At 34.2% G+C, this 72,089-nt stretch overlaps 3 protein-coding genes and 2 long non-coding RNA genes across 8 annotated transcripts; 3 read left to right on the forward strand and 2 right to left on the reverse strand.

Annotated features, from left to right (window-relative positions):
• Nucleotides 1-17,083: 17,083 nt before the first annotated feature.
• On the forward strand, nucleotides 17,084-19,036 carry LOC103496708 (uncharacterized). Its single transcript, XM_008458672.3, has 2 exons — nucleotides 17,084-17,959; nucleotides 18,124-19,036. The coding sequence occupies exons 1-2, from the start codon at nucleotides 17,106-17,108 to the stop codon at nucleotides 18,758-18,760; spliced, it is 1,491 nt and encodes a 496-aa protein (XP_008456894.2). The 5' UTR covers nucleotides 17,084-17,105; the 3' UTR covers nucleotides 18,761-19,036.
• A 697-nt stretch (nucleotides 19,037-19,733) lies between these two features.
• On the forward strand, nucleotides 19,734-22,180 carry LOC103496710 (uncharacterized). Its single transcript, XM_008458673.3, has 2 exons — nucleotides 19,734-20,923; nucleotides 21,269-22,180. The coding sequence occupies exons 1-2, from the start codon at nucleotides 20,067-20,069 to the stop codon at nucleotides 21,906-21,908; spliced, it is 1,497 nt and encodes a 498-aa protein (XP_008456895.2). The 5' UTR covers nucleotides 19,734-20,066; the 3' UTR covers nucleotides 21,909-22,180.
• On the reverse strand, nucleotides 21,162-21,632 carry LOC103496709 (uncharacterized). Its single transcript, XR_539207.2, has 2 exons — nucleotides 21,486-21,632; nucleotides 21,162-21,356 (listed from the first exon to the last, which is right to left on the reverse strand). It is a non-coding gene; the product is annotated as an uncharacterized LOC103496709 (long non-coding RNA).
• A 27,189-nt stretch (nucleotides 22,181-49,369) lies between the features above and the next one.
• On the reverse strand, nucleotides 49,370-53,590 carry LOC103496712 (cation/H(+) antiporter 15-like). Its single transcript, XM_008458676.3, has 3 exons — nucleotides 53,265-53,590; nucleotides 51,762-52,766; nucleotides 49,370-50,763 (listed from the first exon to the last, which is right to left on the reverse strand). Exons 1-3 carry the CDS (start codon nucleotides 53,469-53,471, stop codon nucleotides 49,579-49,581), a joined length of 2,397 nt encoding a protein of 798 aa, XP_008456898.2. The 5' UTR covers nucleotides 53,472-53,590; the 3' UTR covers nucleotides 49,370-49,578.
• Nucleotides 53,591-63,429: 9,839 nt separating this feature from the next.
• Nucleotides 63,430-66,617, forward strand: LOC127151249 (uncharacterized). Of its 4 annotated transcripts, none has more exons than XR_007824054.1 (4): nucleotides 63,430-63,654; nucleotides 63,761-64,031; nucleotides 64,278-64,327; nucleotides 65,132-66,617. It is a non-coding gene; the product is annotated as an uncharacterized LOC127151249 (long non-coding RNA). The 4 variants fall into 4 exon arrangements; XR_007824053.1 differs by having other exon boundaries at nucleotides 63,761-63,845; nucleotides 63,921-64,031; nucleotides 64,278-66,617; XR_007824052.1 differs by having other exon boundaries at nucleotides 64,278-66,617.
• Nucleotides 66,618-72,089: the final 5,472 nt, after the last annotated feature.

Genomic DNA, 72,089 nt, shown 5'->3' on the forward strand with positions numbered 1-72,089 from the left:
TTGATACCTAGGGATGGCAACCCGACAACTCAATCCAACCCAACCCATATTTTAAAGGTTGGGTTGGGTTGGAATACTATTCAAGTTATCCAGGTTGCCAACCCAACCAACTTGAAAATATGCTTGAGAAAGTCCCCCAACCCAATCCAACCTAACTTGTTTACACTTCTATGTTGGAGGAACGTTTGTTACCTTTTGACGAATGATTGTGGAGTTTCCGACATTGATCCTTGGTGTGTCATTATTTCTTGTACTGCTCACATACGAGGATTGGTTTCACACTAATTCTTCTCATTATCATGGGTTGAAAAATGGGTACTAAAGGCATCAAAGTGGGTTATATAATTTGAAGGCACATTAGGGAGCAAAGTTACAGGGTTCTTTAAATACATCAATAGATTGGTCAAGTAGATCGATGGTGAGGGTGAGCCTACTGTGTATATCGACGCCTTCTAAATCTGGTGTACTTTTTCCACAGCAACGACGATGGCAGTAGCGACGGTGGAGGCGACTTCTGGTTTGGTTTGGGTTTCTTCTAATCTATTTTCTAGGGTTTCTAAGGTTTCTAGGGTTTCATTGTTGCTTTGCTTTAACACCATATTTAAGTGCTAAAATTTACATGGAAACCTGAATACTGAGAGAAAAATTGCGATATTTTGTTATTATATTTACGATGAATTATACAACTGAATAAGGGAGAATAAATAGAATACACAAGGTAATAAAAAAAGGAAAAGAATTAGGAATTAGGGTAAATATTTCCATAATCTTTCCAAGTTTCCATAAATACCCTAAGGGCCAAACCCACTAATTATAACAGTTATAATAATGCTTGTGTACTCAAATTCATTGTTTTTTTTTTTTTTTGCTTCTAAAGAAATCGAACATCTCAGTTTTCATGTGTGGAATGTCTACGACAAAACTCAGTGGTTGAACGTAAACATCAACATTTTTTCAATGTGGCTAGAGCCCTATTTTTTCATCTAGTCTCACTGCTACAAATTTGAGTTTTAATGACGCAAATTTTGCGTCATAAAGACTTTCAACGACACAATTTTTACATCATTGAAACCACTATCAAGAAAGGTTATTTAACATTACTTTGGAAAACGTGTCATTAAATATGTTTAGATTGACACCAAAATTGTGTCATTAATACCTTTACCTTGACGAAATAAATAATATGTCACTGTTATTTATAACCCGACACCAATATATTGTCATCAATACCCTTACATTGACGTAAATCATGTGTCAACATTATCTATACCTTGACACTAATATAGTGTCATTAATACTCTTACATTGACGCTTTAAATGTATCATCATTATCTATTACTCGACATGAATTTATTGTCATTAATAACCTTATATTGACGCTTTAAATGTGTCACTGTTATCTATACTTTAACACGAATATATTGTCATTAATACCTTTACATTGACGCTTTAAATGTGTCACCATAATCTATCACTCAACACAAATATATGGTCATTAATACCGTTATATCACAATTTAAATGTGTCACCATTATCTATCACGCAACACGAATATATTATCATTAATACCCTTATAACGACGCTTTAAGTGTGTCATGTTTCAATATAACTCGATACTAATATATTGTCGTTGTAAATGCTTTATTACACAAGTTTGGTGTTGTTATTTTTCATTTTTGCAACACATATTTTTCTATCATATATTTCTTCTTTCAAAAAAATTAAATACTAAATGTCATCATTACCCACATATGTTTGGAAAGCTATTTATATTGATAATAAAAAATATAAATTACAATGTCGGTAAAGGTTTCAAAATAATCTAAAAGATAAATTAGCGTAATATTACATGTATGTGTGGCTAATCTAATCAAACTGACTCATAAATGAGAACTTGATCTATACCATAGTCCATGGGTTCTTCAATTACTTGCAAATTTGAAGAAAATGAACCTTGGCCAACATTCATTACGGAAAATGCATGAGCATAAACATTGAGTACATGTCAAATAGAGATCACCTTCTTAATAAGCAACCTAATAAAATTTTCAAAATAAGCGCCCAAAGTTCATACAACCAATGTTTTTAATAAAAGACTCGTAAGGAATGCACAAGATTAAAAAAAAAACACTAACTACAGAAGCATAAGCATAATATATAAATATTGCAAATGTAAGTTTCGATTCAATCTTTACAGACCAAGCAATGTTCTAGTTTGCATCAAGTTGAAATTTACCATAAACTTACTTACCCTTAGCCCTCATCCTCCAAAGCCATTACAAAACAATATGATTCCTATAGCATATGTCTAAGCGGATTAAAAAAATAGTTTTTCAATGACTACCATAATTGCAAGATAGTCAACGCAACAAAGTATCAAGTTCTTAAGTACATGCCAACATGATTCCTAAAACATATGTCTAAGCGGATCGCACAAAATAGCTTTTCAATGGCTACCACTGCAGGATAGTCAAAGCAACATTCCTAAGTACATGTTAACATGATTCCTAAAACTAAATAATTAAATTACGTTACAAAACATAGAGCACGCTTATCTCTTATCATTTAGTCAAATAATATGAATATAAAATAATAGGTGTCCAGTTCTAAAATGGTATTTTATATTAATACCCTTTAGTCAAATTGAGAAGTTGCTTACGAAATTGAGAAAAAAAAATCCTAAAGTTTCAAAGTTTGTCTTTTTATCTAGTTTTTGTTTTTTATCTATGAATATTTTATACTGAGAAACAATCTGAATTCCAATGGACGTTGGTCACTGTAGCAAACAAAATCAATTTACATGGTTGTAAATGTTATTTGGCTTATTTTATATTACTTTTATTGGCATTCATTTGTACCAATGTCTACTGACTAGAAAAGGGACTCCATTTGTTTGGAGCCCAGCAGGGAACAGTTTCTAGGATCTTAAACAAAAGCTTGTTACTACACCAGTCCTTATAGTGCCAGATGGATCTAGAAGCTTTGTGATTTACAGTGATGCCTCTAAGAAAGGACTGGGTTGTGTTTTAATGCAGCAGGGTAATGTGGTTGCTTATGCCTTTCACCAGTTGAAGAGTCATGAGCAGAACTACCCTACCCATGATTTTGAGTTGGCAGTAGTGATTTTCGCACTGAAGATATGGAGACACTTTGTATGGCGAGAAGATATAAATATTTACTAACCATAAGAGCCTGAAATACTTCTTCACTCAGAAGGAGCTAAACATGAGGCAGAGAAGATGGCTTGAGTTAGTGAAGAACTATGATTGTGAGATTTTGTACCACCTAGGTAAGGTGAATGTGGTAGCTGATACACTTAGTATGAAAGTATCACATTCAGCAGCACTTATTACTGAGCAAGTTCCGTTGCACAGAGACTTTGAGAGAGATAAGATTGAAGTTTCAGTAGGAGAAATCACCTCACAGTTGGCTCAATTGGCAATGCAACTGACTTTGAGACAGAGGATTAATGTTACTCAGTTAAATGATCTGTTTTTGGTTGAGAAGCATCGCCTAGCAAAAGCAAGGCAAGATGAAGAGTTCTCCATATCATCTGATGATGGGCTTATGTTTAAGAGACAGTTGTGCGTGCCCACAGATAGTGCAGTTAAGACATAGCTTTTGACTTAGGCTCATAGTTCTTCATTTTCTATGCATCCCGGTAATACAAAGATGTACTAGAACTTGAAGCGAGTTTACTTGTGGCAAAATATGAAGAGAGAAATGACAGATTTCGTTAGTAGATGCTTGGTGTGCCAGCATGTGAAGGTACCAAGACAGAAGCCAGCAGGTTTGTTACAACCCTTGAGTGTGCTAAAGTGGAGTGGAAAAATATGCATATGGACTTCATTATAGGATTGTCTAGGACTCTGAAGGGTTATACGGTGATTTAGGTTATTGACAGGCTCACGAAGTCATCCCATTTCATTCTAGGGAAATCCACTTATATTGTCAGTAAGTGGGGACAATTACATATGACTGAGATAGTGAAACTACATGGAGTGCCTGTATCGATTGTTTCTGACAGAGATGATCGTTTCACTCCAAAGTTCTGTAAAAGACTTCAGATTGCCTTGGGCACGAGATTATATTTTAACACAGCATTTCACCCTCAGACTGATGGTCAAACATAGTGTTTGAACCAAATCTTCGGAGATATGCTGCGAGCTTATATGTTGGAGTTTTCAGGGAGGGGACTCTCATTTGCATTTGATGGAGTTCGCCTATAATAACAATTATCATACTACCATTGGCATGACGCCGTTTGAAGCTAGTTCAGACCACGAATGCAGCCATATAAAAGATTAAAGCTTGTATGTTGACAACGCAGAGCAGACAGAAGAGTTAAGTTGGTGAACAGCGTAAGGATCTCAAGTTTGATGTGGGAGACAAGGTTTTTCTGAAGGTAGCACCTATGAAGGGTGTTTTGGGATTTGAGAAGAAAGGAAAGCTAAGTCCACGTTTTGTAGAGCCATTTGGATACTTGAACGGATTGTCCCCGTAGCTTATCTTTGGGATTGCCTCCATCATTTTTTTGCATTTCATGATGTAATCCATGTCTCTATGTTAAGAAAGTATGTAGACCCGACTCATATAGTTAACTTTGAGCCATTGCAAATTAATGAGAATTCGAGTTATGAGAAGCAACCCATTGAGATTTTGGCAAGAGAGGTCAAGATGCTTTGTAATAGAGGGATTGCACTGGTTAGAGTCCTTGGGCAAAACCACGAGGTTTAAGAGGCCACATGGGAGAGAGAGGATAACATGAGACCTCAATATCCCGAGCTGTTCGAGGATTAGAACTTTTGAGGACGAAAGTTTCTCAAATGAAGGAAGATTGTAACGCCCTAAAATAAGGTAATTTTTTATTTTAATTATCTTAAGTTTAATTTTAACCATATTAGAATTATTTTAGGTGTTATTTGAGTTAATTGTTGAAATTGTTTGATTTTGTAGGAAGTAGGATTAATCAAATATTTTGAGAGAATATTTAGTTTGTTTAGAGATTTGGAATTTTTTTTGGTGTTATGAAAGATTTGTTTTAAGTGAATTGTGATTGGTTGATTTATATTTGGTGAAGTTGAGGGAATTATGATTAATTATATATAAGATTATATAATTAATTAAATTATGAAGTTAAGATAATTACATTATAAAGACAATATAATTATTTAAGGATATATATGTTATTTTAGGAAGATAAAAGTGATGTAACTGTAGAGAGAAATTTTGTTATTATTTTGGGATTAAGAAAAAGAAGATTAGATTGGTATTAAATGAAGAGAGAGAAGGTGTAGGTTTTGTTTTGAAAAGAATACAGAAAAAGAAAATAATAACTATATTATTATTTTTTCCTTAAATAGAACTCGTAAAGTGTGAGACACTATTCATCTTCTTCATCCTCAAGAAACCATCACAAAACCCTAGCCACCGTTCAGTTGCCGCCACCTTTGATTCTCCAATCAACCTCCGTGGCTTAGTCTATCGTCTGTCGATCTTGTTGTCGAAGCCGATTGCGAGCCAGCCATTGATCACATCGCACACTCGAGCCGCATAAACAAGAGCCGTAGTTGGGGGTTGGGTTTTCGACGTGCTCTGTCGTGTTCCGATGCCTTGTTCTTAGTCGTCGTTTGAGCCATCGTCTTCTCTGTCATTCCACCGTCGTAGAACTCCTCAGATCTAGTCGAGTCCACCTGAGGCAATAACACCTTCGTGAGTTGCACGCTAGTCGATCATTTGTCTCAAGTCGAGCCATTCCTTGCGTCCAAGCTGCACGCGCGCCCTTCTCCTCCTTCAGCCAAGCCGCGTGCGCCATCCCCTCTTCCTAGTTGAGCCGCCAAGCCATTTTCAAGCCACCAAACTTAATTTTGGTCATTTTCCCACCTATTTTTTTAAATTTTTAATAGGTTTTGGTTAATACCCATAAGATATTAATTTTAGACGTTAAATAATCTAATTTTGGATTTAAGTTGGAATTTACTTTAAGTTGGATTATTTTTCTTAAAGGATTTTTAGTTTAATTTTAGAAGTAGTTACCTGAGAATTTCTGCCTAAGGTTGAGTTGGTTTCGACCCTATTTTTTGGTAAGTGGAAACCCTAATTAAATTTTGGTAGATATTGGTTAACAAAATTATTAAATTAATTTTGTCCGTGTTTAGGACTTGTGTGTTTAGGAAAGATTGGTTGTTGCTGTTAGGATTATTTTTTTTTATTAAACTAATCTCCAGGTAAGAGATTATTTTACTAAACCCCCATAATGAAGTTAAGAGTTGCATGTGATTTTCCTATCATGCATTAAGGTAGTTAAACTGCATAATGTATTAATGACGTATGAGGATGAGTGATAGTTTTAACTGAGTTATGTTGATGATGATAACTGATAATTATGACTAATAGTTATGACTGAGTTATGTTGATGATGATGACTGATGATGTTAATGTTAATGCATGAAATATTAATCTCATGGTTTAAAACGTTATGATTAATACTCATGTCATGCTTATGATGTTATGATGTGCTACATGCTACAGATAGGGTGCTCTGTTAATTTTGTCTATTAGAGTCGTACCCACATGGGTGTCCCTAGGGATCACCACCTTTTTATGACTATATGGTCCGACGGGATCACCAGTCTCATGAGTTAGTATGTATATGAGTGGTCCGAAGGGATCACTTATAACTCGATTGTCTTAAGTGTTCCTTCGGGTTCAGTGAAGACCATTTTGCCCTTGGTCTTCTTTCGAGTTCACCAAAGACTAGTTTTGACCTAGGTGTTCCTTTGGGTTCACCAAAGACCAAAGATGTTCCTACGAGAGCATTAGATTGCATGTGTTGAAGAACACGCCAGTTTAGGAATACTTCATTATAGGACTCTAATGGGAAGTTAACAAACACATAGCGGGACTAGTAATAGGTCTTTTACTAAGTATATGTTTATAGTCACTCTTTCTATCTTTAATCTTTCAAGCAGAGGTAGAGGTAAGGGTAGAGGGAAGCTAATGAATGATAAGAAGTGACCGTGACGTGCCATATGAAAACTTTTTGCTTTCGCTTTTACTTACAGTTATGATTTCAATATTTTTGCCTTTTTTTACTATTTTTCTTTAAAAGTAGATAGGACCCGAATTAGGAGTTTATTTTAAATTTATTTTTAATACACTTATTTATTTATAATTTTAAATGAGCATTTGAAGTTTTCAGTCAAAACTTGTGTTATTTTTCATTTTAGTTAAGAAGATTTTTATTTTCTTTTTATAGTAATGACATCAACTTAGTATAAAGAGTTAGGTCACTATAGGCCTATCCAGGCCTCTTTTGCTTGATGGTGATAGGGTCCTTTATATAGGCAACTTTTGACGAAAAACTTCTATTTTTCTGATCATGTCAGCGCCGGAAATCGCCATTGTCAAGTCATATCATCCCCAACTACCATTGTTGTCTTCTAGTGAACCGTTCTCGTGTACTGATGAAACTCTTCGCCTAGCATTTGTTCTCACCAAACAGGCTCTTCTCGCGTAGCTCATGCACAATATCCTCTATAATTCACTAATCTCTTCTTTTGCTTTTATTCCTACGTTAAGACATTGAAAGGTAATAGAACAAGCGTGGATGGCTATATAAAGTGTATTTCTAAATACTTATGCTTTTTCAACAGAATCATGTCGTTTTGATACACTTCTTCTATATTTTGGCATCGTTATTCTATATAAGGGGCCATAATAACTTCTATTTTTACAAGTTATCATTGTTATGTAAACTTGTACGGCAAGCAAGACGTGTCACTTATCTTGCATTTAAGGAGTCGGTAGGTAACATTAAAGGAGTCAGTAGGTAAGAACTTCGATCCTTAACGCTAAGGGCTGCTACTTAGTTTAGAAGAGGCGTCAAAGGCTGCACCCATGTTGTAAGGCCAAATTCAGTGGTTGGAAGAACTCAAGAAGAAGGATGAAACCCTAAAGGTTGTCCCTAAAATGGTCACTGGGCAATCAAGAAGAAGGATGAAAATGAGGTTTTTACACCTCTAAATACCAGACCACAAGGAATAGTGTTAGGCAGTGGAGGAAGAAAAGTGGGTTAGAACTTAGTTTAATCTGTACACCTTGCAAAAAAACGAATGTAATTATAAAGTGTGAACTCTGTAAAGTATTTAGTTAATAAAGAGAAGAACTTGTGTTATTCTGCTATATTATTATTCAAGCAAAAATTGATATGTATAATGTAAAGAGTACTAGGCGATGGAGTATCGTATAAAAGTTATAAAATTTTTGTTGTAACAAAAGTCCAAGTTTAAGGCAAAGGCTGAGATAAGTTAAGCAAGTTGCTTCGCTTACTAGGCGTTCAGCGCATCATCTCACGAGGGGTACGCAATAGAGGTCTAGGCGACACGCCCCCAACTGGTCACATGAAGTGGTCTTTGGGATGGGACATGACAGAGCAACCTAACTTTGAAAATGCAAAATCTAATGTTGTCTTAAGACGATCTACTTGAAGACATGAGCCACCAAATTTCTTAATGTTGGAATTTATGTCCTAAAGCTCGTAGTTTGTAATTAAAAATCATATTTTGTTCAATAAAGTAGTTATTGAAGTATCCTTAGAGAAAATAAATATTGTAATATTGAATTTAATAAACTAAGATCTCCAGGCTATCTTGTGTGGACTTGAACTTTATGTAGAGACATAAGCATAATTTAACCTAAATGGTGTGTACTATATGAATAAGGTTGGGCACTTTATTTTAGGGACATTATGGATGCAACCTCCTATGTAGTTAGTATGAACGATATGATCCTGAATTATTCATGTAGAAACATAAAAGTGTTACATAAGTCTAAAACCATGGAATAGTAACTTTTATGTTATAACATCATTTACTCCATAAAACTAATCATTTCTTTTATTGATGACCTATGTAACCTAATCTTAATCCTAAGATAACCATCAACTTATGTTCAAACGAGATTATCCTTAGATCTAAATAGATTGAGGCTCTTCATTAGCGTTGGCCCAATATATTGGCTTTTTGGTCCTTAATCTCAAATTAATTAATTTTAATTAATTAATGTTTTTATGATAAAAAATCTGAATTTTTTATTGACAATTTTATTATTTTGAATAGTCCATAATGTGGAGCTCGAAATAATGATTCTAACACCTAACAGCAAATACCCGAGATGGTGACATGATTGCGAAATAATTAATTTGAACCAATTAGAGGAGAATCACTTGGAACAATGGAGTAACACGCTTTTTTTTTTTTAATTTTTATTGGCTTTTCTTTTTTTAGGGATTCTTAAAGATATAGCAAAACTAGTTTGATAAATTAAGCCCTTAACATATAGCTTTCAGATTTGCAAAAATGGTGAAATTCAAGCTCAACCCACATTTAAAAAATATAAAATTACAAAATTACCCTCTAAAATTATAAAACATTTGATGCATCAATTGATACATATTACATAAACTACACTTGATATCATGTTGATGACACATTGATTTATATACATTGATCAACTTGACTGAATGAATCGTGCTCAATTTATTAAAACATGTTAATATTTAAGAGAACCTTTGAAAATTAAGTTCATTATTATATCTAAAGTTAACAATAATCGCTTTAATTATTAACCTGAGTTTCAGTATGTATCAAATTCAAAAAGAATCAAACGACATCACTCTATCAACCAAAACACAATTTGATTTATAATCCACATAGCATCGTCGCTCATCCCATTGACCATTACGAAAAACAATTACTTCAAACTTAACATAACTACAATAAACTGAAAATTTATTTTTAATAATGTATTTTTTAAAAATATTATCAAAAATAGGGTAGAAGGCAAACTATTGAAAAAATAGAGCAATTTGGATACACAACTTTGCCCGCGTGGACCCCATATTTTCTTTTTTCACATTATTTAATATATATATATATATATATATATATATATATATATTAATTATCTTAAAAATAAAGTGTGGGATCCACAATATATTGAATATTAAATTTATATATATATGTTAAATATTTTAAAAAGGCGTGGGATCCACGATATATCAAATATTAAATATAATATTAAATAATGTGGGGTCCACGCATTGAAGTTGTGGACTCCGTCAACGACTTCTAAGCAAAATCATGTACCGAGTACACGACTTTGTCCAAATTGCTCTATTTTTTGTTAATAGTTTATCTTTTACCCTATTTTGACAATATTTTTAAAAAATACGTTAGTAAAAAAAATTCCAATAAACTGCAAAAAATTTGGAAAAATGAAAAATAGGAAGTTAATATATCAGTCAACTAATACATATAGTATAAGTACATCACAATACTGACATACAAATTAAAACCAAAACAAAACCAACGTAAAAAATTAAACAAAATCATTTGAAATCAGATTGAACTTCAAGATACACATCAAAAAAAGTAGAGAACAATCACAGATGAAGTTAAATTACTCTAATAAAAGATCATTGTATTTCATATTGCAATTAATGTAACATTAAAATCTTAATACAATACAAAAAAGAAAAAATTTTGGATGCTTAATAGCAATACAACCGCTGAAAAACCAAGGGAAAAAAACCATAAATAAACCTTTCAAAAATCCTTATATAAGCTATTTGCAAAAGAAAAAGAAGAAAAATGATAGATGAAAACTCTTACCAATTTCTGACACTAATTGTAATCTACCGATGAAAAATAAAGAACAAATCATTTGCCTCATATAAAAAATGATGATTAGGGATTCAAAAAGAGAAGAAATATGTACATTATTGAATAAAAAATTTGTTTTTATCGCAAGAAAAACAATGATTACGACCTTAAAAAGTGGCAGAAAAAATATGAGATGATTATGACATTAAAAATGGGAGAAGAAATAAGTTATTGAAATGTAGTTTGAAAATAATAACAAATTTAAGGAGAGTATTTTAAAAAGTGAGAATTTTTTTATATTTGTTATATCATATTTTTAAAAAGCTATCCACTACAAGTTTACATTTTTTTATTGGCTTTAAAAAAGAAAATAAATTGAATATTATTATATATCTTTGTGTCTAACAACTAGGTTTAAAAAATTGTAAACTTATTTTTATTGGGCTTTAAAACAATTTTTTTTAACAAAGATACATTATTATATTATTATATTATTATTTGTGCTTGTGTTCAACAACTAATTGAGTTTAAATCTCAACCATTTAATTTTCTTGTACTTACATCTAATTACCTAAAATGATTTTGGATCATCTTTCCTCTCTTTTTAAATACTTCATTTTTCCTAAATTTTTAACAACTTCGTTTAACCTTACAATCCTCAAAAATTGCAAAAATCATCATTCTTATTCTCTCTAAAGCTTCTAATTTTCGTTCTTTCATCTTGTCCTTAAGAGAATTCTTATTCTATTGTGAGAATTAATTATTGGGAGCTCAAAAATGTACACTCTTTTTAGAGTTTTCTTTTGCGTGATTTAAAGCTTCAATATATTGTGATGGTTGGATCCTAACCCGTGGATCAGGTTTGCTTTTGAACCTTTAAAAGAAACAAGTAGAGGTTGAGCTCCAATCCATGAAAAGAGCCAAAAGAAACTTTTTAATCAAAATCCCAAAACGTGCTTAGAAAAGTGAATGTAGGTCCAGTTTGACTAAACCACAATAAAATTGCAATTTCTTCTCTAACTCTTTTCTAATTATTTTTTCATTTAATTTTAGTTGCATATTCTTGTTGGTTGAGATTGATTGTATACTCTATTGCATACATTTTTTTATCACCCTTGTTATAACAAGGGTGATAAAAATATTTATCCAATAGAGTATACAATCAATCTCAACCAACAAGAATATGCAACTAAAATTAAATGCAAAAATCGATAAGTCGTCTATATAAGGACAGTTGACATTAAAATAATAAGCATCATTTACCAAAAAAACAAAAAAAATTAAAGGGTCAATCCATGTAAATGATTCTTACGCCCTATATGATCGAACTACTTCAATGTTTTCTATTTTAGTAGAGGTTGGCTAGGTGTAACAAATGATTCAGTAGATAACAATCTGTCAATCGACCTTCCTCTCGAGATTTAAATGATCCCAGTCCAATGGGGTCCAACCCAGATAGAAACTCAGAACAAAATTCAACATTCTCACATATGTGTGCTTCTGCAATGGACCCTTCTAGATGATTTTTATTACAGACATAATTTTTCAACACTTTCATATATCTTTCAAATGGGTACATCCACCGTAGGTATATGGGTTCACATAGTTTTGCCTCCCGCACAAAATGGACGCATAGATGTACCATAATGGTAAAAAAGAACGATGGAAAGAACTTTTCAAGCAAACATAATATTTCAATGACATCTTGCTACAATATATCTAGATCTGATATTCGTAAAGTCTTCGAGCAAATAGCGTTGAAAAAAGAACACAATCTATTGATAGCCAATCTGACACGTTGAAAAAAGAACACAATCTATTGATAGTCAATCTGATATTATTAGGTAGAACTCCACATAATGCAATTGGGAGAAGTTGCATTAGAACATGACAATCATGTGATTTAAGACCGAAAAGCGTCAGATTTTATAAAGATACAAGACTTCTGAAATTGTATGAATGACCTTCTAGAACATTAAGGTCGGACAAAGTCCTATAAATAGAGATCTTCTCCTCTCTTGACAATGCATAACGTTGCAGGTATGTATGTTCTACTTCCATTGGAAACAGGGGCCAATTTGGGTCGAACCTTCATTTCAACTAAATCAAGTCAAGAACTTAGCCCATCCTTACTTTTCCCTGGTATGTCAAGCAATATACTAATTATATTCATCAATACATTCTTCTCAATATGCATAACATTAAGACAGTGTCTTACCTGCAATTTTTTCCAATAATTGTTTGAAATTTCGTCATTCAACCTCTTAATAGACCTTTTACCATATGGAAATGTATTATCCTTAAGTCTATTGTAGATTGTCTCACCTGATAAAAGGCGATGAGGTGTCCCATGCTCTTAATTACCATTAAATGCTTTTTTTCTCCTATAAGGGTGATGTCTTGGTATGTATTTTCTATGTCCCATGTATACATTTTTCTTCCCATATGGTAGTCTTATAAAAAAAGTGTCCTTCCCACCTATTGCACAAGCCTTATACCCCTTGAAATTGCATCCACATAGATTACCGTATACAGGAAAATCATTTATGGTCCACAGTAAAAAAGCTCGCAGGTTGACAAATTCTTCTTCATGCACATCAAAACCTGAACCCCTTCTTCCCACATATGTTTGAAATTAAATCATCAATCAAATGTGCTAAGCATACATTTATGTCGTATCCTAGTTGCTTTGGACCCAAGATTAACATCAAATATTTCCTCCTCATACATAGCCACAGTGGAAGGTTACATGTTGTAGCAATGACAGGCCAACAACTATATTTCGTTGATAAATTTCCATATGGATTGATTTTATCCGTGGACAACCCAAGCGAAGATTTCTTGGTTCTGAACCAAAACTTGGCTACAAATGGCCCATCAACCTCCAAGATGGAGCATCAACAGGATGCCTTAACACACCATCTACTTCCTATTAGTTGCATGCCAACACAAGTTCTTTGCATTGTTCAGAGTTCTTAAATATCCTTAAAAACCTTGGAACAATTGAAAAATACCATAGTTGTTTAGTTGCAACCCCCTTAAGTTCTTAATTGTCTTCCACCTTGAAATGTTACATTTAGGGCACCTATTAATGTTTGTCTTCTCTTTTCTATACAAGTAGCAATCGTTTAGGCATGCAACTATTTTTTGATAAATAAAGCCTAAGGCAATAAGGATTTCTTTTTTTTTCTTTTTTTTTTTACGCTTTATACATGGATACTTAGATTTCACTATTTTCAGACAAGAACTCCCTAATCATGGCCAATTGTTCGGAGAAGCTAACAACACTCCATCTAGATCTAATCTCCAGGTCATATAGCCTAACTGGCAACTTTGTGAATCTTTTACAACCAGGAAATAAAGGCTTCTTTGCATCATCGAACATATTGTCAAACGTATTAGGTACGTCAGAAAATTGATAATGGACAATTTTGAACCATATTCAGTACATTAAATATATCATTGTTATCGTTGTTGGTTTCTTCTTTCGTTTAATCTCGTCGTTTGTTTGAACTCTCTGCCGTAAAAGCTTCATCATGTCAGAACCACACCTTATAACTTTGATGAATCTCATTGGCTATATAAATGATATCTAACTATTGAAACCTCATTTGACCCAAGATTCCCACATTTCAAACATGGACACTTAATTGTACTGGAACCGTTGCCATTATGTAAACCAAATTGAATGAACACTTTCACTCCCAATTCATACTCCCTAAGCATACAATTCTCCACCATCCATGATTTATCCATTACACGATATCCGAAAAATAAATATCTTAGAAGTTAGCCCTTAGCCAGACCTATTTATAGCAAAAACAAGGTCGACTATATTGGTAATCAAGTACTTTTAACAAAATGCACAAGATACTTAGGTTGACTATTAAGCAGTATTCACAACTTATTTATTTTTGTATGCACCAACAAATAGCAACTTATTTACTATGCAAAGGGTTGACGAAGGTTGTTGGGAATAGTGATATACTTAAAGCAAAAATAGTCTGACGAGCAAATCAATTAACAACGATTTTTTTTTCATTTTTCAACTTTCTTAATAATTTTAAAATCACTATTCAAATTGTAAAAACATATAAAACAAAAGAAATTATGTTTTCTAAAAACTATAAACTAAAACTTAAAATAAAAAAATCAAGTGGACATCCAAACGACTTCTCAATAAACTAATTTAAATTATGATTTTTAAGTATGCATGGTATAGTTCTATTTCTAAGCACCAAACCTACCTTCAAAACAATTCACCCAAACCATATGGCTAGACCTTACCAGTCTTGTTGCCTTGAGTGAACCATCGAATAGATGCAGATTGAGGACGGTTAATTCCATTCCTTGACTGATAATAAAAGAATATGTTTGACAATCTACATGAATCGTCATCACATCTAATAGATTAAACCATTGATATATATATATAAAGGTTATGTTGACAGGTTCATTAAGACAGTCATGAACATATTTATAAGATAAGTTGGTATAAACTATAGGCATATTTATCAGCCTATGAAAAAATGTTGTCGTTAGGGGATATCTCTGAATTCTTTGTTTCTCTTCCAATTATTTTGTTGGTATATTCGCCTTCCATCTCACTATGAAAGGTTTTTTTTTTTTTTTTTTGGTAGAAATATTGATATTTCTTTATTGGGTTCTTAGGTTTTAATGCAAATTCCCATCCTAATGAAACAAAACAAAAAACAAAGCAAAATTCTAACCTACGTACTTAAGAAAAAAAAAAGGTATTTTCTATGTCAGATACTAGAAACAATTACTAATGGAAAGAACTTATAAAATGTAATTGTATATCGAGGTCAACAATACAAATTATCCAATAATTTCATATTAGATTCACATTAAGATAAAGCAGAAGAAGCAAAATGAAAAATACAAATGCAATTTAGAGAGAGAGACCCCTACTTGTTTGTTTGAAGACAAAGGAAGAACCTCACGGAAACAAGCAAACAAACTTCCCATTATCAAAAGAATAAATAAAAAAACAAAATTAAACTCAAAATCCAATATTAAAACATACAAAATCAATCATCTACAAAATGTTGAAAACACAAAAACAACTCCACAAATCCTAGTTGATGGAGATCAATAAATGGCTGATTTAAAAAAAAAATTGTTATCTAGAGCGCAATCGTGAGTGAGAGAGGGTGAGGACGAACTTCAAGCAAAAACTCAAACACTTCCAGTTGAAAATAGAGAAATCGACTTCAAAAATCTTTGGTTAACCGAGGGGGTGTTCTAGAATCAACCTAATCATTCCAATAGGTTGGACGACGTCTAAGGACGACTGCGACGAAGCAACGGACGACGGACAAAAACCACAAAGTCGTTCCAATAGGGGCACCATGACAGACGATAAAGTAAGGGATGGCAAGCAGATATAGATGACGACAGGACAGAGGACGCCGTGACGGAGAAGGGCATGACGGAGGAATGGGTGTGGCGATTTTCAGGCAAATGGTTTTGGGTGTCAAGGGTTTATGTCGAAGGGACAAAGGGTCTTCGTCGAGTGCATTCGCCATTGAAAGTCAGAAAATTGGGATTAAGACAAACCAGACCAAACATATAATGCTTTAGACAAACCAAAACAAACCAAACATACGTGCATAATAAACCCTAAGTTACCGTTTGAAAAGATGTCTTTAAAAAGAATCCAAAATCCATCTATGGCCCACTTAACTTTTTCTTTTCACATTGTTTCATGTACATTACACAAACTAGAATGTACGTCATTTGTTTGTTGATCTTATTGAAAAGATAGTAAAATATATGTGAAAATCTGCATACACAAAATTGTAAAAAAAATATGTAAAGTTTTGAAGTTAACATCTAAATTTGAAAATTGAGAAAATAAAGCAAACTTATTTAGGTTAACCCCTACCAAAGTAACTAAACTCAACTTAGCACTCCAACATTGACTTCCTAACTCAACTCCACTCAATTCTAACACGCGAAACACAAACTTTTAAGTCAATTGACAATTTAACTTCACAAATAATATCAACTCAACTCAATCATGCGTGTCAAACGCCCTCTAGAAATCTGGTAGTTTCCTCCCCTTCTTAGGATTCTTTAGAGGTATTGTAGACGGCAGCCAGAATTGGATGCTTAGTAATAGACTTTGGTAAAGAAAAATTATATTATAAGCTGAGTGAAGAGTTCTCCCAAATTAAAAGGTTCTATCTCATCCAATCTTATTCAAGTTTATCTTTTTTATTTTCTCTCTCTCTCTCTCTCTTCATTCTGGATGCCAATATGGTCTCAATAATCACCTTTTTAATTGAATTTGGCTCCAAGCATCTTTGCTTTACTTTACTTTACTTCTGTTCACCAAAGTGTCTACAAATATGAGAGAAAACACCATCATTTTTCCTTACAAAGAGTTCAATCTTGATAATAAACTTGCATGTTGCGATGGCCTCTTGTAGCTTTCCTGATGTTTATTCCTGGATACAGAACCTACCACCACTTTCTCAATGGAAAACTACATCCATTTCTACATCCATATGCTCTTCATCCACAACCAATTCCTCTCTCATAATCGTTGCTGCAAAGAACATTCATTCCCCAACCATTACTTTCTCGGTTACTGCAGATCTCAACTTTCCTATCTCCCTTTGGACATCAAAACCCTTGACAGTCGACACCCTATCCTCGAGTTTATTAAACAAAGAATGTATGTCAAGTCTCTTGCTTAATTGTGTTCATGATGTTCTTTATTATGGCTCAAACCAGAGACAAAATTCTAGCCATAACTTTCCTAAACTCGACATCACTTCTAACTCAAAAGAAATCTTCAATCTCGCATTTCTTACCCTCATATTCCTAATCTGCATCTACGAAGCTCCAATAGATCTCCGTTCAAATTGTCTTATGGCTCTCAAGTATCATTTGGCAAATTCCACGTCAAGGCAGATATCAAAGGTGCTTATGAAATTGTTGGGCTCTACTTTAGAACAACAATGGGTGAGATCCTTAAACCTTGCACTCACCAACTGGATATCGGAGCTCAAGGCCAGTGGTCGTACTTTAAAAACACCCTCACCTATGTTTTCTTATTCATTTTCAACATACGGACTGTGGAAAGTTCAACTATATTGTCCTATCATTGCAATGGATAATATTGAGAACTCCAGCAATCCTTCAAGTGATGAAAGATTGCAGTTCTCTTTAAATTATCACCAGCTAGAAGGGGTTTTACAGTTCAATTACAAGGCTGTGGTTAGAGAAAAGTGGATTGATATGAGGGTGCACGTTGATAACATCAGGTATATTGAAGTTTGAGGCTAAGAATATCTTTTAATAGCGGCCATTTCTCAAAAAGAAGATGGAAATCTGATCTTTCAAGCTATTAGAACCAATTGCAATTGGTGTTAAAGATTCTCACATATCTTTGACAATTGAGTTTAAAACGTATACTGGACTTTTGCAGGTGTGACATCGTCCGGCTTGTGAATGAGACTCTCTTATCTGAGCGAGGAGTTGGTGGATCAGAAAAACATTTTCCATCACGAATTTCACTACAACTCACTCCAACTTTCCACACGAACATAATGAGTGTGTCAGTAAGCAAGTCCTCAAGTAACCCCCATATCGAGATCGGAACTGAAAAAACCTTTGAGGCTGGTTTTGAATCTGCACCATACCCAGGCCTCAAATTAGCAGTAGGGGAGACTGTAACAGTGAGCTTGAAGCCATGGAAATTTGAGCAGTTAGTTCATGGTAATGCTGCAACCCTTAATTGGTACCTCCACGACAGTTCGGATGGAAAAGAGGTGGCCTCCACCAAGCCATCAAAACTTGCACTCATAAACCCTAAAGCTTGGTTTCGAGACCGTTACTCAAGCGCTACAAGACCTTTCAACAGACAGGGAGGGGTCATATTCGCAGGAGATGAGTATGGAGACAGTGTGTGGTGGAAGATTGACGGAACGGCAAGAGGGAAAACTATGGAGTGGGAAATTAGAGGTTGGATCTGGGTAACGTATTGGCCAAACAAACACAAGACATTTTACACCGAAACCAAGAGGCTGGAATTCAAAGAGATTCTCCAGCTTTCAATTCCTTAGCTCATAAGAAATCATTAGAGATGGATGGAGACCAATTTTCTGAGATCTCTTTCCGACTTATTCATGTTCTTCGTTTGTAACAAACAAGACATATCTCTACTTTTAAACGTGTTGCCAATTACACTTGTCTAAATATGGGAATTTCATCGTCAGTAAAAGTTTGCATAGGTTATTTGATAATTGTATTAAATCGTGTTTAAACTTTCAAGAGTGGGAACAAAAGGAAGACCCCTTTCCAAGTAGTTACAAAAATGTTCTCCAATTTGGTGGCCTTTCTTTTCGTTTGTCTTTCTATTCATCCTTTTTTTTTTCTTCAATGAAAAGTCCATTATTCTTAAATAATAATAATAATAATAATTATTATTATTATTATTATTATAAAAGGAGGAGGAAAAGAGAAGCTCCTTATCTTTAAACATTCTGATTCCTCCCTTGCCATGTGAACCAAGAAAATGCCTTGGTGAAGTGGAGCTATAAAAGTTTTCAACTTCATCCAATTGAATACCAAACTCCGATAAGTGATAAAATTACTACCAATAGAATACCAAACTCCGGTAAGTGATAAAATTACTATTTGTTTTAAAATAAAAATAACTATCTTTTTGTTTTAAAATAAAAATTACTATCTTTTTGTTTTAAAATAAAAATTACTATCTTTTTGTTTTAAAATAAAAATTACTATCTTTTTGTTTTAAAATAAAAATTACTATCTTTTCATCTAATTTCGAATACTTGTCACAACCAACCAAATACTTCGAATGAAGTCAAAATGATGCCCAAGTTCAATCCTGAAAATGTCCATCAGAACCTATTTATTTACTATGATATATCTAATACAAGTAGAATCTACACGTGTTCCAATCAAGAAGTCTTGGTGTATTTCAACTAGTTTGATAATCTTTTTATTATATGTTTAGGAATTTGTCAATGTTTTTATCCCCTTTTGAAGATTCTTTTTGGTGTTATAGGCTGCAGTCCACTAGGTACCCAATATTATATAAAAACTGGAAACTTTTAATCAAAGATTGCTGGGTCGTATGAAGAGTTCTCCCTAATTAAAAGGTCAGATGTCTATCATCTCTTTCCTATGCAGAACCATCAAAACTAATCGTGTTCTTTCCCTTTTCCTCTTCTTTCTTGATGCCAATGGTTTAGATAATTACTTTCTCAATTGACTTTTCTACACTGTAGAATCTTTGAACTTTAATTCCCTTCATCAAAGAGTCTATATATATAGAAGAAAATATCATCATTTGTCAGTACAGAGAGAGAAGAGTTCAATCTTGCTAACCTACTGCATGCTAACATGGCTCCTAGTAGCTTTCCTGATGTTTATTCTTGGATACAGAACCTGCCACCACTTTCTCAGTGGAAAACAACTTCCATCTCAACGCCCATATGCTCTTCAAGCTCGACAAACTCCTCTCTCAATGTTGTAGCAGCCAAGAGCCTTCATTCCCCAACCATCACTTTATCAGTTATTGCAGATTTCAGCCTTCCTATCTCTCTCTGGACTTCAGAACCTTTGAAGACCAACACCAAATCCTCAAATTTGTTAGATGACCAAGAAAGCATATCCAGTCTCTTACTTAATTGCGTTCGTGATGTTCTTCATTATGGCTCAAACCAACAAAATTATTTTAACTTGAGTTTCCCCAAACTCAACATTACTTTCACCTCAAAAGAAATTTTCAATCTCATATTTCTTACCCTCATATTCCTCATCTGCATTTATGAAGCTCCAACCAGTCTACGTTTGGATGGTCTTACAACTGTCAAATACCATTTAGCAAATTGCTGGTCAAGACAGACATCAAAGGTGTTTATGAAACTGTTGGGGTCTAACCTTGAAGAGCAATGGATGAGATCCATAAATCTTGCAATCACCAACTGGATATTGGAGCTCAAGGCCAACTGCTGCACCCTCAAAACACCCTCACCTTTGTTCTCTTATTCATATTCAACACATGGGTTATGGAAAGTTCAACTCTATTGCCCTGTCATTGCAATGGATCATATCGAGAACTCAAGCAGTCCTTCAACTGATGAAAGATTGCAATTTTCTCTAAATTATCACCAGCTAGAAGGGGTTCTGCAGTTCAATTACAAGGCTGAGGTTCATGAGAAGTGGATAAATCTGAGGGTTCACGTCGACAACATAAGGTATGCTGAACTTGGAAGCTAATTTTTGTGCCACTAAGAACGAATTTCTTTTCTTTCCCATACTAAAAGTACCAAAATATACGGTTGAATTTTCTAAAACCAAAATCAAACTGATCTCATCTCATCTATTCAAAGTAGCCGATGTTAAGGATTCTCACGTATCTTTGACAATTGAGTTTAAACTTCTTCTCTAGCACTAAAAGTAACGACTATGACAAAAGCACTTTCTAGAAAAGAATTGATTCCAAACCTGACATTTTATTATGCTAGAAGTAATTCACATTACAGATTCTCACATATCATTGACAATGGAGTTTAAAACGTACCTCCCTCAAATTCTTACAGGTGCAGTATCATCCAACTCGTGAACGACACACTCATGTCAAAACGAGGAGTCGGAAGATCCGAAAAGCATTTCCCATCGAGAATCTCACTACAAATAACTCCAAATATACAAACAAACATAATAAGTGTCTCAGTAAGTAAATCATCAGACAACCCAAGAATCGAAGTCGGAACTGAAAAATCCCTAGAAGCCGGATTCGAAGGCCAAAACCCTTACCCAGGCATAAAATTAGCAGTCGGAGAAACCGCAACAGCGAGCTTGAAGCCATGGAAGTTCGAGCAAATGGTGTACGGAAACACTGGAATCCTGAACTGGTACCTTCACGACAGTTCGGACGGGAAAGAGGTGGCGTTGAGGAAACCGTCAAGATTTGCACTGATAAACCCTAGAGCTTGGTTCCGAGACCGATACACGAGCGCTTTCCGGCCATTCAACAAACAGGGAGGAGTGATATTCGCCGGAGATGAGTATGGAGATGGGATTTGTTGGAAGATTGAGAGAGAAGCGAGAGAGAAAACCATGGAATGGGAGATTAGAGGTTGGATTTGGTTAACGTATTGGCCAAACAAACACAAGACGTTTTACACTGAAACAAGGAGGTTGGAGTTAAAGGAGGTTCTCCATTTTTCAATTCCGTGAGTTTTGAAAAATATTAATGGAAATGGAGGGAGAATTGGCAAAACCCTTCGCTGTTCAAAAATGAAATAAAATCTTATTTGTATTTTATTCCAGTTAGAATTAGTTAGCTCCCCCAGAAGGTGTTTACGGAAAGATTATAACGGGGAGGGTCGGGTATGTTTAGGAAAAAGGGTTGGATTATTTTTTCTTAATTTATAATTTCTGTACTTACGAGTTTTATTAATTTTAATTTTTTTTATTTAAAAAATATAAGTTGTTAATTTAGTACAATTACATAATTAAAATTTTAATTTCTTCCTTTATTCTTGAATTAGGTAATTTGTTATGATTACAAAATTAAAATTTTAATTTAGGAAAACTTTTATAAATATAATAAAACCTATAAAATTAGTCATTTTTTAAATATTTCAGGTTTGTTTTTCCATTTTTATTCTTTTCGTCGTGATTTCTTTCATCGTCTTCCTCCCGTGATTTCTTTCGTCTTTCTTCTTTTCCTTCTTTTTTTTCTGCACTTTCTTTCTATCGTCTTTCTTCTTTTTCTCTTCTTTTTCTTTTCATCGTCTTTCTTCTTTTCCTCTTTTTTCTTACGTCATTTAAATTTGAGTAAGCAAATCTAAACGACCGTATACAAAAAAATGGCAAAATCTAAAAGATCGTGTATAAAGAATTTTAAAAAAATCATTTAGATTAAAGTAGCCAAATGTAAACGATCGTGTAAAAAAGATGAAGGATTGTGTAAAAAAAGATCTTGTATAAAGAATCTTCAAAAAAAATCATTTAGATTGGAGTAGCCAATGTAAACGATTGTGTAAAAAAAAGTAAACGATCGTGTAGAAAAAATAAAAAAACGTGCATAAAGAATCTTAAAAAAATCATTTAGATTGGAGTAGTCAAATGTAAATGATCGTGGAAAAAAAAAAGTAAACGATTGTGTCAAAAAAATAAATTATCATTTAGAGAACTATAAACGATCGTGTAACCAAATTAAACGATCGTGTAACAAAATTAAATGATAGAATTAAAAAGATAAATTGTAGTCATATCTAAACGATTGCGTACCAAACAATAACCAAATCTAAACGATCGTAAATATATTACGCGTGCGTTGTTGACGGACCATTTTTGTTATTTTACACAGCGGGCCTCTGGGCTTTTTCCGTTTTCGAAATTGTTCTATACAGTGTAAATACTTTGCCACTTTGTTATATTTTTTAAAAGACCTTTTTAATTTAATTACCTTCAATCTGAGATTGATATCAAAATTTTAATTTCACAAATATATTGATATAAATTCGAACATAGAGTTGATTGAAGGTAATTAAATTTTGATATCAATTTCAACCTCATTGTTTCCGGTACTTCGTATTTCAAATTGTTATTTGCACTTATTCACATGTTTACATGTTGTCACATTCACAAAACTAATTTATTGAAACGTAATGTATACTTAAAAAAATGTAAAAAATGAATATAGTAGTTAAATAAATTAAGGAAAATTGTTTTACGAAAACTAGGATGATTCGATAAATCAAATATACAAAATTTGTGTATTGGATTTAAAATATGAATTAAAAAAATTATTTGCACGAAACTATTTAAAAAAAGTTGAAAATGAATCTCGTAGTTAAAGAAATTAAGGCAAATTGGTTTACGAAAACTAGGACGTTTTGGTAAATTTAATATACAAAATTTATGTATTTGATTTAGAATATGAATTTTTAAAAAAAAAATTATTCGCACGTAACTACTTAAAAAATGTTGAAAATGAACGTCGTATTTAAAAAAATTAAGGCAAATTGTCTTATGAAAACTAGGACGTTTTGGTAAATTAAATATACGGAATTTGTGTGTTGAATTCATAATATGAATTAAAAATATATGTATAAAAAAATAAATTCCATAATACTACTTACATAACTCTTCCCCTAAATACATTTTATCATAACCCTACCCACATAATCCTTTTCCCAAACACATCTTATCATAACACTTCCTTCATAACCCTTCTCCCAAACACATCTTATCATAACACTTCCTTCATAACCCTTCTCCCAAACACATCTTATCATAATCCTAGGTTTATCTTAACACTAGATTTATTTTAACACCATGTTTATCATAACCCTAACCCCCCATAACCCAATCCTTCTCCCAAACGGCCCTTAATTTTTTTCCCTTTTTTTTTCTCGTTTAGCATTCTATTTATTCTCCCTCATTGTAGCTATTGTATATTGATAAAAAAAATATCATGGTATTTTCTCTCGGTACTCAGGTTTTCACGTAAGTCGATGTATTTCTATTTTATTGTTAATATGGTATCAAAGAAAAGAAACAACGAAATCCTAGAAAGCAGTTTAGAAGAAACCTAGATTGAACCAAAAGTCGGTGACATGGAAAAGTTACTCCAACGGCTTTAATGAAACTACCTACGATCACAGTGGGCCCACCCTCCTCGTTACCAAGCAGCACTCTGGCCATAATCAACCTCACGTATTGTTGCCTATTCATCTCACTGCCAAGCCTAGCCTCTTCTACATGTCGCCATTTGTCTAACCATCTTACCCTTCTGGTCAACTACAACTCCACGCGCTACTTATGCCCTCCAGACAACAACCCTTTATAGCAAATGTGTGAAATATGTATATTCACGTGTCGTTGTTCGTTAACTCTTTACAACAACCTTTTCTCTGTGGTAACGGGACTAACCAACTTTATAGTAGATTGAAGGTTGAACCAGGCCAGTCTTTGGCACATTCCAAACCAATCGAGTTGTCGATGTATTTCAAGAACCCAGTAACTTCGTTCGCTAATTTTCCTTCGAATTATATAGCCTAGCTCTTTGTAGTCGCCTGCAGGGAATTTTCTAGGAGAGAAATTAAATGGGCAAAAAAAATTGTGGTCCCAATCAATAAAGATGTTCCTCGAAGGTTACCACTGGTTCGGTTCTTGATAGGAGAGATTGTTCGTTCTCCACCGAGTGAAGCCTTGGAATCACTCTAGAAAAGGGAGGACTAATTCATTCGGTCCATGCTGATTAATTATATGAAACTTCGGATCGGCAAGCCTCTATTGTACGTAGCCACTACAAAAGATTTGTGGGATACAACTCAGACTCTTTACTCGAACCATCAGAATGCCTCTTAATTATATACACTAAGAAAACAGGTCCATGATTGCAAGCAAGGGACCATGGACGACTTCTTATTTTAATAAGCTCTTCCTTCTCTAGCAAGAGATGGATTTGTGCAGAGAGACGATGTGGAACACTCCAAATGATGATATACAATGTACTAAACTTAAGAAGGTTGACCGTATTTATGATTTTCTTGCAGAGCTTAATCCTAAACTTGACATTGTTTATGGTTGTATTCTCGGACAAAGACCTCTTCCCTCCCTAATGGAACTGTGTTTTGAAGTCTTTTTTGAAGAAGATTGTACTAATGTCATGCGCAAACTGACTACCCCTGCCACCGACTCTACTGCTTTTAGTGTCCAGTCCTCGACCCATGATAATGAAAAAAATAATGGGAAACCAATCCCTGTTTGTGAGCACTACAAGAAACAATGGCACACTAAGGATCAGTGTTGGAAACTCCACAGTCATCCCTTAGGAGGTAAGAAACGATCCTTCAATAAGAAACAAAATTCTGGGTGTGCCCACGTTAGTGAGACTACCACTATCAGCACCTCTCAGCAAACTGAATCTACTGCAAGCCAAACTAAGACTCCTATTCTGGGTGCCATTACTCAGCCAGGTATGCCTTAGTCCCGTTGGCTTTTAGAGTTGATGGGAAGAATCCTTGAATTTTAGACTCAGAGGCTACATATGACTTGTCAGGTTCTTTGGAACACTTTCTTTTATGCCGCATGTATCGACAATAAAAAAATATGGATAGCCGATAGCTTTTTAGCCTCAATTGCTGGCAAATGAAAAATAGTTCTCTTTAACAATCTTGCTCTCTAGAATATTCTCCTTATGCCTAAACTTTCTTACAATTTTCTATTTATCAACAAAATCAGTTGTGAACTACATTGTAAAGCTATCTTCTTACCTAAATTTGTTTGTTTTTAGGATATGAGCTTGGGAGGATGATTGTCACTGCCTGGCATAGTGGGGGACTTTACATTCTTGATGAAGATAACTTCAGCAGTAGTATCTCTAGGGCTAGTTTACTGTCTTCCTATTTTGGCACTTTTGAACATGATTGTATGTTAGTGGCATTTTTTTGGTTGGGACATCTAAACTTTAATTATATGAAATATTTGTTTCTCCATCTGATTTCTAAAATTGATGTCTCCTCTCAATCTTGTGATGTGTGTATTCAGGCAAAACATCGAGTTTCCTTTTCTTTACAACCATATAAATTCACACAACCTTTCACCCTTATTCATAGTGACGTTTGGGGTCCATCCAAAGCCACTATCTCCTTTGAGAAACAATGGTTTGTAACCTTTATTGATGATCATACCCGTCTTACCTAGGTCTTTCTTATCATAGATAAATATGAGATTTTCTCTATTTTCTAAAATTTCTACCACACCATTGAAATGCAATTCAACACAAAAATTACAATTTTTCGAAGTGATAATGAGCGAAATTCTAAAACCATAACCTTAGTAAGTTTCTAGCTTTCAAAGGGATTGTTCACCAAAGTTCGTCATCTTGGAAGTAGCTCATTCTCTTTTGCTATCCACTTTCTTTCCTTCATACCTGAGGGGAGACGTCATTCTTACAACAACTTATTTAATTAATAGAATGTCTTCCCATGTCCTCTACCTTCATACTCCCTTAGATTGTTTTAAAGAGTCCTACCCTTCTACCCATTTTATTTATGAGGTTCCACTTCGTATCTTTGGGTGAATCATATGTGTCCATAATTTCGACCCTAATCACATATGTCCATAATTTCGACCCTAATCACATATGTCCATAATTTCGACCCTAATCAGACCAAATTAAATTTATCCCTAAGGCTCAGTCATGTTTATTTGTTGGGTATCCCCTTCGTCATTAGCGCGATTATAAATGTTTTCATCCATCTTACAGAAAATATTTTATCACTATGAATGTTACTTTATGTGAAGACCGACCCTTCTTTCTCGTTAGCCATCTTTAGAGGGAAAGTGTGAGTGAAGAGTTTAACTACTCCTTAAAATTTGTCGAACCTACTCCTAGTATCGTGTTTGACTCTGATCCTCACCCAGGAACCCATAAACCAAGTTCCCTGGAAAACGTACTACAGGAAGAATCTCATAAAGAAAATTAAGTCCTCTACTGGTCAACCGACTCTAGTCCAAGCCTTTAAACCTCCTCGAGATCAAGGTAGGAAAACCCTAATGAACCTTGTACTGATAATAAAATGAGAGAGAGTTGTTGGGTTTTATGTCCTAAAACTCATAGATAGTAAATATAATCCGTGGACCGTTATTTATAAAGTGTTATTATTATAATTTCAATCAATTGTTATTGATTATATTATTAATTTTGTCTTAATAACCTAAATCCAATAAACTAACATCCTAAGTTTTTTGATGAGTCTTGAATAGTATGTAGAGACATATAAGAATCAATGTTCGAGATATAACTGAAAGAGTCTATAGTATAGAGGTAAGGTTAGATACCTTATCCTGGTAACACTATGGATATGACTCATTTTGTATTTGATATAAACACAATGATCCAACGTGTTCGTGTAGGTGGCATGCGAGTGAAGGTATCTTCTATAATGAGTTTGCATAAGACCTAACCACGAAATAGTAACCACTATATGTAACTCCAATAACTAGTTAGGTTTCTATTTCATTAGGACGACCTAGGTAACTTAGTCTTAATTTTGAGTGTATTGGGAATTCCTGTTCACGGAGGATTGTCATTTGATTTGTACAGGTAAGAGTGGTCAATTTTTCAACTCAATATGCTTATCATTCTGAAGACAAGATCGAGTTGAGAACTGGCAACATAATCACAGAAGCTGAAATTCACTCGTTCCCGACTTTAGGGTAAGTAAATGAGTGTTCACTTAAATTGTGTCTCCAAGACTTGACTAAAAGGCCCTATCCTTTCTATTGCATGAGAATGATTTTATATTTATTAGTTGGATCATAAAAAAGTTGTTCATTAGAAGAACACCAATATTTAAGGACTAGAAGTAACACATAACTAAAATAGTAATTTGACCCAGCTGGTGTTACGAATACTTGTGAAGGACTAACTTATTGTTATAGGTTTATATTCGTGAATACATAAATATACCTATAGTGAGAAGAGTTCAGTTTTGAGTCTTTAATGGATTGTACACACAATTAACAAATATTAATTAATGTGGTCAATGAGTTTAGTCAATTAATCTCATATTGTTGTAACTTAGGTCCACTAGATCTCTTTCCTAGCTTGTAAAGGGTAATGAGGTTTATATATGTTGGTTGTAATTTGAAATGTTCAAATTTACTTTGGGAATTAATATAATGTGTGGTGATACATTATAATATAAAGTTTATATTTTAATTAAACTTTATTATATAACTTTAATTGGGGTCTTTTCAAAAATATAACAAAGCAATAAAATATTTACATTGTATAGAACAATTCTAAAAATGGAAAAAGCCTACAAGCCCATAATGGAAAATACAAAAAATGCCCTGTCAACAACGCACATAATATATTTGGTACATAATCGCTCATATTTGGCTATTATTTGGTACACGATCGTTTAGATTTGAATAGCTAAATCTAAACGAATTATTTTTTAAATTGTCTGTACACGATCGTTTAGATTTGAATAGCCAAATCTAAACGAATTATTTTTTAAATTGTCTGTACACGATCGTTTAGATTTGAATAGCCAAATCTAAACAATTTATTTTTTAAATTCTCTACACGATGTACACTATCGTTTAGATTGACTAAACGATTTTTTGTAAGATTTTTTTGGTACACAATCATTTAGATTTGTCTACATGATCATTTATTTTTTTTACACAATCATTTAGATTTGGCATACCCCAATTTAAACAATTTTCTTTTGTACACAATCGTTTAGATTTGACTATCCAAATCTAAACGATGTTTTTTTCCAGTCTTTTATATTCAGTACACGATTTCGAACAACCAAATAAAAGGTTTTAAAAAATATATCTTTTATATTTGATACACGATCTTGAACAAAAAAGAAAAGAAAAGAATAAAAGACGAAAATAATGAAAGATGATGGAACAGACGAAAATGGGAAGAAAGAAAAAAAAAAGAAAGATGATGGAACAGACAAATGGGAAGAAGGACGAAAGGGCAAACTTGGAATATTTAAAAAATGGCTAACTTTATTGGCTTTGTTACACAGGCCGTGAATAATTTAGTAGTTTGTTATATTTATGAAAATTTTCCAATATAATTTTGGATATAATTCAAAATTAATTTATGAGAGAATAAAATATTTGAATGAGTTCAAATATTAATTTAATATGATTTAAATCCATATTAAAATCGTAGATTAAAATTTAATGTATATATGATACACGTTAAAACTATAGGTTATGAGAGAAATTTATATGTAAATATGATTCAAATTTAGATTAAATATTTAGCAATTAATTAATTGGAGAGTTAATTAATAGTTTACTTTAATTTGATTTAATTAAATTAGTTAAATTAAAACTATAGGTTATGTGAGAGATATTCATTTGAGTATGCTTTAAATGAAATATTAATTAAATATGTTTTAATTAATATTAATTTAATTGAATTAATTAATTAACTAATTATTTTAATTAATTAAATTAAATTAAATTAAATTAAATTAATCGAATAGCTCCCTTACGTGGGGCTATTCCACATATCCCGTTTTTCTTAATAACTTCCCCCTTCTTAAGGATGAAGAAAGTGGAAGTAAGGAAGATTACAAAGACAGAGCTTTTTTCTAGAAAAATTCACTCTGCGTATTCTCTCAATTCCCTGCGAATTTCCCTTCCATTTTTTGTTTCCACAAACCAAGATCTTAAATTCAGAGAATAGAAAGATTTCCAAGTGGTGGTGCAAAAAATTGGTGATTGGCAGATATAGAGTCGACAACGTACGTAAGTTCTAATCTCTTTGTAATTTCTGTTTTTTTTTCCAATGTATTATTATTTTTAAGTTCCTAATTAAATTGAGTTAAGGTTTCTATTTAAATTATTTTGCTGAGGACTTTTATCCCTTCAAGCCCTCCAAGAATGACAGGTCTGATGTTGTTTTTTAAAAATGTGGAAGAAAAGAACAGTGATGATAAGACTGAGGACAAAAAAGAAACCAGTAATAATGAAGTTAAACAGGGTCGTGCAAGGAAACTTGATGAGTATGATCCCTTCCTTGACATCCACTTTGCATTAAGAAAAGGTACCATGTCTTGTACAAAACATCCCGTTTGTAACTATGTCTCCTCTGATAATCTCTCTCCCCAGTTCAGAGCTTTTACAACAAGAATTGATTCTACCATAATACCAAAAAATATTCACGCTGCTTTAGAGTGTCCTAAATGGAAGAATGCTATCATGGAAGAGATGAAGGCTTTTGAAAAGAAAAAACTTTGGAGATTTGTGCTCTACCCAAGGGACACAAAATTGTGGGATGTAAATGGGTGTTCACTATCAAATACAAAGCAAAGGGAACACTTGGCAGACACAAGACCCGGTTAGTTACAAAGGGATTTACTCAAACCTATGGTGTTGATTATACAAGAACTTTCTCTCCCGTTGCTAAGTTGAATACTGTTAAAGTCCTACTATATGTTGCTATTAATAAAGATTGGTCTCTATACTAGCTGGATGTTAAGAATGTCTTTCTAAATGGAGACCAAGTGGAGGAAGTCTACATGAGCCCCCCACTTAGATTTGAAGTCCAGTTTGGTTAGCAAGTTTGTAAACTCCAGAAATCCTTATCCTATCTGAAACAGACACCCAGAGCATGGTTTGACAGGTTCACTATCTTTGTCAAGACTTAAGTGTATCATCAAGGACACTATGATCATACATTATTTACAATGGTTTCGAAAACTGAAAATATTACAGTTCTGATAGTATGTGGATGACATTGTTTTGTCTAGAGATGACCATGCATAAATCAGTTAACTAAAGCAAAGAATAGGTGATGAATTTGAAATCAAGGATTTAGGAAATCTAAAATATTTTCATGGAATAGAGGTGACCAGATCTAAAGAAGGCATCTCTATATCTAAAAAAAAATACATCATTGATTCGTTAACAAAGATAGGTATGTTGGGATGTCGTCTTGCTAACACTCCTATTAAATTCAACTATAAACTAGAAAACTCTAATGATCCAGTTCCAGTTGATAAAGAACAATTTAGTGCCTTGTGGGTAAATTAATTTAGTTATTTCATACTCGTCTTGAAATTTCCTTTGCTGTAAGTGTTGTTGGCCAGTTTATGTAGACTCCTTATGAGAAACACATGGAAGCTGTCGACAGAATTTTGAGATACTTGAAAATGACACTTGGTAAAGGATTAATGTTTAGAAAGACAAACAGAAAGACTATTGAGGCATATACTGACTCAAACTGGGTAGGATCTGTTGTTGACAGAAAATCTACTCCGGTTATTGTACCTTTGTATGGGGCAACCTTATAACATGGAGGAGTAAGAAGCAAAGTGTTGTGGCTAGAAACAGTGCTGAGGCTAAATACCACGCCATGAGTTTGGGAATATGTGAGGAACTTTGGCTTCAGAAATTCCTGTCTGATCTTTATTAGGAGTGTGAGATACCATTGAATCTCTTTTGTGATAATAAAGTCGTTATTAATATTGTTAACAACCGCTACTACAAAATCTACTTTACTTGAAATTAGCAACTTTTACATACTTGATGTTTTTATTAAAAAAAACGTCAAGTATTGGCCATTTTAAAGAAAAACGTTAAGTATAGTTTTTAAAAAGTGGAGTTTTCACGGAAATTTTTGAACTATTTTACATTAGCTTTTACTTGACACTTTTTTCGTGTCAAGTATAAGCGTCAAGTATAAGGGAGATTTTACTTGACGTTTTATGTGCGTCAAATATAGTGAACATTTACTTGACGCGGAAAAAACATCAAGTATAGTTTTAAAAAAGCAAAATTTTCATGAAAATTTTTAAATTATTTTACATTAACTTTTACTTGACATTTTTTTTCCATCAAATATACGGAGATTTTACTTGATGAGTTTTTCGCATCAAGTATAATGGAGCTTTTACTTGACGTGTTTTTCACATCAAGTATAGTTAACGTTTACTTGACATGACAAAATCTCAAGTATAATTAACATTTTTATTCGACACTTTGAAAATATAAGTATAAAAATGTAAAGTAATATTTATTAAATCCATGAAGTTTTTAAAACGTCAACGATTTTTATAAAACGTCAACGATTTTTATAAAACGTCAAGTATAAGTTTACTTGACATTTTAATAACGTCAAGTAATCCAATTTTTTTAGTAGTGAACCCAATTCAACATGATAGTGAAGAAAATTGTCAAAAAAGAAAAATCCCATGGATCCATACATCTCGATCGAAAAAGAATCAATAGAAAAAGAAAGAATCGGAATTGATCGATATATTTCTCGAAACAAACGAAAACGAAACGAAAGATGAAACATAAATCATGGATCAACTAAGCCAAGCCCTCTCGGGGACTTGCTTAAGAATAAGAAAGAGGAATCTCATGTAAATACCATGGAATATGGTTTGATCTTATTCATGGGGATTCCCTAAATATTCCATTCCAAAAAGAGAAAGTTCGAAACAAGTGGGATTTTTTTGGAGATTGGATGATAAAAGCCCTTTCCAGCGAAATAATTTAACAGAATCTTAAACTCAATTTAATTAGGAAATTAAAAATACCATTACATTGAAAAAATATACATAAATTAAGTTCCTGTAAGACTAAGCGTGCTTTCTAAAAAAACAAAGATCTTACTCTCGTTGAAGTCTCTAACCACCAATATGGGGGCACCACCACTTAGAAACCTCCCTATCCTCTTAGAATGAGATTTTGGTTTGTGGGAACCAAAATTGGAATGGAAATATTATAGAGAGAAACAAAATTTCTTTAGAGAATACACAAAGTTCTAAAGAGAATTAAAACCTCTCACATTCTATGTTGTACCCTTACCTCCCTAATCTTCAAATTGGTGGGGGGGGGGGGGGTCAAAGAGAATTTGAGATACGTGCAAAAACCACCCACGTTCCCTAAATAACTCATTTACTTAAAAAAGTTATTAATTTAATTTAATCTAAATTAATTAATTAATTATATTATTTAATTAATATTTCATTTAAATCATATTTAAATGAATATCTCTCATATAATATATAGTTTAAATAAATTTAAACTAAATTATGAATTAATTCTCCATTTAATTAATTGTCAAATTAAATATCTTATATTTAATTTAATCCAAATTTGAATCATATTTAAATATAAATTGCTCTCATAACCTATAGTGTCACGCCTCGCCTCAAATGTTGCGCCCCACGACCAAATGGCCTAGACATTCATCACGTACTTCTTACGAAGTAACGCGTTGAATGTCTAGTAAGCGGAACAACTCTTTTCTTTTGTCTCTTAGTGAAGCTCTTCCACTTAAGCCTTTAGACTTTCACTTCTTTTACAGCGAAACAACTTAAGAAAACAACACACATGTAACACAACGAAAAACTTGAACTCCTTCCTTTATTAACTTAAAGGCTTACAAATTATAGATACAATTTACACTTTACTTGTACAAACTAAACCCTCTGGTCTTCTCGTGTCCTTCTTCCACCAAGGTGCAACCTTTCGTACCGTGGTGGAAGAGATTTGGTGGAACTCTCTTGGCACTGATACCCGACCTTCGCTATAATTATTGTCCATTTCTCTTCTTTGCCTCTTCAATTGCCTCCTCGAGGCAGGCACTTAGAGGTATGAAGCTTCTATTTCTCTTCCTTACCTTTTTCGCCCCACAACCTCGGGCAAGATGACAATCGTCAGGGCTTCCTTATCCTGCTCTAGCTATTCAGGATTCTCACGCTTCTCTTCCCTACATAACTGAGGTTTACTGATCATGGTTATATCAAATGGACATAAATATATCTATAGTAAGGGGAGTGCAACTACGAGACTTTAGTGGAATGACCCGTTAGTTAACGAATGTTGATTAGCTCGGTATAAAAGAGTTTAGCCTGTTAATCTCGGATCGTTGGAGTCCATGATCTATAGGTCCATTAGGTTCCCCTGCTAGCTCATATGGAATAAACTTAGAACAATATGATGGAATGAGTTGAATTTATATAATATAGCCATCGGTTTTTTAGATTATTGATAGAGCTTTATGTTTAAATGAGATTTAAATATTAAAGATATGAATGCGGATTCATACTCAGAAGCTCGGAAAAGATGGAAATAGTGAAAATTGTAAAAAGTCAAAATGATTGATTTTTTGTTTTGAAAAGTCAAACTTTGACCGGCTATATATTAAAAAATAATTAGAATCTTGAGAAAATAAATGCGAATTCATGTTCCGAAGGTCGGAATTAGTCAATGAGGTCAAAATGGTAAAAAGTTAAAATGTTGACTTTTTAACTTGAAAAGTCAAAGTTTGACTTTGACTAGAAAGATCAAATGACCGTTTTTCCCTTTGACCAAAGTTAGTGGAAAAATCCAACAATTTGTTGGATAATCCCACTAACTCTTAGTGGGCTATGTGGAAGCTCATGGTGATGACATCAAGCCCACTAAGAGAAAATGGAATGGTGACTAATTCCACTAAAGGTTAGTCGAAAATTAGGTGTTGAGATTTTATAAAAAAATTTACATGCAATTTTGCATGTAATTTTCTTATAAATAGCTTATTTTTTAAATTAAAAAAGACTTTTTTGTTTTTTGAATTTTAGAATCTATTTTTCTATCTCAACCCTCCAAATTCCATATTTTTCTTCATATTTCCTTTGTTGAACGGATCCCACAACCTGGCTCATTCGCGAAGAGGTTTTGAAGTATCGGGAAGCTACAAAGGTAAGGTTTTTCCTAAACCCTAATTAGTGTAATTAGGGCTTTTTGTCTTATTGCATGTTAATTTCTAAAATATGTTTAGATGCAATTAGAGTAATCTTTCGATCTTTTTCTATTGCGTTCGTATGTTATCCTTCAGTGGTAACATTTCATGACATGGTAAAACAAGAAAAGTAAAATAAATACAACATATGTCTAAAAAAAACTCTACGAAATTGGAGATTTATGTGTATGAAATTCCAACTTGAGTCATTAAGTTGAGTCATTAAGAAAATTTATGTGTATGAAATTCATCAACATATGAGTTGAGAAAGTGAAGTAGAATGTCAATGCACCAAATGGTGACGATCAAAATCTTAAAAACAAAGTGATTTTTTTGAGTTCTTCGATAAAACATCAATTTCGTCTTTAATTAAAAATTAGAATCCTAAACTTTTAAGAGTGGTTATTTTATTTGGCGACTTAGATACCGAATATAGAAGTCATCTCATAATTTTGTTAAAGATTTAAGGGAATCCTAACAACAAAGAACAAAATATGTTTTTTTTTAAAGTTCAGAGAATAAAATAAACCTTTTTAAAAGTTTAGGCACTAAAATAGAACAAGACACAATGTTTAGTGACCAAAATATAATTTAAACCTAAAAAAATTAAATTATTATTTTCTTCGAATTTTGTATCTTTGCTGCCTGATTTTTCTATCCCTTTTATGGGTTATTGAGATTTTCCCACCCTTTTTGTTTTTGTTCAAAATCGGGGTTACATTTTAAATTCATCATTTATCTTTGTCTGGATTTGGCATTTTGAAGGAATTCAGGGGAATTTCCAGCGAAGTTACGATTTCTTTTGGTTGGAAAAGAATTTGTGGCAAGGGACAAGAATGAGAAGAAACTCGAGCTTTTTCGATGAGTTGGACGACGATCTTTGAAAAGAATTATGGGAGAATCTAGAAGTACTTGACATGGGTTCTTTAAAAAAGTTATGATTTTATGGTTGAAGTTGTTTTTTGTACGAAGGCTTAAGACTTTTAATACTTGTTTAAGTCTTTATACATATATGAAAAAGAGAAACGAGAGAAAAAAACGAGAAAAATTGGTGGCAAACTGGTCTCGATTGGAATGAGATCAATTTGGTAAATTCAATTATGGCTAATACATCATAAGGCCATTCCATTTAAATTTGAAACTGGTACAAATTTTCTAAATTAACCCTTCATTCAAAGCATGCTTTGTGCATGCTTCATAGAGATAGGAAAACAATGTGGCTCTCATGGAGAAGTAGAATAAATGACTTAGATTAAAGAATCTTCAAAATTGTTGCATATGTTCAATGGAATAATGATATTCAACCCTACATTTCTATCTAATCTTAGCTCACTCAATCATATAATTTAATCTTTGATTCCTCTGTTTTTCTTGGTATTGTTTTCAACGTAACACGTGGTTAATATGTCATCGTCTTCTTGTATATAAATTACACTAATGTTTTGAGTAAACATCATTAATTGGTTTATTTTATACAAAAATCCCTACGTTCAACCTTGGTTCTTACCAAGAAATTACTTTTAGCGTAATTATAATCAAGGTCTATGAACAATAAATTTCGATCATTAGTAGACTCTTATAATCTATTATTGATAGACCTTAACCACAATTTTGTTATATTTACAAATTTTAAAAAATATTGTTATATATGTCAATATTTTGAATCCAATTTTTATATTTCCGATTGTTTCTTTACTTTTTATTAAGTTTATACTTTGAGCTTTTCAAGAGAAAAGCTTGTGTTTATCTTTCATTGCCTAAACCTTTCTTCTAACATTAATGCGGAAAATTAACAAGTTTTTTGCATGGTTACAAGATTTTATGTTCAGTCAACCCTCATTTTGGCGTTTTTCTTCACTACAAGAAGTAGGGTTTATCCCACCACATACAAGCATCGGTAAAATCCACAAAATGCGTCAGGAATGGCTACTCTAACACAGAGAGCCACGTTAGGGATATTGTCGGTAGTAATGCATCGCAATAGGCAAAGCTGAAGTTGGAACCAAACGACGTTGGCCATTAGTTTTGCCCGACACCATCTTCGTTGTTTGGCATAACACATTACAGAAGACATTAAACCAGACGTCTGGTCAACGTGTCAATTATAGCATATTGCTGACATACGAGATGATGTCGACAAAAGGGGATCTTCGTCGTAGCGTCGAGGGAACTTGGACCAACGTGGCATTGGTAGAGGCGTTCAAAACTGACGCTATTTGCGCGTCGGGAAACCTTTTTAAAATATTTATTTATTATTATTATTATTTAATTTTCTTTTTTTCTATTGGATTCTAATTCAATCAAATTCTGAAAATGATTGACGTAAAATTACTTTAAAATAATTAAAATATCAAATCAAATTTATATTAAAATTAATTCAAATGTTAAAAAGCTACAGTAGGTTCAGGGGTTACAAAATAAATAAAAACTAAAAACTAAATCTACTAACGGTTGCAAACGCCAATTTTCCCATGCCTCCTAATCTACAATGACAGAAAATTAAATTTAGATATATATCATCGATAAAAAAATTAAAGAATTTAAAATTTTGAAAAATACGGACCGCAATGGAATCAAGGTCCTCTCTGTGTCCGGGTCAGTTCTTTAATCATCTTCCTCAATTCTTCCATCTGTCAGACATTTTGTTCATGTTTACGATTACGTTCTTCTATTGCTCGCTCATGCAACTCAATCACTTTGTCAAGGTGAGCTTTTAGCTTGGTAACCTCTCTAGCCTACATCTCTTGCTCATATGATGAAGACGAAAAACTGTTAGCAGTTTTTCGGGACTTTGGCCTAGGGCTCCAACCAAGACCTTTTGAGTAGCCGGGTTGTCTACCCAAAGTTGTCTCGCATATCTCATCTCCAGAGAGTGGTTGAGAACCCTCTAAGGTGGGCTACGACTGAAGTTCCATCATTTGATTCTGAAAGAAATTTTTTTGTTCGGTCAAACTTATAAATTAAATGTACAAAATAAGACAAAAGATTTTCTTAAACTTCCATGCACATCTGCGGCTACCTGTGAAACAAACTGGCCATCCCGAGCGTGTGCTTCTCTGAACAACTCCACTCAATCGACTGGATGTCTAGTGAGCTCGTGTTGTTGTCGTTGTAGAGCCAACTTGGATCCGCTACTATGGTTGTAAAGTTGCTTCGCTCTAGCAGCCCTATTCATCATTGATTGCTCCTACATGCAAACAATCAAAATGTTACATACAAAGTGAGAAGGTTAACTAACATTTAAGAACATTAAAAATTGTAAATCACCTAAAACTATCGAGTAGCATAGTGATTGCAGAGGAAGTGTCAATCTTCCATATGATTCATCAATTTGGGGGGGTGGGTTGATACGTGTTTGTTTAAGATCACTAAACTTCTTATAATGATGATGGTTCTCTTTCTTAAACTCCTTTCAAGTGTTGAGAATTTGATGCTCAACAAATCGAGTAAGTGTTGTATCTACAAAATCTAGCATAAACCATCGCTATAAAAAAAGTACACACGGGTTAGGTTTCCATATACATACATAGGTAACATATAGGTACGATAATTTAAAAACTTACATGTAACTCGCCCTTCACAAGCTTGATGTACTCCGAAGTAACACCAGTCCACTTAAGGAAACGAAATGGAAATGTATCATGTGTCAACACACTGATCGTACAGCTAAAGTGAACAACATGTGGTGAGATCGGCTTATCTTATCCTAAAACGATGGATATGGAAATCTTCCCATTTTGCTGCGCATATCTCTCTAACTTAAAATTCCTGGAGTGATGTCATCTTCTAGGAGTGTTACTACTGGATTGAGAGGCATTAATGAAAACACAAAACTATTAGAAACGTAGAACTCCATGTTTATGAAATGAACTATTTATGTAACGCGACTAACCTCACGTGTTGCCCACCGAGGACGTTCCTCCCGCGTTATTGAACACGTTAACGTCGAAATCGAAAAGAGCATCTGTCTCATCGAAACCACTGGGGAATGACATATTATCTGTCGAAAAGGTAAACAAAATTTAATTAAATAAATGATAGTATTTGAAACTAAATATATATATATATATATATATATAAAATGAAATATATGTGAATATGTGATTCGTCATTATTATTCGCCATCACTTGATCTGCTTTGAACGGATAATTGTTCATCATCATCGTTTATGAAGTTGTCAACGACATGACGCACAATTGGTCTTTCCACCACTATGGGATCAACATCGAGTCTGCATAGAGTGTCATCCTCAATGTGTTCATCCACACAATGTCCGACAACGATTTCTAGTACATTTAGTTGTTGATCCTCAACATCATCCACTTTGGGCACATCTCATGTACTTTTATTTTGGACCACTTGAACAACCTTCCAATTGATACCATTTTTAGGTCGTCGATGTAAAAGACTTGATGTGCTTGGATTATGAGAATGACTAATTCCTCAAGGAACAAAAAATGGAACATGTTGATTAATTTGTACTTTAATTCCACGTGTGTCCTATGGTTTTTGTTCTTGTCCATGTCAAACCATCTACACTTGAACAGCCAAACATGTAGTCCCATTGGATATTGAACGGAAAGAACTTCATCTAATACACTGCATAAATTGTTGTCGACGCTTCCATTCCCACTATTTTTACCGACTACCATGACTCCACTGCTTTATGTTGTGTGCCGGAAATCATGCTCTATCATGTGAAATTGTACCCCACATGCGATGCATCCATTGTAGGATCGAACGTCAAGTGCAAGTCCCATCGTGAGTGAGAAGAAATCATGAGAAATATTTCCTCTCTTATGTATTTCAATGATCTCAAATTGTTGTGTTAATGAATCTTAATTATGAAATAAGCTCATACCAAGTCTCAAATTATATACTCTACATACCTGATCTCTGAACCGATCAAGAAATGCCCGTTGATGTCTTTTGAATAAGTTGGTAGCGCTTTGAGCTTGACGACGTATCAACCTTAAGTGTTTCCTAAAGTACATAGTTGTGAGTCTTTGCGACGATTATAAATTAAAGCGCTAGTGAAGTATATAATTGAGAGTACGTACTCTGCAATTTCATCTACATTATTCAAGATGTACCAATGTGCAAGACGTTTCTCTTCCTGTGATAAAGATCATGAACTTGCCACACCTAATGGTCGTACCTTCTTCATGAACACTAGTACTTTAAACTCAACAAGTACATCATCATAGGGAATTCTATCATCATTTCGATCATCTCGAGTAAATCGTGTTTCAATCCCACTTAGATATCTCGAACAAAAAGTACCTGTTTCATTCATCACATAGGCTTCAACAATGGACCCCTCGGGACGAATTTTGTTTCGTTAAACTGTTTCAACGGGCGTAAACTTCTCTCAATGTGGTACATTCAACTATAATTAACTGGACCAATGTATTTTACTTCATATGGTAGGTGAACAGAAGGGTGTACCATTACGCTGAAGAAGGCAGGTTGAAATATTCTTCCCAATTTGCAAAGTATGATTATGATATCTGCTTGCAATCGATCCAAGTCACTTACTCTTATTGTTCTTGCACACAAGTCACAAAAAAACTACACAGTTCAGTAACAACTGTATACACATTTTTTGGTAAGTATAGTCGAACACCAATTGGTAGAAGTCGATGAAGCAAAACCTGACAGTCGTGGGTCTTAAAACCTAATATTTTTTCATTTTTTTCATTTTCACATCATGAAGTATTAGAAATGAATCCATAGAAAAACTTAACTGATTTCAGGTACTTGCAAAACACAACTCACTCGCTGCTAGTCAACGTATAACTTGCATGGGGTTTCACCAATCTGTTATCGACTTCTATCAAGTGTAAATCCTTTCTTATTTTTAAATTTTGAAGGTTCAACCGAGCATTCGTAGTAGCTTTTGTTTTTCTTTCAATATTCAACAATGTACCAACCAAGTTATCACATACATTCTTTTTAATATGCATTACATTCAATTTGTGACGTATTAGTAAACTTGGCTAGTTAGAAAGTTCGAAAAAGATACTTTTCTTCGTCCAATTTAGAGTTCTTTTTCTTTTCTTATCTCTCAATAATGAATGTTTACTCATCATTGGAAACTCGAACGAATCTAGTTGTTCCAAGATATCATGCCCATTAAGTACAATTGGAGAAGGCATACGCTCTACACTTCGATCATGTAATTTACTTGTACGCCAAACATGGTTATCTAGAAGATGACGCTAGTGTCCCATGAAAGCTATTTTTTCTCTTATCTCGAATGACGAGTCATTTCCCATGCATATGGGACATGCCTGATACCCTTTCGTACTCCACCCGAATAAGTCACCATATGCCGAAAAGTCATTAGTCGTCTACAACAAAACTGCATACAACTGCAAGAACTAACTGGTAAGAGAATCATACGTACGCACACCAAAACTCCATAACTCTTCAATTCCGCAATCAATGGTTGGAGATACACATCAATTTTCTTCTCAGGAGATATTGGATCGGGTATTAGCAAGGATATGAAGAAGTGGACTCTTTCATGCATTTTCAAGATGGAAAATTGTAAGGAATTAACACTACAGACTACATACTGTATATGGTACTCATATGCCCAAATAGATTACACCCATCAGAAGCTAATCCCAAACGAACGTTCTATGAATCTGAAGAAAACTCAGGAAATTTAGAATCAAAATGCTTCCATCCCTCAACATCAACTGGATGTCCAAACACATCCTCCGTTTCGACTCATTTATTCTTATGTCATCTTATGTCAGACGAGCTCTCTTGCGTACAAACAATCACTGTAATCTCAACATGTTTTAATAGTTCTAGTAACATTTCGAAAAACTTGTTACTCCAACCATTGAGAACCTTTACATGCATCAACGTAACCAAAAAGTTCAGGGATGAAAATTCTAAACAGTCGAGATATAGCTCACTATGTGCTTAGTTTAATAACTCTTAAAAATGTTCATCGTTTCTTGTTCTACACAACTATTAAACGACATGTCATACTCTAAACCTCCCTCTGTTTCTTCTTTGTGCTCAATCGGAACTTGTAAATCATGAAGCATACCTAACATTTCATTGTCTTCAGGAAATGGGTTACTGCTAGTTCCTTCATGGAAGGGATCACTACTAGTTCCTTCATCAAATCATTCTATACTTCTAAGCAAGTTCATTAGTTCTCGATCATACACCCAATCTATATAAGGGAGGATATTCCAATCATTAATAGGTGCTGCTCCACACCCTTTAACGAGTCCTAATTTGAGTTCATACATCTCTTGCATGGATACCTAATCCATCGTTACTGATTGACTTGATACTAACCTCTAAAAATTAGGACACTCCCTCTCTATACTCAACCGAAAACTTCTTCCTAAGTTTCATCAAATCCTTGTCCCTGATTAAAGACATATAACATAAATATAGGTTTCATTAGTCTTATATTCCTCATCTCAAATGCTCAAACTTATTCCATGAATAAGCTACACCTCACAAGTATCTAATATCTCAACTTTCACTACATCTAAGTTTAAACTAAAAAAGCTACTGTAACTATAGGATAGCCAAAACAACCTAATCACATATAATTACTTCAATCTTTCAAACCTACCTAACACTTCCAACTAACAAGCTTTAAAAACTACTTAATACTTCCAACAAATTATAAACCACTAAAGGTTACCATAATTCTAAATAACACTTAATTCCAATAAACAAATCATAGTCGGAATAAAAATCTATAGACTACCATAACTGTAAGATAGCCGCAAGAAATCAATAAAAAATTTCAAGTATTTAAACTATTTCAACAATTTAAAAATCTTCATTTTCATCGATTCAACTTTTAATACATTTAAATATAATTTCAACTGGGCCTCCTCTATAACAATCACAATTTCAATAATTTAAATAATAACGGATTATAAATTTCAATATTTCATTTATACATACAGTTTAATTCATAAACAATTCATATACATTTCAATTCATAAACTTCCAACAATTTTATATACATTTAATTCATAAACTTCCAACAACCTATACATACAATTTAATATCTCGATCAAACAAATTCAGTATCAATCTATACATACAATAATCAATATACAATCTACATTCTATTTATGCAACAAATTAAAATAAATCATATATTTATTTAAAAAATAAAAATAATTAAAACAAAAACGTATGTTTATCGAAATGTAGCGACAACGGCATATAGGACGACGATGCAAGGAAGAGGTGGATAGCGAACAGCGACGGTGACAGTGGACAGCAAGACAACAATGTCTCTCTCCTTCTTTCTCGTTCTCTCTTTCTCTTTTCTTTTTCTCTTTGTGCGTTCCATGTTCTGTGAACACAAAACAAGAGATCTTGCGATGCACCCAAAAATGTCGTGAGAACTCTCTAATCTTGACGTAGTAAGTGAAGACGTTAGAATTACTTGAAATCAATCCCGACGTTTCACTTATGGTGTCAAGAAAAATTTTCAAAAAAATTCAAACATTATAGTTCTCTCGACGTGGTCAACTTTATGTTAGTCAAAGACAAACCAATCCAACGTCTCCTTGACAGCATTGCAGAAAAGTTGAAATAATTATTTAAATTTCTTGTTTTCTCCGACGTGGTCAACCCTAATGTCGACATAGGCCAGCACTATCTCGAGCCATGCACGTAGACGTTGAGAAAACCTTTAATTAAAATAATAATTTAAATTTTTTCCTGACGCCATGAAAGTACACGTCGAGGATGCCCCAACAATTGCCAACGTGTACTTTCAAGGAATCGGGAAAATTTGAAATTATTATTTTAATTAAAGGTTTCCTTGATGTCACGTGCATGGCATCGAGAAAACCTTAAGCTGTACCGACATCTTAAAAAACACATCGAAATAGAGGATCAATCCCAACACGTGCTTCACGCTGTCGGGGTATTTATTGTTTTCTGACTATAGCTATTCTGATGCGTAGCTTTGATTTGCGTGGAACTTGCAAACAGTGTATGAGATGACTATTACGATTCTGAGTTCGATGTTGAACAAGACAGAAAAAAATGATTGAGAAGAAAAATAGGATTGGTCCTTTTTGTAATGAAATAGAAATATATAGAAAAATGGTTAGAATGAAACTTTGATTTTTTTTTTAATTTCTACAAAGTCTAAAAAAAATCTAAGCTACAATTATAATTTGAAGGAAAACTTACATAAATGTAACAAAACACCAAACTATTTAAGATTCGTATAACAAAACCCATAAAGTTAGCCATTTTTTAAATATTTCAAGTTTGCCCTTCCATCTTTCTTTTGCGATTCATCTTCCTCCTGCTATCTCGTTTTCCTCCTGCGATTTCGTCTTTCTTCTTTCCTATTTTTTTCTGCAATTTCTTTCCATCATATTTCTTATTTTTCAATTCTTTTATTTACGTCTTTTAATCTTTTCATCGTTTTTCTTCTTTTCCTCTTCCTTTTTTTTCGCTTTTCCATCGTCTTTCTACTTTTCCTCTTCTTTTTTTCGCTGCGATTTCTTTCCATTGTCTTTCTTCTTTTCCTTTTTTTAAGTCGTGTACAAAAAATAGCAAAATCTAAAAGATCGTGTATAAAGAATCTTGAAAAAAAATATTTAGATTGGAGTAGCCAAATGTAAACGATCATGTAAAAAAAGTAAACGATAGTGTAAAAAAAAATAAAAGATCGTGTATAAAGAATCTTGAAAAAAAATCATTTAAATTGGAGTAGCCAAATGTAAACGATGGTGAAAAAAAATAAAATATTGTGTATAAAGAATCTTAAAAAAAATCATTTAGATTGAAGTAGCCAAATGTAAACGATCATGTAAAAAAAAATAAACGATCTCGTAAAAAAAAATTAAAGATCGTGTATAAAGAATCTTGAAAAAAAATCATTTGCATTGAAGTAGCCAAATGTAAACGATCGTGTAAAGAAATCTAAACAATCGTGTACCAAAAGAATTAAAAAAATCATGTACCAAATTGTGAAAAAAAAAATCATTTAGATTTGGGTCCCCAAATCTAAACGATCGTGTAACCAAATTTAAACGTAACCAAATTAAACGATCGTGTAACAAAATTAAACGATGAAACTAAAATGTATAAATTGTAGCCATGTCTAAACGATTGCAAATATATTATGCGTGCGTTATTGACGACGTGGTTGACGGGACATTTTTAGTATTTTACACGGTGGGCCTCTGGGCTTTTTCCGTTTTTAAAATTGTTCTATGGAGTGTAAATATTTTATCGTTTTTTTATATGTTTGAAAAGACTCCTTTCTTAATTGATTTTAATTACTCAACTGAAAAAAATTAATAAAGTAGACAAAATTTTAATCTAGACCATAGAAATTTAGATGTCATTTGTATTTATATTTTGTGAATTTAACGTATTCACCGACAAGATAATTAAATGCACGAATAATTCAACTCAATTACAAAAATGAGTTGATTTACGTTTTTAACTCCTACAAAACTAACTAACTTGCTCTATCTTCTAAATATTGATATTGATAAAAATATTGAAATTTTGATTTTACGAAAATATCAATAAAATTTTAAAAATATTTATGAAAATTGATAAAAATTGACGAAAATTGTTAGAATTAGTTAATGAAACGTGGATTGTAGCTAAAAATTGTAATAATTAAAAATGACAGTTTTTAATCATCATTTTTATAAAGTAAGACAACATTTCGATATATATTGTTATGTGTAAGAGTGTTCATACGAGAATATAAATATTGAAAAAAATGAAAAATAACTTCAAAATAATATCAAATACAGGAAATTAATTACAAAATTAAAGAATTCATGATTAGTATAAGGGGTCTTTTCAAAAATATAAAAAAGCGGCAAAATATTTACACTATATAGAATAATTCCAAAAACAGAAAAAACCTAGAGACCCGCCGTAAAATACCAAACATGCTCTGTTAACCACGCCGTCAATAATGCACGCGTAATATATTAGCAATCGTTTAGATTTTGTTATTATTTGATACGCGATCGTTTAGATATGGCTACAATTTATATGCGATTGTTTATATATGACTATAATTTATATTTATACGCGATCGTTTAAATATGGCTACAATTTATATGTGATCGTTTAGATATGACTACAATTTATCTTTTCAATTTCATCGTTTAATTTTGTTACACAATCGTTTAATTTGGTTACGTTTAAATTTGGTTACACAATCATTTAGATTTGGGGACCCAAATCTAAATGTTTTTTTTTTAAATTTGGTACACTATTTTTTAAATTCTTTTGGTACACGTTTATATTTAGCTACTCCAATCCAAATGATTTTTTTTAATATTCTTTATCGTTTAGTTTTTTTAAACGATTGTTTACATTTACATTTGGCTACTCCAATTTAAATGATTTTTTTCAAGATTCTTTATACACGATCTTTTATTTTTTTACACGATCGTTTACTTTTTTTAAACGATCGTTTACATTTACATTTGGCTACTCCAATTTTCAATTTAAATGATTTTTTTTCAAGATTCTTTATACACAATCTTTTATTTTTTTTGCATGACCGTTTACTTTTTTACATGATCGTTTAAATTTGGATACTCCAATCTAAATGATTTTGTTTTAAGATTCTTTATACACGATCTTTTGTTTTTTTTAAACGATAGTTTACATTTGACTACTCCAATCTAAATGATTTTTTTTCAAGATTCTTTACACATCATCTTTTAGATTTTGCTACTTTTTGTACACGTTGTAAAAGAAAAGAAGAAAGACGATGGAAAGAAATCCTAGTGAAAAAAAAAAGAAAAGGAAAAATAGAAAGATGATGAAAAAACGAAAAAAAGAAGAGGAAAAGAAGAAAAACGATGAAAAAAATTGCAGAAAAAAAATAGGAAAGAAGAAAGACGATGAAAGAAATAGCATGAACGAATCCCAAAAGAAAGATGGAAGGGTAAACCTGAAATATTTAAAAAATTGTTAACTTTATAGACTTTGTTATACGAACGTGAAATAGTTTGGTGTTTTGTTATATCTATGTAAGTTAACCTTATTATAAATTATTTACTTTAAAAAGAAGTGGATAAAAGGAAGTGGATACAAAAATAAAAAAATCATAGTGCCAACTAACATAACATAGTAACAACAAAAAATCATACCATAAAACATAATACAACTTAGTAGAAAGAAGGAAGAAAAGTAAAACTTTACAAGTAGATGGAGCTTGAGAGAAGATGAGGTGAAATGAAATAAAAATTCAATGAAAAATATTTGAATGGAAATAGGTGGTTTCTTGAAAATAAAGAGTTTGTATGGTTAAAAGAGAGAGGAAAAAAATTTCCATTGATTCTTTTGAGGTAGCCAGCTAATTGCCATTTAAGTAAGTAAGTAAATAATAAATAACCTAAAATTTGAATTTGGATGGAAATCTCGAAGTTTCGATTACATTTCGAGGTATTGGAGAAAATCGAAAAATTTTCCATTCTTGAAATTTCGAGTTTATCAAAATCTCGAAATTTGAATGAAATTTTAAAATATGTTATTGTAAATTACTAAAACTTTGAAAGTTCATTTTAATCTAATTATTTTAAGCAACAAAACTCTCGTAATTATTTATAAATATATCAATATTTTAGTATTTATTATTAATAAATAATAATCTATCAGCATCTATCACAAATGGATAGTGACATTTTTATAATATTTATAAATGTTTTGACATTTTGTTACAATTTTACTTTTTTATGCATCACAAATTAATACATCATTGTTTTTTTTAAATATAAAATAGCGACAAAATATTTATACTATAGAACAATTCAAAAAACGAAAAAACTCTGGAGGTTCACCGTGTAACATACCAAAAATACTCTGTCAACTATGCTGTCAATAACGCCCGTATAATATATTTACGATCAATTAGAAATGGTTCAATATATACGCGATCGTTTAGATATGACTACAATGCGATCGTGTATATAATTTATACGCGATCGATTATATATGGCTACAAGGCGATCGTTTATATATGGCTATAATTTATGCGCGATCGTTTAGATATGGTTACAATTTATACGCAATCGTTTAGATATGACTACAATTTATCTTTTCAATTCCATCGTTTAATTTTGTTACACGATCGTTAAATGATTTTTTTTTTAAAATTTGGTACACAATTTTTTTAATTCTTTTGGTACACAATCATTTAGATTTCTTTACATGATCGTTTAGATTTATTTATACGATTATTTACTTTTTTATACGATCGTTTACATTTGGCTACTCCAATCTAAATGATTTTTTTCAAGATTTTTTATACACATTTCTTTATTTTTTTACAAGATTGTTTACGTTTACATTTGACTACTCCAATCTAAATGATTTTTTTCAAGATTTTTTATACACATTTCTTTATTTTTTTACAGGATCGTTTACTTTTTTAAACAATCGTTTACATTTGGCTACTCCAATATAAATAATTTTTTTTTCAAGATCTTTATACACAATCTTTTATTTTTTTACACGATCGTTTACAATTGGCTACTTCAATCTAAATATTTTTTTTTCAAGATTCTTTATACACGATCTTTTAGATTTTGCTATTTTGTTGTACACAGTCTTATGCACAATCGTTTAGATTTGGTTACCCAAATGTAAACGCGTAAAAAAAAAAAAAGAAAGACGATAGAAATAAATCGCAGCGAAAAAAAAAGAGGAAAAAGAAGAAAATGATGGAAAGATTAAATGATATAAATAAAGAATTGAAAAATAAGAAAGATGATGGAAAGAAATCGCAGAAAAGAAAGAGAGAATAGAAGAAAGACGAATCACGAGGAAGAAAATAAATATGGAAGGGCTAACCTAGAATATTTAAAAAATGAAACTTTATGAGTTTCGTTACAAGAATTTACAGTTTTGTTCCATTTACGTAAGTTTTCCTTATTTTAAATTGATAAAAGACTATAATATTATTAATATAAAGATCAATTATAAATCAAGATGGTAGTTGAGGCACCAACTAGACTAAGACTATAATAACAAACTCTTGCTCGCCAATGAGCTACTATCAACACTATTTCGAAATCGCTCTGTTTGTTACATTATTTACAATTTACTACAATTTTTATTATTTTACATTAACCATTTATTTATTCTTTTGTTAATGTATTTACTATTTTCCTTTCTCAAACTCAACTAATTTACACTTGTTATAACTCAATATAAAATAATCAACATATCAACCACAATTAATTTCCCCTAATTATAACAATCAAATCTTGCCCTAAAAGAATTTAAAAAGGATCTAATTGGATTGTATAAAAACTCGAGGAAAAAACGTCAAAAGAAAAAAAAAAAAAATCTCCTCACCCAAATGCAAACCAAGTCATGATCATATACACAGTATTCATGGAAAACAAACTCTAATAAATTTCTCTAGAAATCTCCTCGAACAATCTTATAATTATAATTAGATTATTAAACAAATTAAATACAAAATTTCCTATATTTACCACCTTTCTAAATGCCTAGTGAATTATCTAATAAATTTACAAAAAAAAAAAAAAAAAAACTAATAGGAAAGAAAGAAGGATTTTGTAAAGCTATCCTCCTTTTCATCTCTCCATCATTATAGACCAAGATCCCGCCGGAGCATCGTGAACAAGGCCACTATTCATCATCTTTCTCCCTGAAAATCTCCCTCTTAACCGTTGTTGCTGCACCACCAACACCGTCGACGAGCTCCTGAAGTCCGGAGATGCAAGTATATCACCGACCACCCCGAGTTCCGGACACTCACTCCATTGGTGAAGGCCGTCGAGAATGGGGTTCTCCTCGTGTCGTCGTCCCGCGATTATTAAGTCGAAGCAATCCTCCATGCCTCTAATGGATGCAGCTAATCCAGAGCCATCTCTCACCATCTCTTCCACAACCACAAAATGCTCATTCCCCAAGTTGGCTTGTCTATATTCATGGATCAACTCAGTGTCATGCTTTCTATTCTTGCTGTTTTCAGCTCCAAACAGAAGGAACCGAATGACGGTTAAGTCGACCATGTGATGCTTGGCCATACGGGCTCCTAACGCTAATGACTCCGCATCATCAGGGCCACCAACGAACAACACTGCAATATGATATGGAGTTCGTGCAGTCAAGACAGATATTTGCTTGGTCAATACTCCCCTATCTACTAGAATTCCAATTGAACAAGGTGCCATTTCAAGGATTTGTAAATTCATATTCTGGATGGGTCGGTTCACCTTCTCAATCGTGCCATCGATCGCCCACTGCTTGTGGAAAGGAAGAATAGCAATGGTGGCCCTCTTATCAAATGCGAGTCTACAAACATCGTCGTGCATTAGTTCGTATGGCGATATCGCGGTGAAAGCATCGACGGTAGCATAGCCTGCGTTGTGATCTTCATATTGCCTCAAGGCATTGATAATGTGGGTTGCTTTAGACGAAGATCTATCGAGCGTGCAATCCGCTTGGTGTGCAATAAGAACCGGATTGCTTCTCCCAACGAGCTCGACCAAAATTAGAGCTATGGCAACAAGTGGACTGTCTCTTGAAGCATAAGACACTTCAAGGAGGTTAATGATGGTGGGGATGTTGTCTTGATGGTGAATGCAGACCAAGACTCGAAGCTCAGACTCGGCTTTCAGATGTTGAATTGTACATCTTGATGATGAAAAGTAGCGTTTTGATGGATCATAAAGAAGTCTGATTAATGGTGTTATAATGGCTGTCATAACCACCACTGCCATAACAGATAAAGAAAACTCTTCATCTGACATCAACTGCAGAAGAAACATTAGAAAAATAGATGAAGATGTTCTGTCAAGAGTATATTGTATATTGAATAACTTAATAAGTTATATTTCTTCTTCATCCTACCATCAATTTGGCTTTGTAGTCTCATAAGATGTTCAAATCATTACTAAATATCAAAAGTTTTCCTATGTTGTGTGTTTCTTTTGGACATAACACACAGAGGCAATGACCTGATGATATTCAAAATAACGTGTCGACCTTAACTTAATTGATTATAGGGTAAACTTCACTTCTAATTCTTAAACTTTCGTGAACTTTCAAATAGGTTACAATTTAGTCCGTGAATTTTAATAAGCACCAATATGTTTCATTGGATGCATAAATTGCTTCTATGTTCTTGGTTCAAACTCTAATAAAGCCTCAAACCATCTACTAAACGTTGGAATAAATTTTATGTCATTTGTATATGTCTTTTCATAAATAACCAAATTTATATGTCTTTGTTTCACGAATGTATATGTCTTTGCATAAATAACCAAATCAAAGAAGAGACAAGACTATTCGAATGGTTACAAATTAGTCTATAAATGTGTCTCTTCTTCCAAATGCATTGTAGAATTTTTTCATAAGCACTTATCCTCCATAAAACTATTCTGGCCTTTATAAAATTTGGTTCAAGTACAGTTTATTACCACATAGTGTAGTTCATTGAATCTTGTGCTTCCATAAAAAAGATAATATGTTCTATTTTAGGAGAAAATTACTCACTAGACTTGGGCACTGCAGTGAGTACAATTGTTTCAAGGAAACAATGTAAAGTTATTAAGCTCAGATTCTCTCCTGTATACAATATCATATATTTTCTCACATTTTTTACTAATATTATTCATAATGCTAAAACCATAACAGTTTAAAGTTTCAGTTTTAATAGATTTACTAATGATATTCATAATGATATTATTCGCTTTACTAGATGCATAAGCATGAATGAGTCAAAATAAATATGGTTTTTTTGGGTGATTACCTGACCATGCTTCCAGAAATTGAAAAGAATCAGCTGCAAGAACCCTCTAGCATTCAGAATAAAGCCAAGAACCAAGGCATCTGCGTTTAGTAGATTGAAGTATTTTGCCGGCAAAACCACTGCTCCAATCTTAACCATACAGGAAAACAGAATAACAACCACAACAGGCCAAGAATCACCAAGTCTGATAATGAAGATATTGGTTTGCAATCCACTAACAGCCAGAAAAGTTGGATAGAACAGTCTTAAAGCTAAAGTTTCCAATTTGGATACAATGGTAGCACCCAGTGGAGGACCATCTGGCACAACCAAGCCAAGAACCAATGGCCCCAAGAAATAATGTTGCCCTATGATTTCACTCAGAAACCCAGAGAACAATACAAGAAGGAATATCCAGATAATAAGGACTTCCTGGATCAACTTTCGTTGTTGAAAACGCTTGAGCATCCAAAGAAGTACAGGCTTGAAGACGTAGAAGATGCCAGCAATAAGTGCAAATGATGATATTAGTGAATATATTGGAGTTTGGCCGTTGTTGGCTTTCTTGTTCTCCGTGAATGATAACGTGGCGACTGTTGTGAACATGGCTAATACATCACAGAACATTGATGATGAAATTGCTAGGCGGCCGATGTCAGTATTCAAGATCTTGAGCTCGGTTAGTAGACAAGCGATAACAGGAGAGCCGATCAAGGTTTGACACAAAGCTATGAGATAAAGAGCGTCGGTGATGTGGTCGTGTGTTGGGATGGAATGCTTCAAAATGAAGACAAATGTGAGTGGTAGTATTAAGGTGAAGAAAAACACAGACAGACCTACAACCAATGCTTGTCGCCCTGGCCGTAGCATCACTGCTGCATCGATCTTCACTCCCATGACAAAGAGGAAGAACATGAGGCCAAAACTTCCAAAAGTTTCCAATGTGAGGTTCCCTCGTTGGGGGAACAACGTTCTTGCTATCTCATCTTTTTGCCCTAAGAACGAAGGACCCAAGATGATGCCACCCTACAAGCAACAATTTCCAGACAATCTATTAAGAATACATCTAATAGACCGGATATACATGCATTGACTTATAAGCTTAAACGTCCGTGTCTATCGATAACATTAACATACATTATCAAAGCAACAGATCATACATTTGAATTTTTGTAATATCATCTCATCCCAATTTAGTATTAATAGTTTGCATATGATATCCAAACTAACGTATTAGTAATTTAACAAGATATTAGAGAATGTTCAGCATTCTCTCTTCGACATACATTAGTTAACGATTCAGGCATTGGATTTTCTGCATCAAACTATCAACCAATCCTCACATATCCTCTAACTAATCACCATAAGTTTTTAGCTCGAGAACGGGGGTAGCCCATTGACAAATTCATTGAGAATATACATCAAACTTGAAGAGTGAATCCATACAAGACAATTAATGGTGGATTGTGATTGACACACATACAGCAAACACACAAAGCATTAGGGATTGAGGAAGAAACTTACAAAGATATGAGAGACGACTGTAGATTGTCCGAGGGGTTTGAAAAGGGATTCCATGAGTTGAGAAATTAAGGAAATTGCAGAGAGTTGTAATAAGAAGAGAGAAGAAGGGGATTTTACAGAGAATTGGAATAGATATTGCCATGCATCATCCCCACGGCGCTCAACAGTTTCGCATACGTAAGTTTGGTTAATAGAATTCATAGACATTTCTCATGGGTCAATCTTCAAGAAGAAGAAGAAGAAGAAGAAGAATGTAAGAGAGAGTAAGAAATTATTTGTAATTTTTTTTTTTTTGTTTGAGAGAGGAGGAAAGAGAGGAAACAAATAGAAGGATGGCTTTCCAAGTGTTGTGGATTTATTGTGGTCTTTAACCACAAATTTCGAATTTTGGTTGTTGGGAATTTATGGTTTAAAGTTAACTAACTTGGTTTTATTATAATATTCTAATTCAATTCCCTGATAGTTTTTTCCTAATTAAATAGTTTTGATAGTGATTTTCAAAATTTTAAAATGAAAATATATATTTAATCACTTCAAACTAATTCAATATTTTTAATATTGCTATAATTAGTTTTAAATATATAAAAATATTTTTACAAATTATTTAGAATCACTAGTAATTCACAAACATGATGTAGGTACATAATTTTGGTACCCATAATAGGTTTATAACGCTTGGGAGGATATTGAACAAACACCTTAATAACCTTGCAAAAGTACGATGCTTAACCACCAATACTCATACAATAAATTAAAGTTAGTAATTGTTTGAAAATAGAGCTAAAAAAAAATAGAGTTTAAGATTTTTTTAGTGTTCCTTAAATGTCACGAACTCTCGTGATTATATAGATGTAGGTTTTATAATGATCATTCGCTAATTAACTTCTTAGTTCATCAAACCATTACTAATCCATATGAATAGTTGGATTTATTCACTGGTAACTAAGAAAGCACTTAGGTATATATTTGCCTTCACTGGTTGACCTCCTCGAGTTCTTTTCTCACTCCTATAGTTGTCGTGCAAACTTAGGCATTAATTTCCTCTCCTTGCCAATCGTATGAGTCAGCCTTCTTAAAATGATCTACAAATTTGGTCTCCATCGTAACACTCCCAAAGTTGAGATAATTTTGAAGTTAATTATTTTAGTTTTGTTTAATTAGATTTAATTTATTGAGTGTTATTTTGAATTTATTTAATGATAATTATTTGATTTTTTGAGAATTGAAATTAATTAAATATTTGTTGGATGAATATTTAATTAACTACAGGTTTGGTGATGTTTGTTGAGATTTGATTAAATTGTATGTTATGAGGTTACAGTAAAGTGGAGATTTTTGGTGTTGTTGAAATTGAATTAAATTAAATAATTATGGATGTTATTTAATTAAATTACAGAGGAAAATTTTTGTTGGAGATTTGATAATTATATGTATATGTGAATATATATATATATATATATATATATATATATATATATATATATATATAATTATTATTGGAAGATAATTATATTTGTTGAAATATAATTATTTTAGAAAAAGATAATATGTATTTTGGAGAAATGATATTTATTTAGGGAGAAAAATGAAAATATTTATATTTTGGAAAAATATAATTATTTGTAGAAGAATAATTATTTTGGAGAAAGATAAATAATAATTAATTATTGTGGAAGATAATTAGTTATTTTGGAGAAATATAAATAATAATTAATTATTGTGAAACATAATTAATTATTTTGAAGAAAAATAAATAATAATTAATTATTGTGGAAGATAAATATTATTTTAGAAAAAGATAAATATTGATTCTGGAAAGAAGTTGATATGATTGGATAAATAAGGAAAGAGAAGGAATTTGATTTATTTAAAAGGAAAATTGACGATTATACATTGAAATATAATTATTTGGAAAAGGAATTTAACATCCCAAATCTAAGGAGTTTTTATTAATTACGTTAAATTATTTGGGTGTTATATTAAGGATTGAAACTAAAATTTAATTGTTGGGTTAAGATAATTCATGTTGGAATTTATGAGTGATTTATTGGAGAAGATTTGGTTGATTAAAAAATTGAGGGTTTAAGTTAATTTGAGATCTTGGAGGGAAAAAGTTGGTTTTGGTGGTTGGATTTAATTGAGTATATATATATATATATATATATATATATATATTTAATTAATAATTTGGATTTTAGGTGAAATATGATATTAATTATTTATTTTTGTATAAATAATTAATATGGAAAGGTAAAGTTAATTATATGACGGAATATAATTATAATTGTTTTGAAAATAAGATAATCTATGAAGAGAGATGGTTGATTTGATTGGATGAGAAAAAGTGATATATTTATTTAGAAGAGAAAATGATCGTTTATTTTCCCTTCTAAATAAATATATATGTTTATATTTTGGTGAGAGAATAATAATAATAATAAAGAAGTATATTATTATTATTATTATTATTATTATTATTATTATTATTGTTGTTGTTGTTGTTGTTGTTATTATTATTAATGGTTATAAATGTCCAAGATTTTGTGCATTTAAGGAATTTATTAAGGAAAGATAATGAGAATAAAAATATATGTATATTTTGGTATATATATATATATATCCTAAAAGGAAAAGAAAATAATAATAATAAATATTATTGTTATTATTTGGGTTTATAAATAACATTTGAATGCTTAAGTTGGAAAAGAAAAGTAAAAAGAAAAAGGTTTTTAATCTTCTTCACTATGATAACCCTTTCCCACCACCGTCTTATCAGTTTTAGTTATGATTGGTCCCTTTGAGAAAACTTGAAGATTTAAAACCATGAATTTTCCCATCAAAGATAAGAGAATTTTTCAACCTCCGTTTGAGTAATCTTGGTAAGCTAAGCTAATTAAATTAATAATTTGTTAATTTAATTTTGGATTTAATCAGTGTTTCTTTAAAAGTTCAATTGGCTAATTTTTGAAAATTTAATTTTGGAAGTTAATTAATTTGAGAAAATTTTTAGATGATAGTCAATTGCTAATTTTATTAATTAAGATAATGAAATTTTCTTTTATGATTATGATCAAATTAATTGGAGAACTTTTACTGTCAACTAAGGAGTACTTTTTTTGGCTAAAATCTCTAGGTAAGAGAGACCTTCGAATTGAAGTTAAGAGCTTGCATGTAATTTTCTATTATACATTGATGTAGCTAAGATGCATAATATGTTGATGTTGATGACTGATGATGATGACTGATATTATGTTGATGATTTGTTTACGTTGATGATGATGCATGGTATATTAATCACATGATTAAGGACATTAAGATTTATATCAATGTCATGTTTACGATGTTTATGATATGTTACATGCTATGGATGAACGTTCTGTTAACTTTGTCTATTAGAGTCATACTCATATGGGTGTCCCTCGGGATCACCACCTTTTTATGACTGTGTGGTCCGACGAGATCACCAGTCTCATGAGATGTTATGTATATGAGTGGTCTTACGGAGTCTTTTACAACTTGATTGTCTTAAGTGTTCCTTCGGGTTCACTGAAGACCAGTTTGTTCTAGGTATTCTTTCGAGTTCACCGAAGATCAGTTTTATATTAGGTGTTCCTTTGGGTTCACCGAAGACCAGATGTGTTCCTATGGGATCATTATAGATTACGTGTGTTTAGGAACACGCTAGTTTAGGGAGGTACTTCCTTATGGAACTCTAATGGAAAGTTAGCAGACACCTAGCTGGGCTAGTAACCTTACTGAGTATATGTTTATACTCACTCTTTCGATGTTTAATATTTCAGGCAAAGGTAAAGGTAGAGAAAAGCTGATGAGCGACAAAAAAGGCTCGTGGCATGCCATATGTGGATTCAGTACTTTTGCTTCCGTATATATGTATTAGTGTTTCAATATTCTGTTTTTAATGAAAATTTAGTCTTTCTCTTTTCAAGAAATTGTCTCTTGTTATTGTTTCTTTTTAGTAATTACCTCAACTTTGTATAAAGAGTTGAGTCGTTAGATCCATGACCTTCTTTACTTGTATGCCCGACCTTAAGAGTCGGCGTTCTTAATTCTTCTCTCATCCATTGGATCATCCCCTTTATGCTAAATACTTTAACCATAATTTTACCAACAAACGCCACTAGCTTATTTTCACAAAGTAATTGACTTACTATTGCAAACATGAACTATTATTGAGAGAATTAACCCTCAAGTTTGCACATTTTGTGAGCTATATCCATGACTTATTTATTGTTATTTTTTAGGATTAATTTACCATTTTTACATATGCATGAATAACAATAACCAATAGATCCATGAATAATATTCGAGACATTAGCTAAAAAAAATTATTCATTCCTTTAATTGAAAAGTTGAATAAGAAATTTTTTAATCAATCACAAATTGTCACGTCGTTTACTAGATTAATGAAAAAAAAGTACAAATAATTGAATTTGGAACTAATTAAAAATTATATGTGTCTCAAATTTGTTTTCATTCATGCCTGTTGGATCAAGTTAATTATTTTGGGTCTAATTAAGTATCAGAGGTTTCAATTAGAATAGTCTAAATTGGTATAACATTTTACATAATGGGCCTTTTTCACTAAGAAATTTCAGAAAAGTCCTAAATGGGCTATGAAATTTCACAAATGTATGGTCTAGTTTACCTTATTACCCATTTCGATTAACAATATGAAATAAATAAAAATTTAAAAATAAAATAAAAAAGGAATGTGCAGAGGCATTAGGCATGAAGTACGGGCGGTCATGGTATCGTTTATGGTATTTGCAAATTCCAGTATAATATTCATCTTTGTATTTAAAAAACACTCCACGCTTCCATCTTGGTCATTAAGCAAAACATTAGGGTTTGTCTTCGTCATCTCGAGCATAACATTAGCTCTACATCGGCTGAATGAACAACACAACGTTTCGACGACATTTTACATCCGGTTAATATTATTTTTCAGCATGTATATCAAATATAATAAGGTATATTTCATATATTTGATATGTTTATACAAATTGATGTCAAAATACAGAGAGATATTTATATAGAAAATGAGATTGACGAAAAATTTAGGGTTTATTCAGTTGTGTTGTACAAGATTTTGGTTGTCTTTTCTCAATATAATATGATAACACATTGAGTGTTCTATTGTGATTTTAGAAGAAAAATGAAGTAATGCATGCTACTTTTTTTTAGAACTTCTAAATCTTGGTATGCTACTTTGAAAACCAAAAGGAAGTTTTGATATGATTATGACTCTGGTTTTTCTAGTTCAGCTCTATTTCGACTTAAGATGGTTGTTTTTTTAACCACCATTATATGGTCAATAGTAGTATGTATTGTATAATTATCTCTATATGCAGTTAAGAAAAAATGGTGTGTAGAAGTGAAAGATGTCTTGGATAAGGAGTAGACTTATGAAATCAAACAAGGATGATCAAATCATGATAGACCATACAGAGGTATGTGGTACAGTTTATGCTGTAAATTTATAAAGGTATATGGTATATGGTATAATGGGTGTAACAAGATATAATATGTATATTTCTCATAGGATGAAGAGAAATATGAAGAAGAACCAATTAACTACGTGTTGGGTTTTATGTCCTAAAACTCGTAGATAGTAAATATAATCAATTGACCGTCATTAATAAAGTATTTTATTATTTAATTTCAATAAGTGTTATTGATTATTTTATTAGTTTTGTCTTAATAACCCAAATCCAATAAACTAACATCCTAAGCTGTTTGATGAGTCTTGAACAGTATGTAGAGACATACAGGGATTAATGTTCAAGATCAGCTTAAAGAGTCTATAGTATAGGGTTAAGGTTGGGTACCTTATCCTGTTAACACTATGGATACGGCTCACTTTGTATTTGATACAGACACATTGATCAAATGCGTTCATGTATGTGACATGCGAGTGAGGGTATCCTATGCAATGAGTTTGCATAAGACTGGACCACGAAATAGTAATCACTAGATGTAACTCCGTTAACTAGTTGGATTGCTATTTCATTAGGATGACCTAGGTAACTTAGTCTTAATCCTGAGTGTATTATGAACTCCTGTTTGCGAGGGATTGTCCTTTGATTTATACGAGTGAGAGTGGCCAGATTGCCGACTCAATATTCTTATCATTTTGGGGACAATACCGAGTGGAGAGCTGGGAACATAATCACACAAGATGGAATTCACTCCTTCCCACCTTTAGGGTAAGTAGATAAGTGTTCCCTTAAATGGTGTCTCCGAGACTTGAACAAAGGGCCCTACCCTCTCAATGGCACGAGAGAGGTTTCTGTTTAGTGGTTGGACCATAAACAGGTTGTTCATTAGAGGAGCACTGGTATTTAAGGACCAGAGGTAACCCAGGGGTAAAACGGTAATTTGACCCAGCTGGAGTTACGAACACTTGTGAAGGACTAACTTACTGGTATTGGTCTATATCCGTGGACACAGAAATATATCTACAGTGAGAAGAGTTCAGCTGTGAGTCTTTAGTGGAGTGTACACACAGTTAACGAATATTGATTAATGTGGTTAATGAGTTTAGCCAATTAATCTCATATCGTTGTAGCTTCTGATCTGTAGGTCCATTAGGTCCCCTTCCTAGCTCATAAAGAGTAATGAGATTTATTTATATTGGTTGTAATTTGAAATGTTCAAATTTACTTTGGGAATTAATATAATGTATATTGATACATTATAATATAAAGTTTATATTTTAATTAGACTTTATTATATAAATTTAATTTTGGATATGATTCAAAATTAAATTATGAGAGAATAAAATATTTGAATAAGTTCAAATATCAGTTTAATGTGAATTAGATTCATATTAAAACTATAAGTTAAAATTTAATGTGTATATGATACATATTAAAACTATAAGTTATGAGAGAAATTTATATTTGAATATGATTCAAATTATGGATTAAATTAAATATAAGATATTTAATTTAGAAATTAATTAATTGGAGAATTAATTAATAGTTTTGTTTAATTTGATTTAATTAAATTTGATTTAATTAAATTAATTAAATTAAAACTATAGGTTATGTGAGAGATATTCATTTAAATATGATTTAAATGAAATATTAATTAAATATGATTTAATTATTTAATTATTTATTTAATTAATATAATTAATATAATTAATTAATTAATTAATATTAATTTAATATTAATTTATTAAATTAATAAGGAACGTGGGTGGTTTTCCCACGTTCCCAATTATTCTCTCTAACTTCCCTCTTCTTCCGACTGAAGAAGAGGGAATTTTTTGCGTAACAAAATTTTTTTCTCAAAAACGGGAGAGAGTTCTGCGAAGAAGTCTATCCATTCTCTCTAAAAAAAAAAAAATCTCTCCATTCCCTTATTCCAATTTTGGTTCCCACAAACCATCTCAATCAGAGAATAGGAAGGTTTTCAAGTGGTGGTGCCCAAAAAATTTGGTGATTGGCAGATTCAGAGTCGTCAACGAGCGTAAGTTTTATTCTCTGTAATTTTTTTTAAAGCATGTTTAATCAATATTTTTTGCCAATGTATTGGTATTTTTAAGGTTCTAATTAAAATTGAGTTTCTGTATATTTTCCGCTGTAAAGGGTTTTCATCCTTTCACTACGAACCACTACAAGTAGTATATCTAGGAGATGATGAATACAAATTAAGAGGACCAACAAGAACATAGATTGTGGTGTACATGGAAAAACAAGATGTAAAACCAGATGTAGTCTTTAAAACATTGGAGCCCAAAATACTTATGCATGACCAAGGGGAAGATGCATCTGTGAGTATATTATAAATTTAATGTAGTATATGTATTATTAGATATGCGATGATGGTTATATTATATTTTTTTGAAGAAGAATGAAGGAGATAGAATATCTGACGTACCCCCTAACGTTCTGTCAGAATCTGATGAGGTATACTTATGTTTAGGATGGTTTAAAAATGGTTTAATATACTATTAATTTTGTTTCTAAACTTATAGGTTTATGGTATTCTGTATTGTACAAGACAATCTACGATTTCAAAATAGAAATTGTTCAAAGATATATCGAGGGAAAATAGAATACAATTGAATCTAAAAATATACGTGTGTTATTGAATTGAGTTGTATTTTTTTTTTTAACAAATGATACATTAATATAAAGTTTAATTGATTATATGAAATGTAGGTATCAAAGAAGAGAAAGGGAGTTGGAGATGTGAAAAGAATAGAAGAGAAGAAGGAACCTAATAAGAAGGGAAAAAACTGAAAAGAAACATCCTTAGGAATATTAGAAGGAAACTCAATAGTGAATAATTAGAATCATTTAGAAAATCAACCTTTGGTAGTTTCCTAGACTTGAAATTTCAAAATTTCAAAGTCAACTATTGTACCAAATTATAAGATGTCAATGTACATCGACTAAGAAGGATGAATTGTGGTTCAACTTCGAAGGAACTTTAGCCAAATTTGGTATTAGGGAATTCGAAGCAATAACGGGATTAAATTACAGTCCATTGCCTCAAGTGGATATTTCTACAGTAAAGAGAAAAATTTTGACAACATACTTCAAGAATGAAGACCCTATTCCAAGGTCAAATGTCTCATTTTTGTTTAATGAATAAAAAAAATTGAATGATGAGGACAAAGTTAAGATGGCCAAAATAAACTTCCTTGAGAATTTCTTATTGGGTAAACAGTTAACCACATGGTAGATTTGGACCACATCTTGGTCGATGATGAAAACCAATTTGATGCTTATCAATGGGGCAGAATAGGATATAATGTTCTATTAGATTCTATAAAGAAGTGGATCAAAAACCTGCTGCCCTATCGGTCGACATATCTAGATTTGCCTTCTCTCTTCTGGTATGGGTGTATGAGTGTATACCATTGTTGGTTGGACCTTTCATATTCTGCGCGAAAAGAGTAGATGAGAGGAATATATACATGCTTAACTTGTAACAACCCAACTCCTTATACTGAGTCGCAGTCATTACTGAATGTAAAACACGTGGTTTAAGTCATAAAATTTAATAAAAACAAATAAAATTTGGGAAATTGTTTATGAAAATCAAATCAAAGTAATATGCGAAATAAAATCAAATACTAAAGTCCTACTCGGGCCCTATCTACTTTTAAAGAAAAGAAATAGTAAATGGTGAAGAAAATAAAACTCAGGCACTAATCGTCAAAAACAAGTGTAGACGGAAGCAGGAATCCCTATGGCTCGCCACGGTCACTTCTGGTCGCTCGCCAGCTTGCCTTTGCCCTTGCCTCGGCCTCTACCTGAAAAACATGACATGAAGAGAGAATATAAAATACTCAGTAAATGACCCACTACTAGTCCCACTAGGTGCCTGTTAGCTTCCTATTAGAGTCCTGTAAATGGTACCCAATCTCTGGCACGTTTCCGAACACGTGCATCATGCGCTCCCGTAGGAACGAAAATCTGGTCTTCGGTGTCCCAGGGGACACCTAGGACAATCGGAATGCGAGGACCCCGTCGAGTCACTCGAGTCATATCTATATCCATGCTAGACTGGCGTCCCGTCGGACCTCACAGTCCTAAATAGGTGGTGATCCCGAAGGACACCCATGCAGGTACGACTCTAATAGGCTAAGCTAACAAGTACCCTAACCATAACATACATGCACGTAGCATTATCATGTAATCATAACAAACTAATCATCATCTCACTTTTCACCTCAATAACCGGCGTACAGTCATAACAATTCACGTCATCACAATATCATGCCATAATGTAACCATGTCATCAATCGCATCATGCTCTCATTAATTACACGTATCATACAATCTAGTCCTTAACATGCACAACTGAAGGTGTATGTGATCTCGTAGTTCTAAACATAGAGCTAGTAGTAGAAATCTCTTACCTGGAGATTTACTCGACGAGTCCTAACCGCAAGACAAGTGTAAACCCGATATTTTCTTGGTTTAATTTCTTTAAATGTGGAAAGAAAAAAAAAAGAAAAAGAGAATGGAAATTAAGTGTAAATATATATATATATATATATATATATATATATATTAAATAGTTTTATTAAATAAAGTAAAGAAAAGAAAGGATAAAAAGAAGAAAAGGAGAAGAAAATTTCATTTTTTCTTTTCTTCTTCTTCTTCTCTTCCCTTCACCGCCAAGATTTTTGAAGACATCCAACTTCCATTTTTTTTTCTTTTTCCTTCTTCAATTTGTAGAGAACTTCTAAGAGAGAGTTTGGAAGAAGAAGAGAAATTTTACTAGAATTTTGAGGTTGAAGAAGAGGAGGAGAACTCAAGCAAAGTGTATCCATGGCTGAATTTTAGTTCATTCTGCACATCACTGGTTTTTAATTCGGTTTGAACTCTTCAAAAGGAATTAAGAGGTGAGATTTACATTTACTGAAATTTAACTCATTTTCAAACAAACTTTATGAAGAACGTTGGAGCAAATTTGGATATTCATTTGGTGCTTTTTGATGAAGAAAACAGGGCAGTTGGTTTTCACTCGAAATCAGGAGGTCTCTGGTTTTTCTTGTATTTCAGAGTGTATCAGTGGAGTTAGAATCTCTATTTGGTATGGTTGGAAAGCTTATTCAATTTATTACAACGTTCATGAAGAAATTGTAAACTAAAAACGACTACAAATCAGTTAAATTGTAGGGACAAGTTAAAGAGGTCGTGTGCGCGCGATTTTGGAAGTGGTTCTGTTTTAAGGGTTATATGTGTTTATGCACAGGGAATCAGATTTATATGTCTTCAGGTAAGTTTTAGAGGATCTCAAAATGAAGATTTTGATATAAAGAACACTCATTTGGGTTAATTATTGAGAAAGTTATAGTCCTTTGAAGTTTATGTTAGAAATCTGGAAATTTTAGAGAATTGTTGAAATAGGATTTTATTTCTTAAGCTTTGTTTTCGTGAGCGTCATCTTTGGTGCGACATGTTATGTATATCTTTAGGAAACTAGAATGTTTAGAGTTTTAATACTCGGTTGGGTTGTTGGCAGGCCGAGAAGAATTAAACCGAGCTTATAGACCAAGGATCTAGCCCAAGACTGTGAGTGACAAAACCAACTTTGAAATATTTTCCATAATTGTTATTATGATTGAATGCGATAAATGTTTGTTTACGAAGCCATGAAAGGTATTTGAATTTCATGACTATTTTCAAGTATACATTTGGAGACTAGATTTTTTAAAGAAATTTATGCTAGCTCGTAGATATTAAATGTTTGGAAAGTATTTAAACCACAATATTTTAAGCAAAGCATGAATTAGTATGAAGTTTTGTTTTAAGAACTACAATTTTCCACGAAAGAGCTGAGTAAAGTTCGAGCTTTGTGTAAAATTTATAAGCAGGCATGTTTTTATATTTTAAGATGATTTATGAAATTTTCATTAACTACATGACTGAGATCTTGAGCCTGAGGCTAGAGACTACCGTGTGCACACTGGTTAGATTCCGTTGTTGACGTTGAGTATACTCCGTAACAACGAGACTGTCGTGAGTGCTGGGCGGGCCCCACTACGACAAAGACGATGGGAGTGCTGGACGGGCCCCACTACATCGTAGTGCTTGTAAACGTTGTTGTACTAGGTGTACCCTACACAACGTAGATTCGTCATGTTAGTTAAAATGCTTCGATATACTTGATATGCCTTGCTAGATTTAAATGATGAACATGCTGAGTATTTAAGGAAGCTATTCTTACTACTACACATTTACATTTACGACTTGTATAAACAGATTTATATGTATAAAGTTTTCACGTGCTCTTATCTTTAAATTCATAGTTTTAAACTGAGTCACTCACTGAGCTTCATAGCTCACCCTTTCCAAAATGTTTTACCCATTTTCCAGGTAGAGATTGAGTTCCCGGTGCCTGATAGACTGCCTTAGTCTGCGGAAGCTTCATTATCGATTGCCAGTACGTGTTTTGAGTTGGGCATAGAGTCTGTTGTGTTGTGATGTATAAACACCCTTGGATGTTATAGATACTCCACAGTTTGTATAAGCTTTAGGAGCTGTCGTTGTGTAAATTTTGTTGGTTATATTTTGATTAAGGTGTCTTTAGGTTTACTCGTGAAATCGGTAAATTTTGAGGTACACTTCATGTATGTGTTTGACTAGCTGTGTTTGACTAGCCTAGGATCCGCTGTGTTTTGTGGCATGTACAATAGTTTATATACTAGATTGGCAAGTTCATCACATGAAAGTTTTAAGCAGAGTCGACAGATACAGGTACAGAAAAGCGTTGTTCGTCGGCTTCACGCCATCTTTGGGTCTAAGGTAGCAGGTAGTCCTGGAGGGGGTGTGACAACAAGTGTGCTTTCCAAGCAACGAGGTCCTAACTGTTTAATACGCCAAAATTCATAATTAAGTCACCAACGACCAACGGCTCAAAACTCAGTTGAAATGACGTACCCTAGAAAGAGGTTGCAATGCTTGAGCCCCTACCGAAGAAATCCCACGCTGCAGCAGTTACTTGGTCCAAGACGCCCCTTAAGGAATTTAATTTAATTCCAAATTAAATTATTTAGTGTCCAAACAAAATTTAAGTCTTGCTGAGTAAGCCAAAATAATTAATTAATTTACCAAAAATTGGATGGAAAGAGCCAAAAAAGCTTGGCGGCTCGACTGGAGGAGCAGGGACCGGCTCGGCTTGAAGGTTGGGATCGGCTCGTCTCGTGGCGTAGACAAGCGCGGCTCGTGGTACAGACAGGTGCGGCTCGTGGCGTGGGATGGGCGTGCCCGGGCTCAGCTTACGACTCGGAGCGGATGTGCGCGGGCGTGGAGCGGTTTCGGGTTCGGACGAGCGGCGCGGGTCGATTTTGGGTTCGGACGTCGACCGAAACGTGGGTTCGGCTTCGGGTGCAGGAGCTGTGCGCGTACGGCTCGAAGTGCGGACGTCGGCGAGGCGGACGCGGCTGGCTGCAGACGCGGCTTCGACTGGCAGACGCGGGCTTCGGCTGCTCTGCGTCGAATCGAAGCGGCGCGACGCGGCTTCGGCTAGCAGACACGGGCTTCGGTTGCTCTGCATCAGATCGAAGCGGCGCGACGCGGCTTCGGCTGCTCTGCCTCGGATCGAAGCGGCGCGACGCAGCTTCGGCTGGCAGACACGGGCGCAGCGTGCGTAACTGTCGCTTGGCGTGCGACGGCTTGGGTTGGTCTGATCTTCGACGCGGCTGGGAGGATGGGCGTCGGCTCGGTGGCCTGCGGCGGTCGATCGGCTGCAGCGGCTAGGGTGGGAAAAATTTGGGACTAGGGTTTTCTTGGGGAGGTGATGAATTACACGCCTTCCAATGCCCCCTTTTTAAAGAAACAATAATAAATAATAATTATTACTTTCTTTCTCTCTCTTTTTTTTTCCCTACTTTAATCCAATGCAACCATCCACTCTCTCTCTTCATTAAACCCAACAATTGACCCTTTCAAAGACATTAATTAAATTTGTTACCTTTACAAATAATTATTTTTATTTTATCCTTAAACCTCATTAATCAAGTATCCAACCAAAGTAACTCTTTAACCTTAATTAATTATAAGGTCAAAATAATCCAATTTCATAAACAACTTCGAATTTACAAAATTTCTCTCGAGATGAATAAATGAAAACCTCAATCTGTTGGGGCGTTACAACCTTCCCTCCTTAGGAAACTTTCGTCCTCGAAAGTTCTAATCCTCGAACAGCTCGGGGTATTGAGCCCTCATGTCCTCTTCTCTCTCCCATGTGGCCTCTTCCACTCTATGGTTCTGCCAAAGGACTTTGACCAGTGAAATTTCTCGACTACGAAGCTTCTTGACCTCCCTTGCCAAGATCTCGACAGGCTGCTCCTCACAGCTCAAGTTCTCGCTGACTTGTAGTGGCTCGAAGTCCACTACATGCGTCGGGTCTGCGACATTCCTCCTCAGCATGGAGACATGGAATACGTCATGCACTGCAGAAAAAGATGGGGGCAATGCCAAGCGATAGGCCACGGGGCCAATCCGCTCCAGTATCTCAAACGGCCCTACGAAGCGTGGACTCAGCTTCCCCTTCTTCACGAACCTTAGAACACTCTTCATAGGTGCTACCTTCAGAAAGACCATGTTTCCCACCTCAAACTCGAGATCCTTACATCGTACATCAGCATAACTCTTCTGTCTGCTCTGTGCTGTCAGCATACGAGCTCAGATCTTCTGTATGGCTGCATTGGTGGTCTGCACTAACTCGGGGCCTAGCATCCTCTGTTCACCAACCTCGCCCCAGCAGACGGGAGATCTACAACACTTACCATGCAGAGCCTCAAACGGTGCCATACAGATAGTAGCCTGGTAACTGTTATTATAGGCGAACTCCATCAGATGCAGATGGGAGTCCCAACTCCCTGAAAACTCTAGCACGCAGGCTCGCAGCATGTCTTCCAAAATCTGGTTCAATCTCTCTGTCTGACCATCAGTCTGAGGGTGGAAGGCCGTGCTGAAGTCTAACCTTATACCTAACGCAAGTTGAAGTCCTTTCCAGAATTTCGATGTGAAACGGGCATCTCTGTCTGAAATGATGGATACGGGCACTCCATGCAGTCTCACAATCTCTGTCATATATAACTGTCCCCACTTACTGGCAGTGTAAGTGGACTTCCCTGGCACAAAGTGGGCCGACTTCGTGAGTCTGTCGACAACAACCCAGATCACTGTATAGCCCTTTAGGGTCTTGGGCAGTTCTGTAATAAAATCCATTGACACACTCTCCCACTTCTACCCTGGTACACTCAAGGGTTGCAACAACCCGACTGGACGCTGTCTAGGTGCCTTCACCTGCTGACACACCAAGCACCTACTAACAAAGTCTGCTACTTCCCTTTTCATGTTCCTCCACCAATAGACACTCCTTAAGTCCTGGTACATCTTCGTACTTCCAGGGTGCATGGTAAACGGGGAACTGTGAGCCTCGGTCAAAAGCTCTGTCTTGACTGCGCTGTCTTCCGGCACACACAGGCGTCCCTCAAACATAAGGCCATCGTCAGAGGATATGGAGAAGTCCTCACCTTACCCTGTCTCTACCATACGACGCTTCTCGACCAAGTAAGGATCATTCAGCTGAGCAACGATGATCTTCTGCCTCAAGGTTGGCTGAACTGACAACTGAGCCAACTGTGAGGTAACCTCTCCTACTGAGACTGCAATCTCGGCTCTCTCAAAATCTCTGAGTAAGGGGGTTTGCTTGGTGATCAGCGCTGCTGAATGTGCAACCTTCCTACTCAGCGCGTCAGCCATTACATTTGCTTTACCTGGGTGGTACAGAATCTCGCAGTCATAGTCTTTCACCAACTCGAGCCACCTCCTCTGCCTCATGTTCAACTCCTTCTGGGTGAAGAAGTACTTTAGGCTCTTGTGGTCAGTGTAAATCTGTATCTTCTCACCGTACAGGTAGTGCCTCCATATCTTCAGTGCAAAGACTACAGCTGCCAACTCTAAGTCGTGGGTAGGGTAGTTCTGCTCATGACTCTTCAACTAACGGGAGGCATAAGCAACTACCTTACCTTGCTGCATCAGAACACAACCCAGTCCCTTCTTGGAGGCATCACTATAGATCACAAAGCTTCCCGACCTATCGGGCACTGTCAGGACTGGTGCAGTCACTAGCTTCTGCTTAAGCTCCTGGAAGCTACTCTCGCATGCTGGGCTCCAGACAAAGGGGTTCCCTTCCTGGTCAACTGGGTCAACGGGCTGGCTATACGTGAGAAGTCTTCCACGAACCTCCTATAGTAACCTGCCAAGCCCAGAAAACTTCGAATCTCACTAACTGTGGGCGGTCGAGGCCAGTTGGTCACCGCTTCGATCTTTGCTGGATCCACAAAAACTCCCTCACTGAAAACCACGTGGCCAAGGAACGTCACCTTCTTTAACCAGAATTCACACTTGGAGAACTTGGCATACAACTTGTTGGCTCGAAGAGTCTCCAAAACCTGGTGCAAGTGCTCCTCGTGCTCAGCCTCAATTTTATAGTAAATCAAGATGTCATCAATGAAGACTATGACGAACGAGTCTAGGAAGTCCTTAAACACCCTGTTCATCAAATCCATGAACACTGCAGGGGCGTTAGTCAAGCCAAAAGACATCTCAATGAACTCGTAATGTCCGTACCTCGAACAAAAGGCCGTCTTGGGAATGTCACTGTCCCTAATCCTCAACTGGTGATAGCCTGATCGCAGGTCGATCTTGGAAAAGACAGTGGCTCCTTGCAACTGATCGAACAAGTCATCAATCCTGGGCAAGGGGTAGCGGTTTTTAACTGTCACCTTGTTTAGCTCTCGGTAGTCAATACAAAGGCGCATCGACCCATCCTTCTTCTTCACGAACAACACTGGGGCTCCCCAAGGTGACACACTGGGCCGGATGAAACCCTTGTCCAGCAACTCCTGCAACTGGACCTTCAGCTCTTTTAGCTCGGCTGGAGCCATTCTGTAAGGGGCCCTCGAGGTAGGAGCAGTGCCCGGTTCTAACTCGATGGTGAAGTCTACCTCTCTAGGAGGCGGAAGTCCTGGGAGCTCGTCGGGAAAAACATCAGGGTACTCCCTTACCACTGGTTCGAAAGATAGGGAAACTTCTGGCTCTCTAATATCTACTACGCTTGCCAATATGCCCCAAGTACCCTGGCTGAGTAGTTTACTAGCCTTCAAGACCGAGATGACCTTGCGTAAACATACCATGCATGCCCCCCTAAATTTGAAATTAGGTCCCGAGGGAGGATTAAAGACGACTTCCTTACCAAAATAGTCTATGCTTACATGGTTAGCTGACAGCCAATCCATGCCTAAAATCACATCAAAATCCTGCATGTCTAACACTAGCAGGGTCACGTCTAACTCATGCTTCGCTATCTCTACTCGACATGCCTTTATTATTTTTTTAGACAACAGGACCTCCCCAGATGAAGTAGAAACAGCCAAAACACTACCCAAGGGTTCTACTTCTAAACCCACATACTGAATGAATACAGAGAATATAAACGAGTGGGATGACCCAGAGTCAAATAGTACGAAAGCATAATACCCCAAGATTGGGAGCGTACCTGTCACCACTGTACCAGCTCGCTCGGCCTCCTGCCGGGTAGTGGCAAAAACTCTCCCCTGCTGGGAAGCAGAAGGCAGGTGCGGTGTCGTCTCAAAGGGTTTCCGAGGACACGCATCAGCAGTGTGCCTTGGCTGTCTGCACCTGAAGCAGACCCCACTCCCAGCCAAGCAACGACCTCCATGGACTCTCCCACAGGTAGTACAAGCGGGTAGCTCTCTCAGAGTCCTCCCGGCTGCTGCAAGCTCCCATCGATGTCTCTGAAAGACACCTCCTGACCTTAGAGTTCGCTGCGGTATTACGTCAGGCTGCGTCTCCACCTTTCTCTTCTGTCCCAAGGCTGACCCTCTGCTGGCAGCCTTAGACGAATCAACTCTCTCATGCAAGCTCAAATCCAGTGCTATGCGTAATGCATCAGCATGAGTGGCTGGCCAGAGAGCTCGAACGATGCCCTGAAGGTTTAGTCTGAGACCTCTAACGAATTTCTCAGTCCTGGCAGCCTCATCCCTCACCACATCAGGAGCGAAACGGGACAGCATGTCGAACTCGGCGTCGTACTGCTCCACAGTCATGTCGCCTTGCTCCAAGTTTAGGAATTCTTGAAGCTTGGCGTGCTTCACGTTGGCAGAGAAGAACTTAGCATAGAAGTTCTCCTTGAACTGCTCCCAAGTTATCTTGCTGACGTCGCCCCCCAGCATCCTCTCAGCAGTTTCCCACCAGGCGGTGCCCCAATCCTCCAAGAAGAAAACTGCACACTGCACCTTCTGGTCTTCTGGGCACTTCATGTACCGAAAGATAGTCTCTATCGACGTCAACCACATTTGGGCCTTTGTGGGGTTGTCCATGGATCCGTCAAAGGTCTTAGGATTATACTTCCTAAAGTCTCTTAAGTGTTTAGCCTCAGCCGACAGTTGAACTAGCACGGGTTGAGCTTCCACAGGGGCTGGAGGAATGACGGTCTGGGCCTGGACAGAGGCGGCCTGGTTCTGCTTGGCAGCGAGGAAAGGCGCCAGAGCGGCTTGCAGCATGTCCTGATAACGCTGCTCCATCGTAGCGAGATCCGCCTGGGTGACGGGTGCGTTAGGGTCGACCGCCGGTACAACAGGTTGCTCCTCCGGCTGGCCACGACCGGCTCCTCTGCCTCCCCTACCACCTCCTCGGCGTGCACCTCTACGTGGCGGCATTCTCCCTAAAATTCACCAACAAAACTTTTCACCACAAGGACTTAACACTCCTATCTCTAGGTCTAGTCTATTCAGGCAAAATTATAATCTTAACATTAGCAAGGCTTTAGACATACCTGGCGAGTGCCGAAGGACCGTATAGCCATAGGGTGAAGTGAAACCAAAATAAAACAATGACTTACATCGTAGGTCAGTTTACAGAACCTAAAACACTGTGCTCTGATACCAACTGTAACAACCCAACTCCTTATACTGAGTCGCAGTCATTACTGAATGTAAAACACGTGGTTTAAGTCATAAAATTTAGTAAAAACAAATAAAATTTGGGAAATTGTTTATGAAAATCAAATCAAAGTAATATGCGAAATAAAATCAAATACTAAAGTCCTACTCGGGCCCTATCTACTTTTAAAGAAAAGAAATAGTAAATGGTGAAGAAAATAAAACTCAGGCACTAATCGTAAAAAATAAGTGTAGACGGAAGCAGGAATTCCTATGGCTCGCCACGGTCACTTCTGGTCGCTCGCCAGCTTGCCTTTGCTCTTGCCTCGGCCACTACCTGAAAAACATGACATGAAAAG

Source organism: Cucumis melo, chromosome 10, assembly GCF_025177605.1.
Source record: "Cucumis melo cultivar AY chromosome 10, USDA_Cmelo_AY_1.0, whole genome shotgun sequence".
Taxonomy (NCBI): Eukaryota; Viridiplantae; Streptophyta; class Magnoliopsida; order Cucurbitales; family Cucurbitaceae; genus Cucumis; species Cucumis melo.

Coding starts and splice junctions, on each gene's coding strand:
- LOC103496712 (XM_008458676.3), bottom strand. CDS start 53,471: ATGTCTATGAATTCTATTAACCAAACTTACGTATGCGAAACTGTTGAG. Junction 52,767..53,264: donor CAGTCGTCTCTCATATCTTT/GTAAGTTTCTTC, acceptor TGTTGCTTGTAG/GGTGGCATCATCTTGGGTCC. Junction 50,764..51,761: donor ATTTCTGGAAGCATGGTCAG/GTAATCACCCAA, acceptor TTTCTTCTGCAG/TTGATGTCAGATGAAGAGTT.
- LOC103496710 (XM_008458673.3), top strand. CDS start 20,067: ATGGCTCCTAGTAGCTTTCCTGATGTTTATTCTTGGATACAGAACCTG. Junction 20,924..21,268: donor GTTCACGTCGACAACATAAG/GTATGCTGAACT, acceptor AAATTCTTACAG/GTGCAGTATCATCCAACTCG.
- LOC103496708 (XM_008458672.3), top strand. CDS start 17,106: ATGGCCTCTTGTAGCTTTCCTGATGTTTATTCCTGGATACAGAACCTA. Junction 17,960..18,123: donor GTGCACGTTGATAACATCAG/GTATATTGAAGT, acceptor GGACTTTTGCAG/GTGTGACATCGTCCGGCTTG.